We start from the raw sequence: 72,089 nt of genomic DNA, 5'->3' as shown, positions 1-72,089 counted from the left end.
GCAACCCACCAAAAAACCAATGATGTCTGAGTCCTACCCCCAGAGAGTCTAAAATGTATTGGTTTAGTGTTCTTGCCAGGCGCTGGAGTGCCTTTAAACCCTCACTCAGCTGAGAACCACGGCCTAGGTAGGCCCTCTGTTTCTGCAAAGGAAGCCGCAGCATGAAGTCCTCCTGGGGTCATTATTAACTCGAGGGACATCTTCAGTCACCTCTGGGGGCTGAGGAGTGAAACTTGGGCCCCCAAGTTTCTGATACCTAAAGATAGAGAGCTGTAGTGCTCATTGTTGACAAATGAGACTCTGTTCAGCCTGAAGGCAAAAAGCCTGTGGTCCGGTGGTTTGCAATTTTCAGCACTGTGCTGCTCCAAGTGTGGTCCCCAGACCAGCGGCAGCATCAAGGGGAACTTGCTGGAAATGCAAGCCTGCAGGCCCCTTCGGACCTACTGAATCAGGAATGCTTGCTCAGGTGGGGCTCCCCTGCCTGTGTTTAACCAGCTCTGTGGGTGATTCTGGTGCGCACACTCGCTGGGGAAAGACTCCTTTAGCATGCAGAGGAATGTCCCAAGAAGATGTATTAAAAGGCAGGATTCCTGCTCTTGCTCCCGAAGGGTTGAATCTTGGGGGTCTGGAGTAGGGCACAGGAATCCAGATGATTAGCCAGCACCCTAGGATTAAAAACAGTCCAGGGCCCAACTTTAAGAAGCCAGCCCCCCACAGAGGCCTGCACTCTGTCTGGCCTCATCTCTCATGAGTCTACGAGGACTCCTGTCTCTCTCTGAGACTCCCACTCCAAAGCTTCTACACTCTTAAGACCTCACCACTCTCTGTCCTTCCCTAGAAAATGGGCTGGATCAGTCTCCAGACCGTGCAGAGCAGAACCCACATGCCAGCAACGGGGGGTGGGGGTGGACAGGGTGTCTGTTGTGGCTTCTCCAGGCCTGTGTTTGTGTAAGGAGCCCCTCCACATGCTCCAGGAGGATGAAAACATTCAATTACTCCCAGACGTTGCTGCGTTGGACACATTTATTTGTAATACCGCTCCCAGCCACACACTTCCAGATGGACCGGCCCAGAGAGAACGGTTTGTTTCCTCTTGTCTTCCTCCATGTTGCATTTTATGACTGCAGAGAGCTGCGCCTGCCATGTGCTCCCCTCTCATCTGCAAGTGCTTTTCCGCCGGCTCCGTTCTTGGCAGCTCCCCTGCGGACCGAGGAGAGCCCGCGCCGGCAGCGGCTGGCGGCCGTCCAGGCCCCTCCTGGGCCCAACGCGCCGGGCAGGCGCGGACGAAGAAGCAGGGCTCTCTGTGCTTGGCTCCAGCTCGCCGGGCGTTCAGCCCCTGGCGCTCGATTTCTGTTATCTTTGAGGGGACTTGCCTTTTAATTTGTTTCTCGGGCAGCCGTGCTAATAAATGGGCCACAGCTGAACAGCTGTCTGACGAACAATAGGGCTCCGCCAATTTATCTCGGGCCCCGTTTGTTCGGGATCCTCCGAGCCCATTAACCCCTGAACCTGGGAGATGGTATCTCCCCAGGGATGAATTACCTTCATTTCCAGACACGTGTTTGCTCATTTAGCACCCTATTCATAAAGGCAGCCCCGTGTCGGCTGCGATTCCCAGAAATGAGGGGGAAGAGCGTCCCCAGCCACGGGAAGGACAGCTGACCATCCCTAAGAGAGGCGGCTGACACTCCCTGAACAGTGACTGCATGTCACACACAATGCTGCGGACTTTTTTTGCATGCTGTGCTGTCGTCCTCACCACTCTCCCCGGTCCTGGGTATACTTGTAACCCCATTTCCATAGAAGGCATCTAAAGCACAGAGAGGTTAAACCACCTGCCTTGGAGAGCTCAGCTTCTGAGCGGTAGGGCTGGGATTCGAACACCGGTACCTGCTTATTTTAAACCAGCTCTCTCACCAGCTGGCAGAGCTCCTACTCTTCATCTCTTCTCACTTGGCATAGGGACACAGAGAGAGGCATTTGGGTTGCAGAGAGGAAGAGTTCAGAGGCCTCTGATGATCCTCACCAATGGATTTTCACTTTCAGGGGGAAAAAAAAAAGTATTGACAAAAATGCCACGTCGGACTATTTTTAATTCGAGTGCTTATTTTAACCCTGAAGTTTATTTTTAGTTATACACACTGTTTTATTCATGTGGGTGGAGGGACAAAAAAGAGTAGTTAATATGTCACAGCTCTGTCACCATTCAGCTTGAATTGAGATTCACCAGTCCATGTCCTGGAACGTGGTAGGCTGTGACCAGGGCTCCTGCTGGCTCTGGCTTGTTCTTGCCCGGAAAATCTCAGAAGATGGAAGTGATTCATCTCCCAAAATTAGATTTTTGATTGTTAGGAGTTGTGTTAGTCTCATATAACAAAACTAAAATACCATAGTTTAAAATATAGTTTATTCTCTTATGCAAGGGTTTATTCTTTAACACAGTGTTCTCAACCTTAACACATCAGAATTGCCAGAAAAGGTTGAAGAAAATCAGGATGCCTAGGCTGCACCCTAAAAGGCCAACTACATCAGCATTTCTGGGCGTGACTCCTTAGCACTAAGATCTTTCAAATCTCCCCAGGTCATTCCAATGTACAGATGCAGTTTAAAACTGGGGATCGATCAAAAGGCAAAAATCATTCCAGTGATGAGATGGCAGCTCCACAAAGTCAACCCAGATCCTCCACAGCTGGCACTTACTCTCAATGTCACCACATGGCAGAAGGTAGCTGCTGAAGCTCCAGCCATCATATCTGCATTCTAAGTGGAAGGAGGAAGGAAGGAACAAAGGAAGGAAGGATGGAAGGGGAAAGCTAAATGATGTCATATCTAGCTGCTATGGACTGAACTGAGTCTCCCCCTTCAAGTTTATATGTCAAAGTCCTCATTTCCATTGTGACTGTATGTGGATATAAGGTTTTTAGGAAGTAATTAAAGTTAAATGGGCTCAAAGAGGTGGTATCGTAATCTGATAGCATTGGTGGTCTTATGAGAAGAGGAAGAAAAAGAGAGATGTCTTTTCTCTCTCCTTACATTGGGAAGGCAGCCAGCAGCAAACCAGGAAGAGTCATCACCAGAGAACCAAATCGGCTGGCCTTGACCTTAGACTCCCAGCCTCCAGAACTGTGAGAAAATGACTGTTATTTGCACCCCCCGCCCCAGTCTACAATATTTGTTATGGCAGCCTGAGCGGACTGAGACACAGCTGAGTCAGCACCGTCTGACCACCCTTCCCAGAAAGTCCATCAGACCTTCTGTGTCTATGCCATTAGCCAGACGTAGCCACATGGCCACGCCTAACTGCAAAGGAGACACATGGAGTCTTTTTGCTGGGTTCATCGCCACTTCCAATAAAATTGGGGTTCTATGACCAAGGAAAAGGGAAGAAAGGATTTGTGGCAGCAACTAGCAGTCCCTTCCCCCCAGGGTCAGTAAAGCAAAAGAGTAGGTAGCAGGGGACAGGAAGAGACATGGAATGCCTGAGAGAGAGCCCTCCAGAAACAAGGAAATGCAGCTTGAGGAAGCCTGTAGCACATATCAGGGAGCACCAGAACAGAAGGCAGATTCCTGAAGCAGAGCCTGCAGAGGACCGAGCATCCCCACTGCCCTTCCAGGGCATGACCGTGGTTGGTAAACGGGCCCCTGTGTGGAGTCCAGCTGTCAGAGGAGCAGCCCTTCCCCAGACGTGGCCTTGGGATGACACGTAAGTTTGCACAGGGACTCTGGCGAGCATGGTTTTTTTCTGGCTTTATTGCATTCACTGAATAAGTTATAAGCAAACCTTTCCTGGGCTGGCATAAGAAGGGCGGAGTCAAAGGTGGAGAAATTAAAGGTGGAAAGACAGTGGAACAGACATTGCCTGGAAATATAACACAGGAACCTCTCCAGATTCAACGGGCAAGTATTTGAGGACTTCCTATATTGCCATGAGCTGCTATTGGTGTGGAGAGAGACCAGGTCCCTGCTTTCACGAAGCTTATGTGCTAGAGTGGGACGATGAATGGTTAACAGATCCACACACAGGGCCATTTCACACGGGGCAATGAGGAAGGGGTGGGCAGCCCTAGGGAAGCGTCAGAGGGGCTCTCTTTGGGGAGGAGGGAGGTCTTTGAGTCAGGAGCTGAGCAAGGAGAAGATTAGGGGAGGAATGTTCCAGTGGAAGACAGAAGGAAGCAGAGCAGAGAGGGAATTAGTGAAAGAGTGTCATGGTGATTGCGGGTGGGGGCAGGAGGGGGGGGGTTTCACTGTGGAGGGCAGAGAAAATCGGGAAAGACTTTGGATTGTCACTAAAGGGCAGTGGGGAGCTTCTGGAAGATTTTAAGCCTGAGAGAAACACCATCTGACTACGTTTTAAAGGCTGCTTTGGCTGCCATGAGGATCATGCATGGGAGAGACTGCAGGAGCGGAGGCAGGGAGACCAGTTTGGAGGCTTGGTATTTGTCTGGACACAGCGGTGACTTGGAGCTGAACAGCCGTTGGCAAACCATGGCCTCTGGGCCCCTGTTTTTGTAAATAAAGTTTTGCTAGGAAGCAGTCATGCCTGTGATTTATTATAGCCTATGGCTGCTTTTGCACTAAAAGTATGCTGAGTTGTTTTTTGTGTTTTTTTTCATGTTGAGTTGTTTTAACAGAGATCATCACCTGGCCCTTAGGGTTCAAAATATTTACTACCTGACCCTTTACAGAAAAAGTAGGCAAACCCTTGGAATAGAAAGAAGTGGGGGTGATGGGGATTATTCTGGCTGGGGAGACACTGAGGTATGTTCTGGAGGGAGAGCCAACAGGATTTATTAGTAGATCGGATAGGGGAAAGGGGAAGATAGCAGGCAAGTTCCAGGCCTTTGGCTTGAGGACGTGGTGGATGGTGATGCCGTGTACTGAGGTGAGAAGGTCATGTCTGAGAAGGAAAGCCAAGAAGTCTTCTCTGGGTGTGCTTTTTGGAAATGCCTGTTGGCCCACTGATGAGCAGAGCCGAGAAAATCTTCCCATCCACGGGTCCATCTGGATCCGTATGCCATTTGGAGAACTCAGTGGCTGGTAGCAAAGTGCTCAGTAAGGGACCCAACCTTCTCATACAAAGGAGTATGGTCACTGGGAGAGTCAAGAACCCAGGGCACTGATGATCAGATATCCTTACACAGGAGTCCTCACTGTTCTCAGCAAGTTCAAGAAGCAAGCAGGAAGACATAATGAGTCTTAGCTTGACTTTGGCCAGAAGGGCCAAGCATTGACTAAGGTGGCATCCATTCCCCTTTACTAATTAACAGAGTCACTACCAGCATTCATTTATCTATCTGCTTAAACGGTACAAGATGAGTCATTCTGGGCTCCCTGTTTACTCCCACAGCAGTCCTCCTGTCTGAGCGGGGTACCACTGGCTCAGACCCCCACATCATTGCTTTCTTGTTTGGATATATCACCTAAGGTTAATGGTAAGACATGGACGTGGTCCTGCCCTCTCCAGGTACAACCATATACTCTTACCCAAATCAGAAGCTCCAGAATTCTTCTCTCTCCCTCTCTCTCATTCATTCTTTTCTCTGAAATGTCTTTGAAGTAATCAGCCCTTATTCTTCTAGCCTTGACCAATGTAAAAGTTGCCTAACTTCTCCTCATGTGGTCCCCAGGGGGGACTGTCCCTGGACACATATCTCCTTGTGATGGATGGTGACAGTTTTGTCTGCCAAGAACAGCAGCTCCCTTCTTCTGGGGCACTGCCCTCAGACCCAGTACAGGGCTTTTGATGTGGCTGCTGATCCTGGTCTTCTGGCCCTAGTGACAAGCGGGCAGAAAACCTCATGTAGACCAACCCAAGAACTACCCCCTTTCCAGCCTAGAGATTCACTTAGCACCTGTGCCCCAAGAGGAGCGAGCTTGCCTTTCCCCCAAAGTTCGACATTTTGGTTGACTGAGCTGACAGTTGGCAAGATAAACAAGAGTTATCCAGGCAACAAAGGAAGGAAAGGTGCTCTCAGCAGAAGACATAGCAGGTACAAAGGCCCAGTGGTAGGAGGGAGCAGGGAACACACCAGGCACAGAGAAGGGGGTGCAGCTGGAATGGGAGTAAAGAAAATGGGTTGTATGATGCCCATCAGGCCCAGGAGCAAACCCAGAGCAAACATTCATTAGTTGTCCTGTGTGCCATGCACTCTGCTCTAACCTCTGTACTTAGACTCCCCCATTCACCACTATAGCAATACAGCAAGGTAGATATTATTAGCACCCAAATTTTACATATGAGGCGAGTAAGACAAAAAGAGGTAAGTAACTTTTCTGAGGCCCTAGACCCCTACGTGAGAAGGGGCAGAGAGAAACTCAAAGGCAACAACACAGTATGTGGTGAGGAAATGGGACCTGTGGTCCGCTAGACACAGCCTGCTCCCCGTGATAGCCAGTGTGGCTGGTCAGGCGGCTAAACGCTGGTTTGGCCCAAAGAGTTCACTGGGCCTGTGGCTAGTGTTGGCTTTACCAGCTCTTCCCTACACAGAGCAGGTGCCTGGCTTTGCTTCCTGTCCCTTCTGCTGCTTTTCCACATGGCTGGATTTATTTTCAAAACAATTTAGAGTTATATTAAATATTAAAGGCACTTTGCAGGTGGTGTTTACTGTTTGAAAAGTTAACCAATGTATGTTGTGCTGTATAAAATGGCAAAAACCAATTTGGAGTGCTTGATGGCTTAGGCTAGGTGACAGCAATAGGACAACCTCATTTCCAGATTTTAATGAGATAGCACGTTCAGTGTGGCCCCATATACATGACTGGGCCGGAGGGACAGCCAAGGGCTGGCTGAGAAGTGGAAAGTCTTCTGCTTTGCTTAGATAACTGTTTGCAAAGGCCACCATCCGCAATCACAAGAAGCCCAGGTCTGCGTGGAAGCCCATTTTGTTCTACAAGTATTGTAATACTATTTTTATAATGAAATTTTCACCATGTGCCCAGCAGTGTGATGACCATTCTCTATTTACTACATGACACAATCAATGTTTCTATGAATATTTATGGAGAACTCAACCTGTGCCAGACATTGAACACAGAGACCCTATCCCTGCCCACTTGCAGCTTCCATACTGCGAGGGAAGACAATAAGCAGCAAATAAGAAGACTCAGGCACAAGGTGACTGTAGATTGGGATTGGTAATAGTGAAGAAGTATGTAACGTGTAGAGACATGGAGTAATAAGGGATGGGGAAAGGAGGGGTGGTAAGGGACAACCTCTCTGACAAGGTGACATTTAAGCTGAAGCCTGATAGATATTAAGGGTCAGCTATGGGGAAAGCCAAGGAACATCATTCTAGTCTGAAGGAACAGCATATGCAAAGGCCCTGGGACAGAAGAGAGCTTGGCACAGTCTAGAAACTGACAGAAGACCAATGTCACACTAGAGAACTGAGAGCAGAATTTCAGATCAGGTGGTTGTGGGGTGAAGTCTGAGGATTCCAGTTTCTAACAAGCTCCCAAGTGATACCGATGCTGCTGATTGGCAGACCACACTGCTTCACTCCCAGGGTGATGGACGGTGTTTGCTTTTGGTGTAAGAATGTTAACAGAAGGGGCACCTGGGTCGCTCAGTGGGTTAAACCTCTGCCTTTAGCTCAGGTCATGATATCAGGCTCCTGGGATTGAGCCCCACATCAGGCTCTCTGCTCAGTGGGAAGCCTGCTTCCTCCTCTCTCTGCCTGCCTCTCTGCCTCATTGTGGTCTTTCTGTCTCTCTCTCTCTGTTAAATAAATAAATAAAATATTTTAAAAAAATGTTAACAAAAGTGAGAAGCTATGACATCCCAGCACTTCTACTGAGCTAGACACAGATGCTTGTGCTTCTATTTATTATATATATTGAATTCTCAGAGCCCTTTGGGATAGGTATTATTATCACTTTGAGATATCTATTTCTACATACGGGGAAACCGAGGCATGGAGCGGTAAAGTAACTGGCCTAAGTTCCCACAGCCAGTTCCACACATAAATGGGATTTAAACCCAATAGTTAGGCTCCCAGGTCTGCCACCCAGCCTCTCGGAAAATCATTTCTTGTTTCCATGTCTCTGATACCATTCAGTCAAGTAATGAATGGACTGATTAACCCAGCAGTCTGCCATTACCTCCCTAGCCCCTGAGGCATGGGGTTTGTGTGCCCTGCACCACACGGCAGCTTCCTTTTTCCTTTTTCTTTTCCCTTTTATGATGAGTTCAGCAAATATTCAAAGGAGTGTGCGCCTTTGGTCTCCTCTGACTGATGGGGGTTACCATGGGCATCCAGTGAGAGACCTGGCTGAATTTCTCAAATATTTCCTGGGTTTATCAATCTCACACCCTGAGAAGCAGGGTGGTAAGTGCCCCTGTGGCTGAGGTTGAAGGGACACCTGTTATGGGCTAGGTGTTGCACTAAAGGCTTCTCAAACCCTCTCAACTCTGCCACAAGCAAGGTGTTATTAGCAGTCCCTGTCTATGGACAGAACAGCCCAAGTTCAGAGAAGCAAAGAAAATTCCTCCAGGTCTCACAGCTGGCCAGGGTGGAGCCAGGTTTTGATCCCATCGTTGGCAGGATGCTGAGCCCACATTCTCCACAAACTCTCTGACTCTGTCAGAGTTATCTGTAAGGAGAGGCTTACAGCACCAGAGCTGGTGTAAGGAGGGTCCAGGCCAAAGGGTCTATTGCGATGGACACATACCCAGCTGTGGAAGGAACAAATCGGTCGGTCACTCCTACCAAGTCCCTCCAAGTCCACCTTTTGACAGATGGGAAACTAAGCCCCCAAGATGGGACATGACTGATTTCTGTTCTTCCTAATACACAAATGCAGACTTCAACCTTGGCCTTGACATTTGGGGCAGGTAACGTTGGAGAATGTTCTGTGCTTTGGAGGATGTTGACAGCATCCTGGGTCTCTGTTTGCTAAAAGCCAAGAGCACCCCCCACCCCAATGTTAACAACCAATGTCTTCAGACATTATCAAATGTCCTTCCAGTGTGTGTGCTTTAGGGAGAAGGTACACAATTAGATCAGACTACTTATGAGCTCAAAATTCTTCAAGTTTCCCATTGTTACTCTGGACAAAATACTAACTCCTTTGCTGGGTCTATCAGACCTTCAGCAACATGGCCCTGCTCAAATGTTGGCTCTTGTCAGTCCCTCCCTTACCCCAGTTTAAACAAAATAAAAACCCACAGCGGCAAATAACCGAACTCTGCACACTGTTCTAAGTCAGGCGACCTCGTAGAGTTACCATCCCTATGTCTCAGCTTAGAAAACGGAGGACTCTAGGGTCTAAGAAATACATCCAGGGCCACCCATGTCCAGGGCACTGGGCTTAAATCCTGGCACTCTGACCCTGAACCAGGAGCTTTCTGCTTTATGCTCTGGCCAGTACTCAATAGACTGAACCAAACTACTGCCTCTCCAATGTGTCCCCCTCGCTCTGCTCCCCTCCTGTGCTGTACGCTTCCCAACACCCTTCCCTGCTCCCCGGCACCATGGACACCTGCCCTCACTGCAGGGGAGAGTGAAGCCCACATGTGTATCCTGCTTCCTGGCACACACCCAGGTTTGTTAACTTCTGAGAGCGTCAGGCCAGGCCTCACCTCTCCCGGAAGGGCTGTCTTAATCAGGGATCATTTGCTTGGCAAAAACAAACTCACTTGAGCTAACTTAAATAAAAGGAAAGCAATTATGAGGAGTTAGGTTATCTCGTGGGCCCCAAGGGCAAGAATTCATTTGGGTACCCAGTCATTTAAGACGAGAAATGCTTCACAAGAGACTGGTACTGGGAATTGGAAAGCTGGCAAGAATCAAATCGGCTCTTTATGCTCTTTCTCCTCGGGTCCCTGAGGAGCACTTTCCTCTTCCTCTGCTTCATTCCCCCCGCCTCATGCCTCAGAACAGCCTTTCAGCTCTTTCTGTTCCTTCGTCAGAACTCGGGGCCCCAAGATGGCTGCCCAGCATGGGTGTCCTCGTCTGCTCTGGCTGGTATAATCAAACCCAATACCACAGCTTAGGAGCTGAGAGACAACAGAAAGTTCTCTCTCACTGTTCTGGATCTGGGAATCCAAGATCAGGGTACCAGCAGGGTTAGGTTCTGGTGAAGGTCTGCTTCCTAACAGCAGATGGCCAGCTTCTTACTGTCTGCCCAAGCAGAGTGGTGAGGGCTCTGAGGGCTCCACCCTCAGGATCAATTACTTCCCAAAGACCCCTCCTCTCCTAATACCATCACCTTGGGTTAGGTTTCCACATATGAATTGAGGGGCCAGGGAGTGGGGCGGACACAAACATTCAGGTCATAGCCATGGCTGTCCCAACAGGGGCCATCCCAGCCCAAGTCTCTGCACCTTAAAGGTTTACTCTGTGGAGCTGCTTACTTCAAATCTGAGTCCTAATGACAGGTAACTGGGGTAGGTGTCCGGGGGGGAGACGAGGGGAGGAAATGTAACTGGCCCTGTTTGGGCCACATGGTCAAGAGCATCTAGAGGAGGGGGCAGGAGTCAAGGACCACAGACCTTCAGCAGGAGCTCTGGGGATAAGCTCTCTCAGAAGGTGAAGAGGGCGGGGGGATTATCCATGGGTGACAAAGGCATTGAGGAGCAGGGAACATTCATGGGGGAGGAAATGATCAGACAGAAAAAGTCTGGTGTCTCCCTGATGGTTCTGGGGTTTCCCTGGGGACAGGTCACTCTGGTGTTCCTGCAGGGCAGGCCTGCACCAAGTCTGAGCGGGGCCCACCTGATGAGGCCCCATCACACAGTGCCTCCCTCAGTCACTTTCACCTCTCCCTCTACACATACGCATGCACATGTACACGTATGCATGCACACACGTGTGCAAATATACACATGTAGATGCATGCACACATGTAGATGTGTGCACACATACATGCACGCACATGTGAACACACACATGCACATGGACGCACGTGTGCACCTGCACCCACTTTATGGCACTTAAGTGGCAGCTGCTGCTCAACTACTTCAGTGTCTACAAGTCCCAGAAGATGAAGAAATAGAAAAGGCCCACAATAGCTCGTGTGGCTGGGCTAGAATGGGCTCCAGTAGCCACAGGCCGACTAGTCCCAAATTATGTTCCCAGCCCACATTCTCCATCTGACCACGGGCTTCCCATGAGCTGGTGGGCTTGGGTTGGGGCAGGGAGACCAGACAGAGCAGGTTCCAGGTAGTTAAGGCAAAGCCAAGGCTGAACACTGCCCCTAAAATGTGGTTCTTCCTCTCCTCCTGGGGGAGACACAACATGAGAGGAGGGGCTGATGGCTTCTGGAAGGCCCTGGGTTATGGCTCTGGTATATGCTACAACTCAGGCTTTCATCTTCCACACAGAGGAGGGCACCTTGTTCCAACCCAGCCTGTAGGCAATATCTTCCTTTCCCCTCCCTGCTGGGCCCCACTGAGCCCAGAAGGTCTAATTGTATTTAGCACATTGCCGTTTTAGGTCCTGTGGTTGCAGTAAATCATGTGAGTCACCATTACTGTGCCTGCATCCAAAGCTTCTGGAAAGCGCATCACAATGCAGATTTCCAGGCCTTGTGCTTGAGCTATAGATTCAGAATCACTGGTGTGGTGAGGCCCAGGAATCTGCATTTTTCACGTTTCCTCGCCTGACCCCCATTACCACCAGATATTTTGCTGTACTCAAAAGCTTAAGAATTAAGAATGACTGGCTTATCATCTGACCATAGGATAAGAAGATTAATTATCCTGGAGTATTCAGGTGAGCAGTGTCGTCTCAAGGATTTTTTAATAGAAAAGGAGGAAGAAGAATTAGTACGAGTTGGATGTCATACTCAACCGGCCACTGCTGGTTTTGAAGATCGAAGAAGGAACCACAAGCCAAGGAACACAGGTGGCCTCTAGAAGCTAGAAAAGGCAAGGGTATTAGCCAGAAAGGAATACTACCCTTGGCTTTAGCCCTGTGAGGCCTGCACTGACTTCACAACATCTAGAACTGTAACACAAGTAGTGTGTTTTGTTTTAAACAACAACAACAAATCCCCGGCACAGTAGTTCAAAGTTTGGTGTCTAAACTCGGAGGCTGGCTCTGTTATTACTTGGTTAGCTGACCAGATTAGCTCCCCATCTTGGCCTCAGTTCTCTTACCTGTGAAATGGGCATACATATAGTGTGCACTCCCTAATGGTAATGGTCAGGCTCTCATTCTTGGTACAGGACAGAGGACAAAGAGATGAAAGCTATGCAGGCTGAAGAATCGGACCTGACTTAGACTGGGGGGCTGAGCGAGTCGGGTGTCAGGCAAGAATCTTTCGGGTGCAAGAAGCAGCAATGATGAGACATCACACACGGGAAACTCCAGAGGACACAACATCCTGCAAAGTCCCTGCCAGTGAGAGAGTGTGGGACAGAGGTACTGCCAAGGGAAGGTAAGGCTTGAGCTAGAAATAGTCAAGGGCAAGGTCAAGAAGTGGGCAAGAGCCAGACTGGGAGAGGGCTGGGAGACCAAGAAGTGGGGGCTGGATCTTATGGCTGAGAAGAGCCGCTGAAGGGCTTTAGTAGAGGCATGTGTTAGATTTCCAGATCATCCTACCCTCCCACACAGGCACACCACATCCTTGCTCAGAGTACATTTCACAAGAACCTGGCCGTGGCCTCCTCTGTCCCCTCCTCGTGGGTCAAGAGCCTGTAGGGGCAGAGGACACATGACTTAGAGCCTGTGGTCTCTTCTAGACTTTAATTTTAGTACCCAAAGCTCAGAATTTCCTGCTCCAAAGGTCCTGAACTTACCTCTAGGGCCTCTGTAAGCCTCTGTCTCCAATCTCTCTGCCTTCCCCAGGGACACACACATGTGCAGCTGTGCATGTACAGGGGACAGTGCTCAGACCTGCAGATTTGGGGTGCTCACACGTATGGGGAGCTACAGGTGGGACTATCCCAGGATTGGGCCTCCACTTACGCCTTTCCCCCAGGCCGCAACTACTGCAGTGAGGGGAGTCTATTAGGCAAGTCTTGTAGACCCATTGCCGGGATGTTGCCAAAGTCCCAGCCAAAGAAACAGCGACTTCTAGCTAAGTTGTGGGAGGATCAGAGGAAGAGAAACAGACTGAGTCAAGAGCTATTCAGTAGGTGACCTCATGCTGTTCCCTATCCTGTCTCTAACTGCTCATGGGAATGCATCTATCATTCCACAGAGAAGAGGAGAATGTCATTTGAAACTAGAAGGGGCTGGAGGCGGAAATAATGGCCTTGCCCATACTCTATGGAGAAAAGTTAAAAGAAAAAACAAACTGGTGATTCATAACAGCTAACACAGTGTCGACTCACTTGCAGAAGGGCTCTGCTGAACCCTAGTGAGAACAATGACCTCTGGTAAGGGCAAAGAAGAACAGAGGCCATGGGAGGGAAGCTTTGAGCTTATGTGATATTAAGGCTGGGTGGAAATCTCAAGACTGCTCTTTGCCCTCACCACATCTGAACTGTCAAATAAGGCCAGGTAGTCTGAAGGCTACAGTTCTCTGCGGTGTCCTCAGGGCCCGGTTCTAGAGGCAAGGAGAACATGGACCACAGTTCTACTCAAACCCTGGAGACCTAAAGGCTCAGAGGAGACACTTCCATATACAGCCACAAGAGAGCTCATGCTCAATGGCCAGGACTCATCACTACAGAGACTTTTCATGGCCACCAGCAGGGAAGACACTGTGGAATGGCTGACCATGTTGGAAATTTCCAGCAAGAAAAACCACCTTGGCTGTTTGAGTGGTCATCCTCATAAAGGCTAACATTTATTAAGCATTAATTGTGAGTAGACACTCTTCAGGTGCTCCTTTAATCCCCACCACCTTACAAGATAAAGGTAGTATTATTATTGCTTTTTTGGCGTGAAAGAACTGATGGAAAGGTTAGGTAACTTTCTTAAGGTCATGGCTAGGAAAGGCTGGAGCTGGGATAATGAGTCTAGGAAGTCTTCTACAGAAGACAACAAAGGACCTGGGGAGTACATTAGTATTGGGTCCCCATCACCTCCACTGACCTTCCCCACCACTCTGCCTGGAAGAGACAATTAAATTTACTGCTCCTTCCTATGCTGGGAACCTAGGTTCTCATGGCACACTGAAGGAGGATGGAAAGACACCTATTTCTCAGACAGAAAAAAAGACCTAATACTTTTTCTAAAATGGGAATATCTTCTGTTTTATTTCTGACAACATATGATCAATGTAAAAACTGCAAATGAATACAGAAGTAAAAATCTACCACCCACTCCAAAGCCCCTGGTGTCATATGCCTCTTCCTCAAAATAAATGCTTCAGCAGTTTGGTGTACATTTTTCTAAGCCAGCATTTCTCATAATGTCACTTTCAGACCTCAAAGGGTCTGCAACCCGTTCAGGAAGTCCTCAGGTCAAAGTTATTTTCATAGTAGCACTAGGACATTTTTTCCTTTTTCACTGCATGATTTGCATTGATGGTACAAAAGCAGTGGGGGATCAGACTAGCACCTTAGCACAAATCAAGGCATAGCACCAATAAATCATGGTCAGTCATTGGGTTCATGACTTCCACATTTGCAGTTAAGTGAAACTCGATTTTTCTCAAACTTGTCCTTGAGGAAGCATTACAAACTATTAATTTTATTAAATTTCTACCCTTGAGAACACATTCTTTACTTTTTCTCTTTTTTTTTTTTTTTTTTGAGGACACATTTTTTTTTTCAGTATTCTTTTTGATGACACAGGAAGAATGCACAAAGCACTTCTGCTGCATATCGTGTATGATGGTTGTCTCAAGAAAAGTGTTTGTGGGATATTTGTGTTGCCAACTCAACTAGCCCCTTTGTCATGGAACACCATTTTTACTTGAAAGTAGGACTGTCAGACAAGTTTTGGCTATTGCATTCTTGGAAATTTGGCAGAAAATTTTTACAAAATTTACAAAGTGGCCTGTCATTTCAAGGAAAGCAACTGACAGTATTTGTTGCCAACGAAAAATTTGAGCCTTCAAGCAAAAATTGGAATTTTGAAAAACTTGGATCCTTTACTATGTGCTTGACAGATTTCCTGTGTTTAAAGACTTTTCTGATGAGATCAGTGTTGATATTAACAAGTGGGACATTTTGATATTATATAATGAAATGTGTCAACATTTGAAAGATCTCCACAACTCAGTGAACCAGTATTTTCCAAATGATGTCACAAAATCATGCATGGGTAAAAGAGGCATTTAAGATACAACACAGGCCAACTGATTTAATATAATATGATATAAAAAGTTTACTGATTCGGTTTTAGATTTCATATGGCTACCAACCTTTAAAAAACTACCACTTGGTAAGTTTGCATGTAATATCAAATTATCACAATTATCTGAAAAGGCTATTAAAATTTTCCTTCCTTTTCCAACTGTGTGGAGCTAGATTTTTCTCATATATTTCAACCAAAACAACACATCACAACAGATGGAATGCAAGACAGACATGAGAATTTGGCTATTTTCAATTAATACAGGCACTGGAAAGACTTGCAAAGGGGTAAAACAATCAAATTTTTAAACTAGATTTTGCCTCAAAAATAGAGTTATTTTTCATAAAAATGTAACTTAGATGTGTTATGGACTAAATGTTTGTATCCTCTGAAAATTCCTAATTAAATTCCTAGTTAAAATCCTAATCCCCAGTATGTTCGTATTATGGGGTGGAGCCTCTGGGAGGTGACTGGGTCATGAGTGGGGAAGGGTCACAAATGTGATCAGTGCCCTTCTTATGTATGAGACCCCAGAAAGCTCTCTCACCCTCTGTATTCCACATGTAAGGACAATGACAAATCAGTAGTTTCAGTCTGGGAAAGGGCCCTCACAAGATGCCTGACCTAGGACTTCCAAACTTCATAATCGTGAGAATTAATTTCTCTTATTTATAAACCACCTCATCTATGGTGCTTTCCTATACCAGCCCAAACTAAGGCACTGTGTGAACATGCGGTGGGTTTTTTTTGTTATTTTAAGGAATTAATGAGTATTTTAAACCCCCATTAAAAAGATTTTTGGACTCCTACAGTTTTAAAAGTATAAAGAGTTCCGACATCAAAGTTTAAGAACATCTATTGAAACTATTTTATGCGTAAATTATTTTTTCACTTAAAAAGTAGCAAAGATAGAGGCATCTGGGTGGCTCTGTCAGTTAAGCGTCCAACTCTTGGTTTCGGCTCAGGTCATGATCTCCCGGTGGGGGGATCAAGCCCTGTGTGGGGCTCCGTGCTGAGCACGGAGTCTGCTTCAGATTCTTTCTCTCTTCCTCCTATTCTGCTCTCCCAGTTCAACTCATTCTCTCTCTAAAGTAAATAAAATATCTTTAAAAAAAAATATCAAGGATATCCTTTCATGTCAAAGCTTATAACCAATAACATAAAGAAAACCTGCCTTTTATTAAGTGTTTACAGTATGCTCAGACATGGTATAAAACGGTTTGCATACATCAAATCGTTATCCTTTTACTCTTCACAACGGAACTAGTGTGAGGTAGGTACTATTTCTCCTATTCTACAGACGAATGAACAGACACAGAGAGGGTAGGCTACTTGCCTAAGGCTACACAGAAAAGGAGGTGATCCGGTAAGTTTTGAAAGCAGGCACTCTGATTTTGGAGTCTACAGGCTTTGAAGTGGTCAAAAGTAAGGAAGTCCCAAGATCTCTATGAGGAAATGGATATTGAATAGTTATGACTGTCTAGAGTACTGTACAGGGCTTTAGTTAGGAATAATTACAGCATAAGTTGGGGTAATTGATTTAGGTGTCGTGAATCACCAAACACCTTAAGTAAATTGTGGTTTGGGTGTACCTGCTGTGTTTCTGGTACAAGGCTTCCAGTATTCGAAAGAGCTCAAAGACAAGGGAGGGTTCACCGTTGCCCTGTGCACTATTTCAAGACCCTAGGTGAAAGCTAAGAGTTTCCCTGTCAAACCATGAAGGATGCCTTCTCCAGTTGAATCCCCCACTAACCCAGCATCTGTCTTACACACTTTCCCAAGACACCGTACTTCTCCTTATGGCATTTATCCCAAGTTGTAGTGACCTATTTGCAGGCTGGATTGTTCAGACTCCCCTCTACTCCAGACCATGTGCTCCAGAAGAACACGAACTCTGGCTGTTTGCACCCATGCTTCTATCCCCTGAGCCCAGGACAATGCCTGGCATACAGTAGCTGCTCAGCAAATACTACTTGAATGAATGACTGGAAAGCAGGCACTCTCAGAACTCTACACCTAAACACTCAGATCCCTTTACCACGATCAAGTGCATGAACTCCAGATGTGCTGGCGCCACCACCAACCCGCTTCTCTGCCTTTTTGTTTGGGGTGCTGGAGTCAGCTTGGTCTGTACCAGTGCAGAGTAGGAAGTGCCTGAAAATGTATGTCCTTTTGAGGACAGCCCTTAATCAATGACTTACAGGTGGGGGTAGCAAGTTTTAATACTTCAGACCTGTCCCTTTCCCATCAATACACTTTGAGCGTACCCCAGTCTTTTTCCAGAGCTCCCCCAACAGAACTGAATCAAAGGCACCCTCTGTAGGACTTGGCTTTCTACCACACTACTTCCTCACCCTCCTGTCAGTTTTCCCAGAGACAAATCAGTCAAATCCTTGCCTCTAGCTCTGCTTCTGGGGAACTCAACCCACGGTAGACTGGGACCCTCCATCCCCTCCAGACCCCTTGTGCCTCCTGAATACTTCATTTTTTTTGTTGAATGAATGAATGAATGAATACTGGCATCTTATTTCTTATCCTAGATTCCCAGGGCAAGGAGAAAAATAGTGAAGGAAAGAAGCTATTGCAACAATGTTCTCCAGATATCTTGGTAATTAAGACCTTTGGGAATGTGATGCCAACAGTGGTGTGTTGGAGCTGGTTCAAACTGGCTTGTGCAAGCCAACTGCTAAATATTCAGGAATTTTGTAAATTGGTTGTTAAACCCTTGGTAGCTTGAAATTGGCCACAGGGTGAGTATTTACACCACAGAAATTGGCAGAGGTTACTAATCAAGGCTGGCCTCTTGCACCTTCTCCCCTCCCCCACCTTACTTCCTCAACCTTACTTCTTAGAACCAGTTTACTACTATACTACTGGGAATAACATTTCAGGGTTAAAAAAGGCAAACCTGTATACAAACTCTACTGTAGTGGGGTTAACCCTATGGGTTGTGAAGTCAGAGAGACCTGGATTCAGCTGTACTGTCTCTTACTGATTCTATGACCTTAGACAGGTTACGTAATTTCTGTTTCCTCATCTGTGAAATAAGAATAACCTTTCTATTTGCCTCTTGACATAATAAATGTGAGAACTACTTAGCTCAGAAGCTGGCATATAAAAATAGCTCAATGAGTGATAGTTATTGTTAAGTTAGAAGAGCCAAGGAATGTAGAAAGGCCCAAACACGGTCTTGGAGACTACAGTTGTGATATCCCTGTGTCAGCGGCCTTCACCTCAGTGGTTTACTCTTTAGTTGTCAGCCCAGGCCTATAAGGTCACCTTGACCAAAAGCCATGGTTCTTGGTGAACTCTTAAAAAGATTAATCGCTCAGCTCAGTGCTTATCACATGGAAACCCCAGGATCCAGATGCTGGCTTGTTCTGTGGATAACTCAGAGAGGAAGCCCTGGCTTTTGGCCTCTGTAGCAAACTTCAAGAAAAGACAAACCATTCAAGGGAGATTTATTACAGGTAGCTGTGTCCCCATAGCAGAAATCCCATTGTCCTAACAGGACCCATGCCGCCAGGGGCATTACAGGGACATGAAATCATCCCACAAGATCTGGCAAGTATTTAACAGGCAGAAGGTATCCTGAGTCCAATGCAAAATGAATTCTAAATGTCAGCACTCCTAGCATGGGACCGCCGAAGTAGCCAGTGCCCGGCTCATGTCTCTTTGGGACTGGCTTCCCTACTACTGCTGATTTTCCTGCAGCCACCTGTGGCTCTAGCCATTCAAGCATGCCCGGTGATGGACGGGAATGTATTGCCAAATCTCTGGCTTCCTCCCCACTGGGGTGAGGCAACTGGAGGCTCCCCAGTGCTTCATACAAGTTATCAATGGGATTGAGCCTATATAGCAATCATCCACAGCAACCCAGAGCAGCTGACCCACAGGAGTGACCTGCTTGTTTATGTACCATCCCATCCCTCCCTCCCTCGTTTTGGCTTCTTACCAAGGCTTCCTGGGGTCAACTCCCAAAGAGAGTACTCAAGGCTTTGTCTCAGGGTTGGGGTGGCTGAGGTCAGGGCAGATCCAACCAAAGACAAATGGATCCAATTATTCAACACCTACTATGTGCCAGACAGTATCCTGCCAGTTTTCCTTTGGCATTACACAGACGATGGGACAGGTTAAGTGTAAGGAGCTGGGTGAAGAAAGGCAAAGTGGGCTGGGATTTCAGATAAACGGTTATTCATCTTCTGCTCTCCCTCCATCCTTTTTGGGTTGTGACATTCAACACATATCTCAAACTCCTAAATGTTGACTATAAGCGTTTGACCCAGAGTTATAGGCTTGCTGGAGAAAATGTAGCCAACATTTAATATGGACCTTCCAGATGGGTCTTTTCTAGTAATAATAAAAGAGAGCATTTATTAAGCTCTTACTATTTTTCAAAGGCTGTGATCAAAGGCATGGTTGAATTCGATTACCACACTACTATGTGATAGTACTATTGTATTTCATTTTATGGATGCAGAAACTGAGTCTCAGAGAAGTCACCTGAAGAAAGTGGTATAGCCAGGACTAGAACTCAGAGCCCATGCTCCTGAAGCATAGCTTCTAACAGACTGGGCCCTGAAGAGTGATGAGGACTTACAGATCAAAATCTTCCTCTCCGACCTGGGAGAACACAAGGTCATTGTTCAGTTATCCTGGAAACAGCATTCCTCTGATTTGTTCATTTTCAACAAGATACTCGTACTGGTTGAGGAATATTTCAACCCCTTGCCTTTCTCTACTTTCTGCCTTTGAGACCTCCCTACATACATTCATTACAGTACTTCAAGTAGGGGGGAATGGAAGCCACTGTGTCCAACAAAACAAAGAAAGCCCACCACTGCCAGTTGCCAAGGCCCTGACAACAAATCATTGTGCTTCAGTCTTCTGTGCATCAGTCTGAACATTGGCTATGATACTGATACTTTGGCCAAATGACTCAGTCAAGACGGAAACATTATTTTGTTCGCACTGGCACAGGCCAACATTCCCCCCAAAAGAACACTACTGAGGATCAATGGAATGTTCGAATGAAATAGAATTCCATTCTGTCCTTCAGTTTACACTCCTCAAAGCTACTTTGGTCTTTCTGTTCACTGCCCTGGAAAGACTTGGCAGAACTCACAGTTCTCTACTCCCCTGCAAGGGTAGGTAGTCGGCACCACATTGTGCCACAGGAGAGAAGATAGATACATTGAGCCCTTGATCCCTGATTGACAGAGATCCCCACTTGGGACAGAGGACTGTCAGATAACTGGTATTGTTAACTGGCCATCGGTGACCAGACCTGGAAGACAAAAGTCTCAGTTGCTAGGGCTTTTGTTAGCCTGCTCTGGAACCAGTTCTTTTGGCTGGCAAATATATTGTGGCTCCTGAGGGAACTGTACTGGTCCTGGGCCTTCAAATCCTTATATATATTCCTTGCCCTTCAACTTCCTTCTCTGTGTGCAGGGCTGAGCCGGCAGCTGGGAAAGCTGAGGAAAGATGGGGAGAGATTGTCCCCTGAAGGTTGGGTTTCTCAAGCTTGGAAGTCAGCAGTGGCTGGGATTAGCCAAGGGAGGCATTATCAAGAGGATGGAGGGCTGGAAGAAGAGGGTGACCAGGGCATCTCCCCAACTTTCTCTCCACTGCAAGTGATCCAAATTTTAAGGAGCCAAAATCCAACAGGGGCAGGATTAAGATGAAGTGAATGAAGCCAAGCTGTGCAAATAGAGGGCCAGATCCTGACCTTTTTTTAAGTGTTGATATTTAGTTCATCATAATATTTTTGCATTGATTTTAGAACTTTAAAAATATTGCATGGAAATATTATTTATCTTGATTCTGATTTTTTTTATGCCCCCATAGAATCTGCAAGAACCTCTGCCTCAGGCAGACCTAGACTTGCCTTCCTGTACATGGGTCACATGTGGGTCTAATTCTACTTGATGTTCTATAGGCAGCTTTGGTTCCCTTGTTGGTATGTTCTTGAGCATTTCTGTGTAGACGAATATAGTTCTACATTACCCATTGCTTGAAATCATGTGTTATAAAAATTTTTTCACAGCCCTTTCCTGATGGGTCCAGCATTCTCTGCCAGTGTTCCAGCCATGTCCCTAACATTTCTGTGTGCTCCAGCCAAATGCCACTGTAGGCATACATTTCTGCATTGGAAGTCTTATTCTAGAACTGCAGAATGCAGCAGGGGCAAGTACTGAGAATTAACACCTGTGCCAGGAAGAGCTCTTGGCCAGTCACTGGAGGGGTTAGCACGTAAATACTCCAGCTCCCTTGCCCTTTGGGTGGGGCAACTCTGAGGTGTGCATTCTACACTAGGTCCCAGAGCTTTCCCCATGGAAACCAGCTCTGGGTGCCCATCACAGTGATACCTGACTTAGCAATATATCTTCCATTAAGGACCTTCTCTTCCCTGTGTCACTTCTCCATTCCCTTCCGGGACTGATTCCACATCCCCTTTGAAAAGTATACTCAAGTATCTGTCTCTGAATTGGTTTCTCTTCAAATGGGCATTCAGATTATTTCAAAGTTTTTACTATTTACATGGTGACTCCCTTGACAGATTCTAGCCTATTAATAGACTCTTTGGGGCCCATGGTCTGAACCAAACAAAGATAACAGAAGAAGGGTTTTGGTAAAGCCAGAAAAGAAAAGAGACTGTATTAGCCTAAGAACATCTCAGAGTATGTCACATAAAATTATCATTTTTACTATGTGCCTTGGCATCAAAAACTTGACAAGCATTGTTGTCACCTACCAGGCAGTGCCTCAGCTTCTGTAACTCCAGTGATTGGCACAGAGTGGATTATCAAGAAATGTTTGTCACATGAATGAAAGGAGCCACTGGTTAAGGCCCTGAACCCCTGCCAAGCTGAGCACATGAGGCCACGCAGCTTACTTTAGGCACTGGGCATCTGCGCCTCAGTCTTCTCCAATGCTACAATCAAGACAGAGAACAGTGCAATACTAAGGTTAGCAAAGTGAGTTGCAGGCTGCCGTGGGGACATAAAATGGGGGTCCGGTCTTTGGAGATGAAAACATTCTCTGATCCTCAACGGCCGCCGGAGAAGAACAGATGAACTTTTTGAAGTAGGAGACAGCTTCAGTGCCCACCTTGGGAGGACTTCTGTGCCTGCACATGTGAGCAAGGGAAAGAGCCTTTCCATCCTCGGTGAGGTGAGACGTTGTAGCCCCCACCAGCTTCACCCTGTCCCTCTCCCTCCTCTGTCCTGGCTGCAAAGGACCAGGCATGACATCATAAGAGCAGCCTGAGACCCAAGGCTCAGGGCTGCCATGAAAGCAGGATTTCAGCAAGAACTAGACAGCTCTACTATTTCAGTCACTATTAGTTGACTCTAGAAGCATTTTTCTAAGATGAAGAGGGATATCTAGTTCTTCCAAGGGCTGTCAAGAGAAGGCTGAAACCTGTGCTGAAATGTCCTTGTAAGAGCCCTCCCTCATTCTGACCCCGCCTCCAACCCATACCAAGATTGGAGCTGTGGACATCGGTCCTAAACAGCTTCTCCCAGATAGTTTCCATCTGGTTATTCCTCAGCGATCAACTCTCTTCTACACAAGAGATTCCTGTTCTTAGAGAACAGGCTCTCACATGACTGAACCACTGATCTGGCAGGGCCGTGCTTCCCAAGAGGCAGTAGGCTGTTTGCGGGGAGCGGAGGTGGGGGCCAGCCTTCCACTATTGTGCTGAAAGGCTTAACTTTTTTTTCTTTTTTTTTTAAGGCTTAACATTTTCTTTCCTGAGTTTTCTGTGCCTCTGTTTGGCTGCTCTTCTCTTCATTTGCCAGGATATGTACCTTCATTTCTGCACATCTTTAAGTCTTTGCCCACAAGTTGTCCTCTGTGGAAAGAAGAGTCTGGAAGTGGTTTCCCACCAAATAAACATCCTAGACCATGCACACAGACAGACCGTTTACCTGGGGATCCCTAGGGACTGATGAGTAAGGACAAGCTCAGGATTTGTGCCCCATGAAGGCATATTCCCAGCAGCGTGGCCCCTCTCTCTTGTCAAAAAAGCAATTTTTCAGCTTCCCACCAATTATCCATCCATCTTTACCCTATCACCTTTGTAGGACAACTGCATAGACATGGTCTCCAAAGCCAACTGACCAACCTGAGCAGGTAAAAGGACTTCCTACATAAGCTCCTGATGATCTTCCACACTGAAGAATGCTAGGGCAAGTCCAACTGCTCAGACACATTTAAGTCCTCTGCTTATGTCATGAATACTCACATTCCATTGGTGAAAGTAAGCTACAAAGCTAAACCTCAGGTCAGTGGGCAAGTATGCTTATCTCTAAAGGGGCAAGGAGGAGAGTGAGTATTTATGCATCCATAGTCCCATCAAATGGAACCCCTCTAGCCTTGATCTTGAGCCTTCTACTCTTGATTTCCTCCTCAGCTATGCTGAATGTATCATACTATCTCCAGCCTCAGGCCCTTTGCATGATGCTCTTTCTGTTTGGAAGGCTCTATCTCTTCCCAATCTTCTTTACTCCTGATTGTTCAGATTTAGGTTTCCTGCATACTTTCTTAGAGAAGTCTGCCCTAATTCCCAATCAGTTTGGCTTACTTGGTTAAGCCTGGACTCTGCCCCAGGCACTACCCTTATCCACTGCCCTGCTTATAGGCAACTACTTAATTAACACTGGGACATCTCTTTTGTTTTTGTTTGTTTTTTCCCCTTTAGCTATGACCTCCTTCTGTCTTATCTTTATCTATCTGCCACATTTGTAATTCATACCTCAACTTCAATACCACTTTCCCTGAGCACTCAATTTACAGGAGCTGACACTATTATTCAGCCTAACATTTAGAATCAAGATTGTCACAGTTGTTCACACTAACACGTACACCCCAAGGGTGCCTGGGTGGCCCAGCTGGTTAAGTGTCTGCTTTCCACTCAGGTCATGATCCCAGAGTCCTGGGATCAAGCCTCACATGGGGTGGGGTGTCCTCGCTCAGTGGGGAGCCTGCTTCTCCCTCTGCCCGCCGCTCCCCCCTGCTGTGTGTTTGCGCTCTGACAAATAAACAAATAAAATCTTGAAAAAAAAACACACACATGCATTACAGTAAAGGAAGGGTCCTTGTCTCCCTTGCCCATCCCCACATCCCCAGAGCCCAGCAAATTCTTTTGGAACATGGTAGAAACTCAAATTTTTTTGATGACTTAGCAAGTCTGGTAACATTGAGTAGTGACTCTTCTATCTGTTAGGCTACTATCTCCATGACGTCTGGACTCATGACTGTCCTTTTGCTGTCATACCTCCACTGCCTAAGACAGGGCCAAACCGGTACGGGGCATAAATCAGGTAAGGGAGGGAGCTGCACAGTGCCTGTCCATGACTGCCGTGTGCGACCCGGCACACAGTACAGGTCACACCTTACGGTTGCCCGGATAGAGGAGCAAGGAGCTGGGCATGTAGCCGCTAACCCTCATCACGCATGAGCTGAGGGCTGCTGGGGGATGCTGGGGGCCATCCAAACTCTGCAGTTTCTGGCCTGTCCCGAACCATGGCCGAGCTGCCTCGGGGGAGCCAAAGAAAGCCTTCAGGCAATGATGGCTCTCAGCCATCATTCAGCCACACCTGCCTGCTCAGGCTGGAGGGCGGCAGACACAGGGAGGGCACTATCCCTGTCTGCAGCAGAGACAGCATGAATGAATGAACAGGAATCCCAGCGAAGGTACAGACGAAGGCAGCAGGATGAGGAGCAGGATGGTCGGAGCAAGGGGGAAAAAGGCATGAGCGATGCTGATACAAGCTTTTATGGTCCTTTCTGAAGCAGCTCTGGGGTCGGAGGAGGGCGGGCTCTTCCTAGGGGAGATGAGTCATCCAAGGGCCAGGCCTGAGTCCAGGCTCCGAGCCCCCAGCAGCTATCTGGCAGTTCTCAGAGGTAATAACCAAAGCAGAAACAGAGGGCTGCTGCTTTTACAAAAACAGAGGGATTGGAAAGAGACCGAAATTTACTAGCAAGAAAGAGGGAGGAGGAGAACCAGTTGCAGGGTCTGGAGGAGAAGCAGGAATCCTGCCGCCTCTTCCCAAGAGCCTGGAGATCTGCTGACATGCCCGGGCAAGTCCCTGCTGACCTATGGCCGTTGGCCCCCTGTTGATTTTCAGGTTGAGAGATTTCATCCAAGGGTCCTACCTACAGGGGGCTGTTCTGACACCTGTTAACACCTACAAGCATAAACAAGGAGAAACTCAGAGCTGCCAGCCCCTCGGGTCTGTGAGCAGCGCAGACCAAGGACTGGTGGCTGAATCCATTTCTAAGCAAGACCGACCTCTGCTACTCCTGCCCTCCGGGACCAGTGACAAGTGGGAAGTTGGGCCAAGGATGCACACTGCCCCATCACCTGGATTTCTGTGCTCATCACAGCTGTGTCCGCACCTCTCCTCTCCCCATCATCAGGTCAGCTAGTATGCTGAATCCAGACTGACATTCCTAATACCGCCTTATGCCACACACTGCTGTGTCAAGAGGCTGCTGGAGGTCTTCTGCTAGAGGCCACATAGCATGGGGGTGAAGGACCCAGCTTCTGGGGCCGAGGGGCCTGGGTTCAGATCCTGCCAGGCCCATGAGCAGGGGCTCCCCAGCCCATCCCAGTCTCTCTATGCCTTCCTCGGTGAGACAGAGGGTGACCCTAGCATTTACCTCCTTCATTGAGAGCTTATATAGGACACGGAAATCTGTGTCGCACATGGACACACGGCGGTCTGCTATACACCCCTCAATAAAGCACCTTCCCAAAGAATTTTCCCTGGCAATCTTTCCTCTTAGCAGTTTGTTTTAGGCAAACTTTAGAACATCCCGTGTATCAAATGAATTGGATCTGTGTCACTGCTCCAAGTGATAGAGACACCTGTCCCCAGTTCCTGGGGGACCAGAGGAAGGAGGCTCACCCAATGCTTGTCTTAGGACCCACCACACATGAATACCCCTATTTGCTCCTCTCAAAAACCCTGTGTGGTAGCTGTACAATGGAACCCCTCTTAACAGCAGAAAAAGCAGACTTGGAGAAGTGACAGGAGATGCCCAGGATGACTCAGTAATATATTCACAGAGCATGTCTTCAAACATCACAGCCCCTGCCTTTGTGGTGGGCTTACCCGGTAGATCCCGGCTGCTGAAAACAAAAACAGAGCCCACAGCTCAAACACAGGGATCCTTTGGTGTGGGTGACCTTTGTCTCTTCTCTGGTCAAGCACAGATGAGCGTTTCATCAATCCCGGTAACAAACCTGCCCTCTGCAGCCGGCCATTCTCAAGGCAAAATCCCCTGCCTGCAGAAACTGTGTCCCTTGGCCTCATTGTTCCCCTGTTTCTCAATTCGTTGACATTTCATTTGCTCAAACACGTTGTGCACTCATTTAACACGTATTTATTGAGGACCTTCACTAAGCCAGGTGCTGTTTGAGGTGCTGATGTAAATTGCTACAAACAAGACAAAGTCCCTGCCTTTATGAAGCTTCTACTCGAAAATCAAAAAAAGGAATAATGTCAGGGGAGAGAAGTGCTGCTACCTATCATTAAACGGAATGAGAAAGACAAAGGTTTAAGAGTGGAGGGGTGTACTTATTTTAATCCTAAAACAGAAAGAGCTTTTTACAAGATGCAAGCCCAGCACCATCATCACACTTATGAAAACCTGAACAAGGGTTTCCTAGGACGCTCTCGCAGCCTGTGAGCGCTCACATGTCCTCACTGTCATGCCTATTTTGCTTGCTTAAACGGTATGAATCTTATTTCTATTCTGATTCAAACAAGTCTTTCCATCTATAGGCTCCCCATCCATTTCCTTTCTTTGTGTCTGTGTCTTGCAGATTTCTGCTGAAAGGACCAGGTCATGTGTCTATAGAATTTCCCACAGCCTGGATTTTGCTGATTGTACCCGGGTTGTCATCTAGCCCACGGAGCGGCGCCTAAGTGGGGTGGTCCCTCTGTGGCTGTGCTGTCTGAGCAGAGGTCTGAATGCAGGAAACCAGAGTGTGAGCCCTACAGAAAGCCAAGGGTAAGAGGGTCCAGTTCAGCTTCTGTTTTTTCTTAGCTTGAGTAGTCACGGTCTCGACCTCTGAAACCCTGTTCTTTTTTCATGTGATTGTCCTCCCTGCTATGACAAGTAACTCAGCTGCCTTGAGCCATCTGCAGTGAAATATTTCTATTAAAAGCACTTGGCCTTAAAACTGGCAATAAGCCAAGGATCTATCAAAAGAATAAAATCAACAATGAGCAGTATATTCATATAATGAAATACTACTGAGCAATAAAAAATGAAGGAACTACTGATTCAAGCAGTATACACATGGGTCAAGCTCAAAAACATTATGAGTCAAAGAAGCTTGACCCAAAAGAGAACACATTACATGATGCTATTTGTAATGTTCAAGAATAGACAAAACTAATCCATGGACATAGAAATCAGAATGGTATTTATGTTGGGGGTGATAGTGATGGGGAAGGGCACAAAGGAACATTCTGGAATGGGTGGGGAATGCTCCCTATCTTGATCTAGGCAGTGTTTGCATGGGTGTACACATAAGTAATAATTCATCAAGCACACTTAAGATGCATGTGATTTCCCATATGTAAATTGCACTTTAATTTTAAAGATTTTTTTTTTTTTTTAATTTGTCAGAGAGACAGAGTGCACAGAAGCAGGGCAAGCCTCGGGCAGATGGAGAAGCAGGCTCCCCCCTGAGCAAGGAGCCTCATGCAGGACTTGATCTCAGAACCCTGGGATCATGATCAGAGCTGAAGGAGGCACTTAATCGACTGAGCCAACCAGGTGCCCCATGTGTTTTTTAATTTTAAAGAATAAAAATTATATAGCAGCTTAACTATGGATTGAGGCAAACCCAGACACTAGTTAACTATTTAATCTTTATCAATTCTCCTAAACTGCTTAGAACCTCAGTTTCTTCAGTATAAAATGGGGCTGATACGACCCACTTCGTTGGTATTGCCATTCTAATGCCCCTTGTCCAGTCCTGGGCAAACTAGGGGTTAAACTTTGAACCGTCCGTCTCCACATTCATCTTAATTCCATGTGACGTTTCCTCATCAGACCCAACGAAAGACTTGCATCTGTGACTTGTTCATTCGTGATACGCACATCACTCCCCCCTGCTAGTCTTTCAACATACTGCTTTTATTGGATCTCACTGCAGCCATGGCATGGTTAATCACAACATTTTGTGGGAAGGTTGAAGAAACCGATGGATCTCTCATATGTGTTGGGCTGCATCCCTGCAAGCCCTGCCACGTCTCCTCAGAGTCTGGAGACTAGGGAGTGATTGGAAAATGTCCTACGCATCTGGAATCTTTTCTCATAGGACAGTCTTGGTAAAGCTGTTGCCAAACACTTGCAACTGGTTATGGGGGGCGGGGGATTGAAGGCTGTTGGGAGGTATAATCTCAGAATGAATTTCTTATCTGTTTCCTTTCTTTGTGTTGGATTCTTCAAAGTTTTTGTTGAAGCAAAAGGTCATGGGTCATGTCTGCATCTTGCTGCCCCCATCTCTACTCAGCTGAATTCCCACTTCCTTTTGGGTAATGGCTTCCTTGGTGACATCTTGGGCGAATCCCAGGACTTTTCAGCCACTTTTAGTTACTAGAAGAGCTCATCCTGAGGTCGAAGACTTACTGTTTTTATGTAAATTGTTGTAAGCATATTCAGGTATAAAAGGTATGTAGAGAAGGAGGTGAGTCACAAATGTACACTTCAACAAATCTGCACGAAATGAACACATCAGTGTCAACTCCACTCAGATCAAGAAACAAGATCAAAATCTTAGAAATCTCTCTGTGCCCTTTTCCTACAATCACTGCCCCTCACAAGGTCCTGATCAGTACCTGGGCTTCTGAGAGCACAGATTTGCTTCTTTCAGAACTTCATGTGAATGGAATCAGATAACGTGTATACCCACAGCTCTAGCCCCACACACCGGACATTTTGTTTATGCGATTTATGCGTGAGGTGGCATGTTGATATATTTTGTTCAGTCTTATTGCGGTGTAACATTCCATTACGTGGTTCTCCTCAACTCATTCTGGATTTTTAAAAATTTCAGTCTCAAACACAGCTCAGGGTCTTGGTGCTCTTGGTTGTTCCAAGCTGGGAATGGGGCAGGAATGGGGAGGGAAGAGTGCCATACTTTAAGATCTCAGTCCCATTTATAACAACACCAAAAGCAATAAAGTACCAGGGATTAAATTTAACAAAGGAGGTCAAAGAGCTCTATATGAAAACTGCACAACATTGATCGAAGATACTGGAGATAATCCAAGTAAGAGGAATGATACCCCCCTGTTCATGAGTCAGAAGAATTAGTATCATTAAAATGTCCATACTACCCAAAGCCATGAGTCAGTGCCATCCCTATCAAGAGTCCCATAGCATTTTTAACAGAAATAGAAAAAACAATCCTTAAATTTGTATGGAACCACCAAAGACCCCAAGTAGCCAAAGCAATCCTGACAAAGAAGAACAAAGCTGGAGGCATTACAGTTCCTGATTTCAAACTCTATCACAAAGCTGTAATAATCAATATGGTAGGGTACTGGCGTAAAAACAGACACATAGGTTAACAGAACAGAACGGAGAACCCACAGATAAATCCTCACATGTATGGTCAGCTCATATCTGACAAGGGTGCCAAGAACACTCAGTAGAGACAAGACAGTCTCTTCAATCAATTCTGTTGGCAAAACTGGACATTCACATGTCAAAGACTGACACGGGACCCCTATCGTATACCAGTCCCCAAAATTAACTCAAAATGGATTCAACATTTAAATGTAAGACCTGAAACCATAAAACTCCTAGAAGAAAACATAGGGGAAAGGTTTCTTGACACAGGTCGTGGCAATGCTTTTTTGACTCTTAACACCCAAAGCACAAGCAATAAAACAAAAAATAGGTAAGTGGGACAACATCAAGCAAAATCGCTTTCTGCAAAAGGAACCCATCAACAAAATGAAGACACATAGGGGTACACATTAGCTTTGGCACTCCAGCAGACAAGCAAGAAGGGAACATGAGGCCAGTTTCTATTGCTTGTATGTGCTGCGTACATTCACGTGTAAAGCCGAAACCGTGGCGCCTTGTTGATCTCGTCAGCTGTTACTACCTCACTGCGCACAAGCCTGACTTTCAGTGGCTGGCACTCCAATCTCTTCTCCTGAAGGTTTTCTATGATTGCTGGGGTCCATCGTGCCCAACAAGCAGCTGGCTGAAATTGCCGGGAAATTAACACCCTCTGGGACCAGTCCTTAATCAATGGCTCCCCGGAGTTGGGGAATAAATACCCCAGCCTCTTAGATGCAGTCTGAGGGCGGGCTGTACTGATACTCAGAGACCTCTAGGAGATGAAGCTCTCATTACCTGCAGTGACATCTCACTCTATAACACACCCTTTTAGAGGCTGCCTTCCCTTCCCAGACTCACGGTCCCTTTCTCCTACCAGTGTTTTCTGGGGTCCCATCCCAAATAAATGACCTGCAGTAACATTCTTATCTTAGGACCTGTTTCTAGAGGAACTCAAACTAAGCCAACCCATGACTCTCTTGCAATCCCCCTTGCTTGACTTTAGAAAGGCAGACGGTCCCTTTCTGTCTCCAGTGAGAAGGTCATAGCTTAGCTTTTAAAGAAGGAGGCAAAGGAGGAGGAGGAAGACAAAGGGGAGGAGGAGGAGGACGTGGGGGAGTAGGGAGTATAGGAGGAGGGAAGGGAAGGGGAGGGGGAGAGGGAGGAAGAAGAAAAGGAACTCCAGTCCCTCTAAAACCACAGCACTCTTCTTTCTCATTTGGTTCTTATCAACTCTTGGGGTGTAGAAAGGCAGTAATGATGTACAATGGCCAGTTCTGGAAACTCAGTGAGGATGGAGGACAGACTTCTGCCTCCCCATTCCCATGCTGGACAGACATCAAAACCCAGGAAATATCTAATGCCTTTTGTCCCTAGCTCAGGGCCACTGTCAGCTACTCTGAGACAATGAGGGAACCCCCACCCCCACCCCCACCCCTTACAGTGTTCTGTTACATCTTTTCAAGACTGGTCCTAACCTCCAGTCTTTCAGGCTTTTCCCTGACACCAAGGATTTACAACTTCATTTTTCTTCATCTTCCACCAGGGACCCCTCCATGGTCCTTAGAATATTCTAGCCTATCTTTTCCCAGTCCTGGATGGCTGCCTCCTAAAAACAGAACAGCTCTTGGCACACCTTAGCAAAGCAATGGCTTGCCAGTTGCTCCACTAATGGTCTCCACTGGGATTTCAGAGACAAACTCCCATTGTAAGATTTCTGGGTCAGAAATTTCTGCCGAACTCCTGAGTATTCCTCTTGTCAAGTGGGAGAGTTCAAAATACTCAGGTTTCAAGTTCCTATCTGCCTCCAGTAGGTCCTTTAGGAGACTGAAGCTCACTGAATTGGCAAACATGATTTGATCTATAGGTGGCCAGGACCGTAGCATTAGGCAGAAGTTTCCCCACTGTACTTGACAGAGGGTCCTAGGATGAGCCTCTAGGGTTCAAGGAGTCCCTGAACACCACTGGCAAAATTTCATGTATATCTGTTCACCTACATTGTTCTGAGTAGCTTCACTGTTTCCCAAAGTGGTCTATGACCTGGTCTATGACTTCCTAATATTGGGAATGCTGATTATTTGAAAGATAGGTAACCTTCCAGACCCCAATGATCTCACATCAACTTGACCAAAGAGATGCATGTAACCCAGTTATGGCCAGTTGGCCTTAGAGTTGGGTTCTAGGGCACAATGCATCCCAAACAACACAAAATCACCTCCAGAAAACTTGAAGGACTAATGGAAGGTTCTTCTAAGAGGACTTGAAAGGGCCATAAAAACTGAATCACAAAGTCACATATGCTCCATTTCTTCTTCCTGAATGCTCAACAGAGGCACCTGCCCACCCCAAATCCCACTTTTCTTCTTCTTCCTAAAGACTCTGCCCTTTCCTCTTACCTCTTCTGTGCCTTTTTCCCAAGCAGCTTTGAGCCTTTTCTGATATACATCTACTTTGTCTCTCTGAGCTTCTCAACATCCTTTTCCCATCCATTAACCTGGACAGCTCACAGAAGGGGCTTAGGAGTCAAGCAACACCAGCATACAAGTTTCTAGAATGTGATGGAAACAAGCCATCTCCAAAAGTTGTATCCAAGTAGTTATGTTCCTGTCATCCACTCACCGAGTAAGCAGAAATAAAAGGAACTAGTTATCATTTACACTTAAACTGAGCTATGAAGAAAGGTGACATAGAGCTGTTTGAACAGACATGGGAAGATCTCTAAGCTATAATAAGCACAGAGAAAGCCAGCCTAAGGCATGCTTGCAGGACCCCGGGAGTGAGTATTTCTTAAGAAAGGTGCATGGGGTGCAAAACTTAAGGAGACACTCAGTCTCCCAGTTGTCCAAGTGCTCATCCTACACCAGCATGCATGTCAGGGTGAGTTCTCCTTAAATTTTGCACCCTGGCTGCTTCATTCACCTCACCCTATCCTGGCCCCAATATTACATGGAGACAATAAGGCAGGACCATCCTCCACACTTAGGATAGGATCTCATGTGTGGACACTAACATGTGCGCTAACTACATAGAAAGATCTGGCAGATGGTGCCCCCTCTGATACTGTGGTTTGTCCTGAGGAGTGGAATTACAGGGACATCAGAAGACCTTCCCTGGGCACTCCAACCACTTCTGGGCCGCTGGAAGTTTCCAAGTGTATGGCTTCAGTCATTCTAGACAAGCCAGAAAAATACATAGAGTAATAAATCGTATTATATATCAAAGGGCCTGCAGAAAATCTTAAAACAAAACAGACTGTCAGGGGGTTCCTCTTGTGGTCAGATGCAAATGGTGAAAATTGAGACATGTTGGTGATTCTTGCCCCCTGAATTCAAAGCACCCTGGCTCCTGCTGTTTCTCTCTGTAAATATACTGTAGCCACCCACCTGGTTTGAGGTTTGTTCTTGCAGCAAACATAAGTTGGCATTCCCCTGGGACAGGCAGTGAGGGGACAGGATGGTGTTGCTCCCTTTCTCTCCTCTAAACTGGAGGGTCAGGAGAAGAGAACAGTCAGCCCTGCTGTGCATGTTGGTGGAGAAAGAGAAGTGACAGGTCAGAGAAGGGGGACAGGAGAGGCCAGAATGACCAGACTTCAAATGTCTTGTCTGGCAAAGACATCGAACAAGGCTTTTAGCCATCAGGGAATAACCCACAAATTAGACTTTTTCTTGTTTTCAATTCTAAATCTTCTCACCAATCATGTTTATCCACCTGTCTTATCCAGGTTTTTCAGTGAAACATTTTTTAAAATCCCCATTTTTCTAAACAAAGAAAAAAGTCTAATTTTACCCTTTTCTCTGCCTGGCATCCTCTGCATTTCCCTAGGAGCTGGCCTGTCCTGCCTGAGGAGGTCCTCATCTTCTGGACCATTGCCATCCTTCCTGGGGCCCAACAGGCAAGAGATACCAATTCTGTTCCCCAAGAGCTGGTTATCAGGACTCCAGATAATTATGAACCTGCTAGATACCCCCCTTGACATCCAAGAATAGCAGTCCCCAGCTAGGAGTGATCTGTCCCCCAGGGGACATTGGAGAATATTTGCAGACATTTTTGGATGTCACATTTAAAAAAATTTTTTTTCTTTTAATTTATTTGACAGAGAGAAATCACAACTAGGCAGAGAGGCAGGCAGAGAGAGAGGAGGAAGCAGGCTCCCTGCTGAGCAGAAAACCCGATGCGGGGCTCAATTCCAGGACCCTGGGATCATGACCCGAGCCGAAGGCAGAGGCTTTAACCCACTGAGCCACCCAGGTACCCCTGGATGTCACATTTTAAGGGGAATTCTTGGCATCTATGATTGTAGCCCAGGGATGATGCTAAACATCCCACAACCCAGAATTATCTAGCCCAACATATCAATAGTGCCGAGGTTCAGGAACCCCGCCCTAGAGCTTTGCTATTCAAAGGATCATCCATGGACCAGCAACACCAACATCCTTTGGGACTAATTAGAAATGTAGGGTCTCTGCCCCCACATAGATCCCACACTGAGACACATTAGAAGATGGATCACCCCTGTATCATTCAGGACAGGCAGGTGCAGGGTCAGCAAACTCTTTGTATAAATGTCTAAACAGTAAATGGAGTAGGTTTCGAGGACACAACTACTCACCTAGACCTTTGTGGTGTGAAAGTGGGCACACTCCATGGGTAAAGGACCGGGTGTGGTGATGCTGCAGTCATTTAGCTGACGTGACTTGGCCACCCCTGCGTGAGGTCATGCTATGAAAACAACCCCCAAAATAGAAGAGATCATTTCTTGCACATACCATGCATCTTTGCTGTGTTGGCCAAGATCCTGTCCCAGGGTCTCAGCATCTACTATCACAGCCATCGCTGACCAGCATGGAGAGGAACACACACCACGTGCATTGCACCTGGGGCCACTGGCCAGTGCTGTCCATCTCTTTCACATTTTATTGGCCAAAGCAAGTCATGCAGTCACGGCTGACTTCAAGGGTGGGGATGTATGGCCAGGAGGTTGGAAATTCCTCATAACTACCCGGATGCCCCCCTGCCTGGAGATCCCAGCCCTATGTTTAATACATCCTGTCTATGAATTCCATCCAGTATTTGAAGAGACCTGAGCAGACTTGAATCCCAGGCCAAGCATGGACCATGTAGTAGTGATCTTACCTCCTTCTCATGTCACCTGGAAGGAATAAGAGACAATACAAACACTGATGGATTCCCAGTGTCTGCTCTGTACTGGGCACTGAGCACGGAGCACACCTCAGACTTTTCCTTTCTCACAGGAACCCTAAGGGAAGGGTATGATCTAATTCCAAAGAAGGAAACTGAGACAGAAAGGTGAGGTGGCTAATCCAAGCCTACCAGCTGGTAGATGATTGAACTAGGTCTGTCTGATCTCAACACCTTATACATTTTTTTTAATAGAGAGAGAGTGTGTGTGAAAGAGAGATATCATAAGCAGGGGGGAGAGGTAGAGGAAGAAGCAGACTCTCTGCTGAGCAGGAAGCCTGATGTGGGACTCAATCTATATGTATGTATGTATATATTTATACACATTCATTCATTCATTCATTCATCCATTTATCCTTCCGTTTAAGTATACCCCAGACATTATTTGGGATATACACTAAAAAATTTTCCTTCTTTATCTGAAAAACATGGCAGAGGACATGCTTATGTTAAAAATTTTTCACTGTTTATCCGAACCACAGATTCACCTGACATCCTGTATTTTAACTGGCGATCCTTCTGCCATCCCGTCCCTATGTCATATCCCCACCTTCCCACCTCCATCTCCCATATAAATGGCTTGTACTTGAATCTCTCTCTCAGAGTCTGTCCCGGGAGGACCTCAAACTATGATGTAGAGTGACATGATGAGAAACAAAACATGTCCATACACAGCAGAGATCTGACTGATGTTCTAAGGGCCATCTGGATTCCATGGGAACCAGGACAATGGGGCCACCAGCCAACCTCCACAAGAACCATTCTGAATAAAGCTTATATGGGGAAGAGAAGAAGCTTTCCTTCCATACTGCTGCTGCAACCACAGCTTGACGCTTACCATGGGAGGCAGCCCTTTATCTTCTTGTATTCTCTGCCTATAAGCACTGAGAGAGGCAGACATTTCTAGACACCTTTTATCTGGGATTCCCTTCACTGTGTTCAGCATTAATAGATCAGAGAAATACTCAGAATTACATGGACCCAGCTTCTGTTGCCACTGAATGGCCAACCCACCCTCCATCTTACTTGCTAACATAACTGGATTTTATTCACCTTGTTCGGAGCAGCTGTATCCTTCAAGAGAAACCCGAGCTATTCCCAGGGTGTGACTCTTTTTCAGTCAAAATCAACCATGATAACTCCATTGTCTTGACAAATAAGTGGTTTAGAAATGGATATGAGGGACAGCACCGGCAAGGGAGATACGAGGGAGTATGTAGGAGACCGGTCTGTGCTCATAAAAAGACATATGCCTAGTGGGTCTAGTAGGTGTTGGATGTAGCATCTAGATTCCTCTTCAGGACAGAGGCACTCATCCCCATAGCTACCAGGAGGGTTCTGTCTAAGGTTATGGCCCCTCATCAGGGTCAGCCCATATGTAGTGACTAATCAATGCAGAGGCACGGTTGCCTGGACTCTTGCCTCAACTTGGGAACCTGTCAAGACCCAGCCAGCTCCAGAGTGCCCCATGAGGGTCAGCTGAGGCCTCTGTTGCAACTGCATGTTGGCTGATTCCTCCCTCCGAACCATCTTACCTATCATTCCCCAGTAGTCATTGTTCCTTGAGAGGCCTGGCAGAGAACATCCACGCATGTAAATTTCTATCCTGGGGAAATGTTCTTAAGCCAACCTATGAGGAGCAACTTTTGTTTTCCAGTAGGAGGCTACACACAGAATTAGAGCAGGGGACCAAGAAGGAAACCATCCTAAGAAGATAACCCAATGCTCCAAGAATGATGACTCAAAAAGACGGAAAGACTTGGGTCTTTAATGTCACTGAGCCACTAAATTAAGCAACTCTAGAACTGCCCTACTTCTAGATTTCTGGTTATGCAGGTTAATAAACACTTCTGTCATAAGGCCTCTTTCAGTTGGGTTTATGTTACTTGCAGCCAAAATCATTTAAAATTCTATACTGCATATCAATGGGAGGCAAAGGAAAATACCCCAAGACAAAGAAGAGATGCTGCCCTGAACAGTGCAGGATCCAGAAAACCAATGCACAGAGGATAAGCTAGGATGCACCTCCAATCCAGATGAAGTCCCCCATCCTAACTGTGGTGTGTTAGCCCTCTTCCTTCCATGGCCTGTGAAACTAGGAACTATGAAGAAGTGCTGATTGTTTGCACAGTCATGAGTAAGAAAGCAATCTCCAGATAATCCCTCAGCAGTACCTTCTAATTCACAAACCAGCTGTGCTTCTGTTTCACGTTCTCCTTCTTTTTCTCCTTACTTAGAAGAAAAGCAGTCAGGCTGGAAAGGCTAAGTCATCCCAAGTGATGCCTAGCTCACAAGGACTGTGAAATACTAGAGGTGGCTCAAAATGTATGTATACGGTTTTGCCCTCTTGTGATGAAGCGAACCACTCAGCTACATCCCCAGGCCATGCGACATCTCAGGGGCTCTCTCCTGAAAGTCAGAGGGGCCTTCCAGCTCTTGAGTGAGCTAAAGATTGGACAATCCATGCATTCCGTAGCTGTTGCGGGCTACGTGTTTCTCCCAGACCCAAAACTGTGTGTTGAAGCCTGAACTTCCAAGGTGATGGTATTTGGAGGCTGGGCCTCAGGGAGGTAATTAGATCATGGGGGTGGAGCCCTCCTGTAGGATTTGTGCCCTTCAAAAAGAAATAGGAGAGAGCTTGCTTTTTTCCTCTCTCTCTCTCTCCCTCCCTCCCTCTTCCTCTTCCTCCCCCACTCTCTCTTATCCAGGTAAGGGCAACTGTCTATAAGCCAGGGGGTGTGCCCTCACCAGACACTAAATTTGCAGGCACCTTGATCTTGGACTTCCCAGCCTCCTGAACTGTGAGAAAGAAATGTTTCTTGTTAAGGAACCTGGTCTATGGTAATTTGGTTATTGCAGCCCAAACTGACTAAGTCTACTGGTAGCCAACACACAACTCAAGCACAAAGCCTCTCTCACCTCTTTATTTTTACCATTACACAGGAGATTAGGAGCTAAGGTCAAGGACTCTTGAATCAAACAGCCTAGGGTTGGGACACCTGGGTGGCTCAATCAGTTAAGTGTCTGCCTTCAGCTCACAGGTGATCCCAGTGTCCTGGGACTGAGCAGCCTCACATTGGGCCTCCTGCTCAGCAGGGAGTCTGCCTCTCCCTCTCCTTTTGCCTCCCACACCAAGATTGTGCTCTTGCTCAAATAAGTAAAATCTTTCCCAAAAACCCCCCAAAATAAAAACAAAGAGCCTAAGGTTACGTCCTTGACTTTGGGCAAGTTATTTAAGTATTCCATAGTTATCTCAACATCTATAAAATGGGAAAACTAATGGTACCAGTCAGCTTAGGCTAAGCTATGCTATAGTAACAGCCCCTAAATCTCAGTGGCTTGCCACAACACGAGTTAATTGCTTGCTTGAGTCACATGTCCACTGTGGGTGGGCTGTGGCCTGGTTCCATGAGCTCTTCATTCCATGATGCAGGCTGACCCAGAAGCCTCTGTTTAGGACACTGCAGATCTTGCAGTGGAGGGGAAGAGATCCTGGCAGAACCACATCATGATTGTGAAAGCTTCTGCTTGGAAGTGGCCCACCTCACTTCTGTTCATGCTTCAAAGCCCTGAACTTGTCACACAGGCAAGACTGTCACCCTCCAGTGAGACATATAATCCTCCCACATGGAGGAGTGGCCAGTGTTTTGAATAATAATACAAATTACCACACTAACCTAATACTGCTATGAGGATGGAAACTAAGAGGCACATAATAAGTATTCAAGAAGTTGGCTTTCATCAACACTAGTACCATCATCTTAAATTCTAAGTTACTTAGCAGATTAAGGAACTTTCTTATAAGTGGGCCCTTCTCTTCGGCGGTCATTTAGATTATGCTTTTGAAAGTACTAACTCTATTTAGATAGCATGTGGATTATTAGGTACTATGAATCAGTGACCAAATAAATCAAATTTATTGATCTGCAAAATGGAAATAAAAGTAATGGGTGCCTGGATGGCTCAGTGGGTTAAAGTCTCTGCCTTCGGCTCAGGTCATGATCCCGGGGTCCTGGGTCCACATCGGGCTCTCTGCTCAGCAGGGAGCCTGCTTCCCCCTCTCTCTATCTCTGCCTGCCTCTCTGTCTACTTGTGATCTCCGTCTGTCAAGTAAATAAATAAAATCTTTTTTAAAAAATTCTGTGAAGACAAAATGAGACAATCCAGAGTGGCAGACAAAAGATGACTACAAATTCTTTATGAGAATTCTCCATGTGAGTGAGTCTAATTCCCTTCCCTTTAATCAGTATGGCTTTAGTGATGTGCTTGACCAATAGGAAGTGGCAGGAGTAATGTTTCAGGACTTCTGAGGCTAGATGATATGAAGCCTTGCAGCTCTGCCCAACCCTCTTTGAGCACATGCTCTTGGAGCGCTGAGAGCCACTTAAGCCAGAGAGGGGTCTGGCTGAGCCCAGCCTTCCAGCTGTCTGTGCCAAAGTGACAGACATGTGAGTAGAACCATCATGAAGCCATCAGACTAGACTCTCAGCTCAATGCTACCAAGTGACCTCTGTTGAAAGAGCGTAACAATCACCCAGCTGAGCCTCATCTGAATTTCGGGCCCACAAAATCACAAGAGGATAAAATGGTTGTTTTAGGGCCGCCTGGGTGGCTCAGTGGGTTAAAGCCTCTGCCTTTGGCTCAGGTCATGATCTCAGGGTCCTGGGATCAAGCCCCGCATCAGGCTTTCCGCTCAGCAGGGAGCCTGCTTACCCCCACTCTCTCTCTCTGCCTGCCTCTCTGCCTACTTGGGATCTCTGTCTGTCAAATAAATAAATAAAATTTATTTTTTTAAAAATGGTTGTTTTAGCCATGAAAGTTTAAGGTACTTTGTGATTCAGCAATAGATAAACAGAACACATGCAAGCCCTTAGTACTGTGTCTGACTCATAGTTGGTTCAGAAAATATCGCTAGCATCATTAGATCTGGGTAAACTCTCAGCTCACCTCCCCCGCTGTGTTTGGAATGCCTGTGGCTAAGAACAGAGGAAAAGATGGTAAAAACACATCTGGAGTCAAATGTTTCACAAAAGGTGTCCTAGACCTCCCCTAAGTGTAAGAACAGAGCAGGAAGACCCCCAGGGGCCACAAGGGAAGAGCTAAACATATAACACTGCAAACCTAGGGCACGGTAGAAATACTCCTACCTTCCCTTGGGTATACTTGTGGCTGAACCTTTGAAGAAAGCCAAAATTCAACAATTTTAATCCCCTTGAAATTAAAAGTGCTGCACCTATGTGACACTTTGCATTGCCTAAATGGGTAAATGTGTCCCGAGATACCCCATATACCTTCAGGAGACTGAATGTGTACCTCACTTAAGAAGCCATGACTTACCTTCTAGAGTTGGAAAATTTCTCTACTCAAGAATGACAATAAATAAAAATAATATATATAATAAATATATCAGTGTTGGTGTTATTTCTTTTGTTATTGATTTCTTTGTTCCCTTGACATAGGGATTTGGCCATTTCCAAGGGAAATTGAGTGAGCAATGTTAGGACTTCACCAGATCCCATCTCCTTTTCCTGTTAGGTCACAGCTTGACCCTCTTTCCCAGTATTCTCTGTGGAGAGATGGGACCATGTGACTGACATCTGGTCTATGGGATGTGGTAGCAGTGACAGACACCCCCTCCAGGCTTGGCCCTTGATAGATCTCCTGTGTGATTCTTCATGCTTTTTCCCATGATGAGCCAGATAGTTCATGGAAGGACTCTGAGACACAAAGGGGTGGTAGAAGCAAGGGTGGAAGAAGGCTGGGTCCCTGCATGACTGAGTGGAGCCGAGCCCCACTTCCCAGCACCGAGCTGCCTAGCGCTGGGCTGTGAGTTGGGCCAGAGTAAGGCTTTTTTTTACATCAAAGCTACTGAGACAGGGGGTTATTTGTTGTAGTAGAGAGCCTTTCTTCACTCACACAAAAGTATGGGGTGGGAGCTGGCAGCGTCATTCTCCTTTCTCCGAGGAGAACAAGCTGGGGAGTCCCAGCGCCTTTGTTGGAGAATTTCCTGACAGCAGTTAGATGGTGTGCCACAACTCCAGAAGAAAGGAAAGAGCAGCTCGCAGGGCTGCCCCTGCCCTCCCCAGTCTCCTAAGGGTATGAAGGAGGAATCTTCTATTCTCTCTTCCTCTCTGCAGGGGAACAGCAGGAAGGTATCTAGCACATCATGTTCTGCTAGCTCCAGTGACAAGTAGATGAAATTCTATCACTCGTCCGACTGCAGACCTCAGAAGTGACTAATTTAATCCCTGAGGCCTCTTTAGAAGGAGAATCCTCTGCTTTCTCGGCAACTCCTCCGTTTCCTCAGCCTGGTTTCCACGAAGCAAGATAGTCAGTCACACTCAAATCAGCTCAGCAGGGAGCAGATATTCTTGGAGCCATTCTTCCCCAATTTGGCTGACTGAATGGAATAGCTATTTATTAGAGCTCTAAAATGGTGCCTTTTGCATAACATGGTACAAGACAGGTACAGGCCCTCCAGAACGCAGCAAGGGAGGCCGATGCACACTCCTGAGAGAGACAGGATGGACCAGTGTCTGTGCGGGGCCAGGTTGGGAGAGAGGGAAGGGCTGGGTAGGACAAGAAGTCACCAGCAACTGCCTTCTTTAGCTTCAGGGTTTTGGATGTCCTTGGCCACCATTCCCTAGGGACTGGAATCCTGGAGGTTCGTACAGCACTGGGTAACTCAGAAAGGAGAGACCCATAGACCTCAGTGTGACTCCCAGCTCCAGCCAATGCATCCTGCTGCATGATGCAGAGAAGTAGCTCATCCTCCCTGAGCTCCTGTTTCTATGCCTGGAAAATGGTGGGGACTGATGAAACCTAACTGTGTCACAGAGTCCTTAAAAATGGCAAATGAAAGAATGAGTAAAGTGACTGGTATTCTAGTAGTTCTTCCTTCACTCAACCCCCACTGCTCTTCCAGATCTGGAACCATAGCTTAGGGGATCCTCAAAGTCACTGCTCTCTTTAAATTCCTGAAATTGACCTCATATCCCATGCTCTTCAACCAGCCATTGTATGAAATGTGCAGTGGAAACAAGCTTGAGACTTCAGAGTAGGAGTCACCGTGGACCTAGTAGCAGAAACTGTGTAGAACTGCAGGGGAGACTAAGGGATCGTACCACCATCTAATGCTTACAAGGGCCCGTATAGAACCACAAAACGCCCAACCACTTCAATCTCTAACCTATACTACTGGTCCATGGGAACGGGAAACAAACAAACAAACAAACAGAAAACCAGAGGTTGCCTAGCAGATCAGGCCACACCCTCCTGTCATATCTGAAATGCACTGCCAGATTACCTCACTGGCCAGGACTGCAAATAGATGGCAGGCACCCCACTCCTCTCCAGTCCTATACCTGTGGCAGACATCATTAATCAATCACATCACTCTTCCCTGCTAAGCCCAGACAAGGCAGCAGAATCCTTCCCCGCTCAGCTCTCCAACAGATACCACCAATCCATCAGACATGTCATGCAAATGGGAACCTATTTACGAAACCATAAACATTTGCCCTCTGGAGTGGCCCAGCCATGGAGGGTAAACAGGCAGCCAGAGAGACATGGTAAGGAAGAAACCAAGATGGATCGCTGAGCTGCCAAGCGCTCCCAAGAACAAGTACTAATGCAAAATCTGGATGAAACGATGCAATTAGCTATGGTATCCGGATTTGGAGGGCTGTTTCCAAAGCCTGATTTCTGCACTTTCTAGGTATTGCTTTGATGGGCATTTTCTTCCCTGTGGCAAGGAGGTTTTCTCAGGAGAATGAGCGAGCACACAGAGAGGGGGCTCATTTTCAAATAGTTCCAGGCGTCGTTAGGCAACCCTCTAACGAAGCAGGGGTGTCAGCAAGGCCAGTTAACCAGAGCTCATCCCACCTCAAGAACTGTTAACAAGACAATGACATATAGCGCAGGGTGTTAAATCTTCCAAGGCAGGAATCCTTGTCTTTGGTGAATGGCCATGAATCAACTAAACAGGATATGTCAGGATGTTTAAGATGGCCATATATTTATTTATGAGTGAATGGCCGGTTCAGTATTTCTGCCAGTTACCTTTATGGTTTTTATGAGATTTGGATAACGTTTATTTATCGTCCATACTCTGTCCCATTCACAATGGAGCTTTGTTCTACACTTAGACACGTTGCTAATGCTCCTGCCGGCCTCTCTGGCATGAATAAAGGGATCCTTTTTCTTTGGGTTTCTGCAAGGAACTCATGCAAGGCTAATTTGGATGATAAAATGAGACCATTTCAAACATCTTCATGCACGGCTTCTATTATCTGAACCTTTTCATAGGAAGAGATTAATCAGGTGGTTTGCATCACCAACCTTATAATTTTAATAACAAGGCTGGTCAGATGAAGAGCCAAAATATGTCTTTTACGACAGAATATGCTACATCATGAAAGGATCTTGTGTTCCTGCCATCGGACTGTGCCTCCGACATCGCCAGTCTGAGAGGTGAATTTCTCACCACAATGGGCCATATATACCCGAGATGAAACTCTGTCATTTAGTACTAGTGTTAACTACAATATTAAATGGTTCCCATTTATTGAAAGCTCATTCTAACTCAATTGTATACACAATCTCTCAAGCCAGGAAAGTAAGAACCAGCATCCTGTATTTTCCAGATAAAGCAACTGAAGCCCAGCATGGGTAAGTTACATCCCCCAACCCCCAGCTGGTGCTGATGGAGCTGCATGGGTCCACTACCAAAGTCTGCCATTCCCTCCCCGCTCTGCTATGTTCTGCTGTCCTTGTGGTCTGTGACTACAAGATGCCTTCCTCCCCTCAATTATTTTATGTGGTCAAATCCATGAGAAAAAAAAAAAAAAAATCACACTGACTGCCAAATACCATGTAGACATAACAAAAGCTAATTGACTGCAACTTTTATTTTCCAGCCCACACTTGTGGTTTTGGAGGAAGTCATCTCAGCCGTGGAGCTGGAGACCCACTGGTTGGAAGAGGCCCCAGGGGTTGTGTCGAGCTCGGAGGAGCCGGGCACCAGAACCTCACCTCCGCTCTCCTCTGAGCCAAGCGCTCTCATCAGCCCTGAGGACGGCTCTCTGGTCTGGCTCTCCACCAAACAGTCGGGGCGGAGTCACTGCCACCATTCTCATAGTCCTCAGAGTGATCGCGAGCCACACAGGCAGGCACACGACAGGCCGCATTAAGGCACATGATTGGTGTGGGCTATAGAGAGCTAGAGAATATTCAGTACTGGGGCACCTGGATGGCTCAGTTGGTTAAGCATCTGCCTTCGGCTCAGGTCATGGTCTCAGGGTCCTAGGATCGAGCCCCGCATGGGGCTCCCTGCTCAGTAGAGAGCCTGCTTCCCCCTCTCTCTCTGCCTGCCTCTCTGCTTACTTATGATCTCTCATTCTCTGTGTCAAATAAATAAATAAAATCTTTTTTTAAAAAAAGAATATTTGGTACTGGGTGACCACTAGCTGTACGTCATCTCATTTTATTGTCCCAGCATCTCTGGACGGAAGGAGAGTGTCCTACCCATATGACACCCTAGGGATACAAGGTTTAACTTGAGTCTGTTGAAAGTCACAGAAGAAGGTAGAAGAGCCGGGGACTGGAATCCAGGCTGCCAAGCCCAGGGCCCAGGCACTTACCTTCATACTTTTAGAGGCTGTGGACTTTTTTTTCCAAAGGAACAAAGCAACACACCACCCCTACCCCAGGATAAACCCCTAGATAGTCTGAGATTGGGAATGATGACAAGGGTTCTCTAATTCTAGAACATTCTCCACCATGCCACACTGTCCCATTCTCTCTCTCTCCCTGTTTGTTCCCCAGCATCTGGGCACAGACTGTTGGCCTTCTCTATATCAGGAACAGCACTATATGCCAACAAGAAACAACAACAATAAAACAAAACCCCGGACAATTTCCTGACTTTGCCACCAACGAGCTTTGCAAACTTGGGCAGCTCACTTTACCTATCTGGGCCACAGTTTCCTTGTTTGCAAAGCAAGATAATGTCAGTACCTGCTTTATAAGGTTACTGGAAGAGGGGAGGGAAAAAAGCAAGTTTAAATGGGGTAAAGTATGTAAAACGCCTAGTACCTTCTCTAGATATTTTTAAGCTCTCAGAAAATGGTGGCAACTATCTTGTTTTTGCCAGCACATTCAAATATACATATAATTACACTCACAAGTTGGCATCCAAGTGCCAATCTAGATTTACAAAGAGGAATTCTAAAGGAGGGAGTGGAGATGTGAGTTGGATTGGTCTGGGATGCTCTCACAGAGGAAATATGGATTAATTTGGTTCTTGAAAAGTGGATACAAAGAATTCAGATGATGGGGGCACCTGGGTGGCTCAGTGAGTTAAGGGTCTGCCTTTGGCTCAGGTCATGATCTCGGGGTCCTGGGATTAAGCCCTGCTTTGGGCTCTCTGCTTAGTGGGGCATCTGCTTCTCTCTCTCCATCTGTGCTCTCCCCCCCCCCACCAAATAAATAAATAAAATCTTAAAAAAAAAAAAAAGGAATTCAGATGATGAGTAATAACGAAAAAAACTGTAACTCACCATTTCCTATAAATGAGGGTCTTGACACAAGGCATTCTATTCCTTCAAAACTTCTCTGTCTTCATATCCACCCTGAATAGGTCTGCGGAACCCAAAGCTCAGAGATGTGAAGTGACTTCCCCAAGATCAAAGAGCCACAAAACAGTTGAGCCAAGAGTCAGTCCACACGTATCTGACCCTCTGGCCTGCTCTTTCCTTCTCTGTGAAGGTCATTGATGACAGCCCAGAGAGGTGTCTAGTGAGAACAGGCACCCATCTGTCTGGTGGAGTGGACACTACTGTCAATGGTGCCCATGCTCTGTGGACAGAATTCAGGTCTGTGAACTGGATGGGAATAAAAATTACATCTTCCTTTCCATTAGCATTTGCCTGAAATTTAGTATTGCCTTCCATTTTGACCCAACAAACAAACAAACAATATTATCAACAGTGCTCGGGGCCTCTTCACCAAGAGATATGTTGGCCAATGTCCCATGGTGATGGAGGGGACCATCCCGTTCCAGAGCCAGAGTTCTCTCTGCTGGGCTTTGCTGCATGCTTATATCAGTAAACTTGCCCAGTGCCTCAGGTGCTGGTTCACTTGCTCAGTTCTTTACCTAGAATGGAACAGCCCTGAGGCCAGAAACTCTCTTGCTCACCTTTGAATGACAGATCTTATTGTTTGATCCAGAACCTGGCACAGAGTAGGGACTCAATAAATGTTTGTTGCCTACGGTATGAAGTCTCCCACAATGGCTCCCCAAAACTTCCGACTACACACACCCTTAGGTGATCTCTTCCTCTTGAGTGTGGACCCAGGGACTAGTTCTAACAAGCAGAGCACAGCAGGGGTGATGGGAATGTCATTTCTGAGAGGTCAGAAAAGGCTGTCCTTTCTGTCTGGCACACACTAACTCTTCTGACACGCCTGCACTAATGGAGAGGACAGCCTGGCAGGGAACCCAGGGCAGCCTCTGGCCAACAGCCAGGGAGGAGCTGAGGCCCTCAGTATAATAGCCCACGAGTGATCCTACCAAAAACCACCAAGGGACTTGGAGGTGGGTCCTGCCCCAGGTGAGCCTTCAGATAGGACCACAGACCCTGAGCCAACACCCTTATTACAGAGAGACCCTGGGCTGGAAGATCCAGCTAAGCCATGTCCAGATCCCCTAACTCATGGAAAATATGACAAAATAAATGTGCACTGTTCATAAGCTGCTAAATTTGGAGACAGTTTGAAATGCAGGAACGGATAACCAACACGTTACCTTATCAGAGTAAAGGAGGAGGAGAAAGATGGGAGCCAGACAAAGTACAAAGGGGCAGGGTGTGAGCTCTCTGGTGCTGTCTCCCTCAGGCCATAATGTGGGTGTACCTCCTCGACACCTCAATCCCATATTCTAGACCCTTTCCCTTCCCCCTCAACACCAGGGACGGCTGCACAGCCTTTCCTGTGCTGGTGCATGCCTTAGGGACCATCTGAACGTTCCTACAGTGGTTACATCAGGCTCAGGGACTTGTGCCAAAACTGTATTGTAACCAAATGCCTCTGTTCATCAAGACAGAGGTCAATATTGGTTAGTGTCCTTTCAATATTCTTGTAATGACTCCCAGTCCATCTCAAGAATGGCACAAAGTCCACTGTGTTGTCATGCACTTGACTTCCAAAGAATTTCCAAGACTTTTGCCACAGAGGACATCTGGTCCAGAAAAATCATATGAACATGGTCAGTTGCCTTGGCCACCTGTCCTCACCCAAGCATGCAGGGCCCCATCCACCTTCTGGGACTGTGGATTCCCCCCACCTATCTTTGCCTAGCTTTTGCACAATTCCACTTTAAACTCATGGACCCTAGAGGTATTGTCAGAGGTGTGATTGGGGCCCCTGCCTTCCCTGGCCTGAACAATCCTCCCCACTGAACACAATACTCACCCTCTGGGCTGTAGTGGCTTTGTTTTATGTGGCCTATACCCTCCATTCTAATGCACCAATCATGGAAAAACATACTGTGGATTTAATAATAGTGTTGTATTCAGGAATAATACTATATATTGAACATCCACAATGATTTCTACAATATCAAACTTATTGAGGTGTAGTTTACATACAGTCAACTACTCCAATTTTAGTTGTATATTTTAAGGGGTATGATGACTATTTATACCCATGTGTCACCACGATCATAATTAAGGCATCAAACACATATCCCCAAAAGTAGCTTTATGTCTTGCCTTAGATAATTTCCCCTACTCCTGTCTGAAGGCCGCCACTGATCTGTTTTCTGTCATTACAGATTGGATTTGTGTTATCTAGAGTTTCATAGATGTAGAATGACACCACATATCTGCTTTTGTGACTGGCTTCTTTCACTCAGCGTAATGGGCTGGAGATTCATCTGCAGAGTCAAATTGAAGGTATCCAGCATGACAGCGATTCATTCCTTTTTGTTGCTGAATAGTACTCCTGTCTACCTTTTATATGTGGTTTTTTTTTCCATTTTCCAGCTTGATTAAAGAATTGTTAAGATGGACTCAGTACATAAAACACACATTTCATTAGTGGTGTCATGTGTCTATCAATGATGTATACACAAATTTTTATAAATCAGATTTTTAAAAACCAGTACAGTTCAGAATGATGAAATAATTCATTTGTTCAAGTCTTTGGGTATTCTGAGTGAATATTAGCCTCACATTTGGCTAAAAAGAATCCTTTCAAAAAATATATGTTATAAGGTGTCTGTTGTCACTGAAGAACCTATAAAAAAAAAGTTCTTTTGCTAAAAACAAATCCAAAGTAAAACAAAAAAACAATGTTTAATGGGCATCTCACTACATTCAATATTGCTATGACAGGACCTTCTGTCATAGCAGAGGTGACATATCAAGGGGGAAAAAGTGGGAAAAGAGTAAAATTTATTGGCTAACATAAATGGAAAAACCTAGGGGCTTCAGGCACAGCTGTATCCAGGAGCTCACACATCATAAGGATTCAGTCTCTCGTCCTCTATTTTCCCCCTCTGAACCTTGTTTTTCTCCCTATTAATGTCATTCTCAATCTACCTCTTCCCATGTGGTGGCCTGCTGCAGTTTCAGATTACTTTTCTCTTACATCACTCTTGAAAACAAAAACCATTTTGGATATTTACATTGGAGAAAATTTAATGCAGGGAATTGGTTTCAGTGGTGATGGAGTTCCTGAGAAGACAACCCAGGGATGTTGTCTAATCTGGACCTTAGCCACAGTGAGAAGCCCCTGCCTTCCTTCTATCAGAGAGACAAAGAGAACAAGAGGATATCCCTGGAACCCAGGAACTGGGGACAAGCCTGGTGGGGACCAGAGTCACATAGTCACTGCAGCTGCTGCTGGACACACTGCTCGGGGAGGGAGAGGGACAACTACTCTGGCCTCTCCCTACTTTGAGGGAGTCTCCCCCAGTGCCTTCGATTGGCCTGACCCAGCGGGAAGGGTGGCCAGGGTGCCTGAGAAATGTAGCCTGCAGGGACGAGCCCCTGAGAATACAGGCAAGAGGAGAAGGTGGTTAAGGAAGGCAAAAGGCCCAGCACCCTCCCTGGGAAAGGAGCGTTTTAATTGTTCCAATGCAAGTGCCAGAAAGGCATCTGATTGGTGGAGGAGTGCCAGGCCCACCCCTGGCTTGAGGGCCACACTGGCAAATGAACCAACTCAAGTTATTTCCACACGGTGAAATCCAGAGGTGGCTGGGATGCCAACTACGGCGACGCGGGGGCTTGCTGCTAGAGCTCCAGTCGGTGGGAAGGTAGGAAAGGGGAAAAATAGGCGAAGAAGCACGATTTCTGTTCCTTCTAATGAGGCCCCCTCATTCTCAAGCCTAGGTTTTGAAGCCCGCAGCCCAGGGGCTGGGCAGGAAGGATGGCTGGAGGAACCGAACCGCAGGAAATCCCAAAAACAAGTGTCTAAGTGGTCTTCTGCAGCACTCGGCTGTCTAAAGGAGATGCTTTGCAACCCAAATGCCGAAGCCAAAGGATTTCCTACGAGTCTTTTATGATCTCTATAAATTTCAAGAGAGAGAATTGGTGTGCAACTGGGCTCTGTCACTGTCAGGCTGCTGATTGAATGCGCCTTTAATGGAGTCTCCAGCAGCCATAAAAATGCATGCAAACAGCCTTCTGGACACAGGCAGGTCTGACAGATGGAGCAGGGACACCCAGTAAAAGCCAAATGGGCTGGGCTTGTCCTCACGCCTGTTCAAGAGAATACATCTTAGTCTCTTAGGAGAGAATTTGTGCTTAGAGAAACATTAGACATTCTACATGAAATGTCTCCCCCAGGGAATACACACACATGCACACACATTATCAAAACTGAACACTGCAGGACGCCTGGGTGGCTCAGTTGGTTAAGCAGCTGCCTTCGGCTCAGGTCATGATCCCAGCATCCTGGGATCGAGTCCCACATCAGGCTCCTTGCTCAGCAGGAAGCCTGCTTCTCCCTCTGCCTCTGCCTGTCACTCTATCTGCCTGTGGTCACTCCCTCTGACAAAAAAAAAAAAAAAAAGTTAAAAAGAAAAACACCTGAATACCACATGAGGAAGGGGGCTTTGATCTAAAACAGCATGCCCGATATTTAAACATGTGGGTGCTCGAGGGAGATGAAGACAGTCCCTTCCACAGGTCCACCCAGGACATGTCCACCCAGGGCCTAGGAATAGGACCTTGTCTGGAAATAGGGTCTTTTGTCCCTTTATAAATTGGGGGTATTAGTAATGGCGCCTACAGATAGAACGCATAGAGGACATGGAACACCTAGACTGGAGTAAATGCACAGTAAAGGTCAACTAATGTTATTCCGCATGAGAAGGAGGGAAGGAAGAGAGAGAGAGAGAGGGGGAGGGAGAACTCTTAAAAGCTAGGTAATGCTCATCCTCACCATGATTCGTAGATTACAATCAGAGGAAGCGCAGGACAAAACTCTCCCGGAACAGACATACGGTCTTCCTTTTCCTAACCCGCCAATTACCTTTGGAGTCTCCTTAACGTCAGTCTTCTGGAAGAGGGGGATGTTTGGAAGGCTCTCCGTGATGGGGCAGTGAGGTCAGCCACCCGAAGACCTGATTTGTCCTGTTAGGTGGTCACTTAAATGGAGGAAGCTGGCCAGGAGGTGAGGGACCCAAATCAACACTCAGATAAGAAAAGGCACTGACTGAACCCCCTTTATTCCTCACAGGGGCATATGGTACCAATCACTGGGCATGAACTACATTTTAGGAGGCCAATGCCTTAGAATACTCGTTTATTTTGGAATGTATATGAAATAAGGAGAAGAAAACCTGTACTGCTTTCAAAAGAACGCATTCCCTCTGCCAGCAGCCAAATACCTCTTATGGGAAGGTAGTCATTGAAAATAAATTATCTTCAGGGGAAAGTAGATGCTTTTCTGAAGGGGAACGTTGTTCTCTACAAATATTCTAATTCAAGGGCTATCTGTATTGAGCATGTGCAATACGTATTAAATGCAAAGCCGAAAAATCATTAACCCTATATATATTAAAAACTAAAAATGCATATGGGTCCCAAATCACAGGAGAAACCAGTAGAATTTTTTTCTCACATGTAAATAAGGAAAACCAGGGTCAGACAATTCAGTGTTCCCAGGGTGTCTCCGTGGTGTGACGAGGCACGCGAGCTCCTGTTTTTCTGCTTTGCTACACTCACAGTGAGTGGCTTCCATCCTTGGAGTCGTGTTAGGGCCCAGGATGGCTCTTGGAGCCCCAGCACCCATGTGTAGTCCAGACCAGCAGTACATGGAGAAAATACAGACAAAGAAAATACAGACAAAGGAGTGTACCTTCCAAGTGCGTCAACATTTTTCATACTTTCCCCCTTATGTCCCAAACATATCACAGTCATCTAAACCCCCCTGACTATAAGTAAAACTGAAATGTTGACTTTCTGTTGCCTTTCTCAATGAGACCTGGGGTCTCATTTCTCAGAAAGAAGGGGAGACTGGATAATGGACAGCAACCAGCAGCCTCTGCCACACATGGAAAACTAAAAGTAAATTTGACCAAGTTAGTCTATGCGTCCAATCAGGTCTAGAACAGAAGACGGGTGGTCATGTGCTGGTTCAAACTGATCATGTTTCTTTGTTTCTATCTGCAACCGGATTAGACCTATTTGAAAGTTGAAATGCAAATGTGAAAATAATCACCCATCTAGAAAAAATGCACGCCTTCGTGGATTTAAACTTACGATAGAGATTCCTAACTGTTCATTGGTGTCTTTGTCTGCTCAGGCTGCCACAGCAAAAACCGCAGGCAGGGAGGTTCACCCGACAGGTGTTTCTTTTCTTATGGTTCTGGAGGCTGGGAGTCTAAGGTCAAAGTGCCATCAGGGCTGTTTTCTGAGTGACCACTTTCTCATTGTGTCCTCACACGGCCTTTCCTCCATACACATGAGCAGAAAGAAACAGAGATCTTTGGTGTCTCTTCCTCTTCTCACAAGGACACCAATCCTATAGGATTAGGGCCCCACTGTAACCTCAGTTAACCTCAATTACCTCCCTAGAGCTCTGTCTCCAAATACAGCTGCAGTGGGGGTTAGGCCTTCCACATATGAACTGGAGCAGGGGGAATGATACTGGAGGGAGCTGGGCAGACACAACTTAGCCCATAACAATTTGTAATTAAAAACTGTGGGTAATTGGAGAAGAGGTCACCACTGCTCTTAAAAACATCTCAATGGAACCACACCTCTCCTCTAGATCTACATGAAATAGATAGAAAGCAATGGAGTCAACGGCCACTGGATCTACTGGGAATAGAGAATTTAAGGTTCCCCACACCTCTTTATCCTCCTGCTATCTGAGGCCACAGGCCAGAATCATTAAACTCCGTAAAAAGCAGCCATGTGCATCTTTGTGGACACTAGCTCAGGATTTCACAACATATTCTGCAAAGAATGGGTCCTGTAGGCCAGCTCATTAGGAATAACCCAGTTCAAATAACAGATTCTGAACCCAGATTCAAATAACAAAGTTTCTTCATGTTTTATTGTTTAACTTCAAGTCTTCTCCAGGCTTTTCATATGTTTGGGTCTGTTTTGAATCCCTAAGACCGAGTTACGTGAGGCAACACTTTCCAAAGAACCTCAGATCTTTTTGAGTGTGCACTTCTGGGGATTAGCCTTTTATAAAGCACACCTTGGCCAACCACAGGCACATTCCTCTGGAGGGGGGTTCTTCAAATCAGCACTACTGACATTTGGGGGGGCGCATAACTCTTGGTTTGGGGGCTATCGTTTGCACTGTACAATGTTCAGCAGCATCTCTGGTCTTGCCCAATAGCAACCCCTCCCCCACCTGGTTGTCAATAGCAACCTCTCCCCTTCCTGTTATGACAACCGAAAACGTCCCCAAACATGATCAGATGGCCCCTGGGGGCAAAAATCATCCTCAGATGACCACTTCTGCTCTAGGAAAAGTTCTGGAATCAAGAAAGTACACAATTACTATTCAAGAGAACAGGCTCTCTCAAGGGATGAAAACAATCTATGTTTAAGAGCCCATTTTATCACCATCATTATTTGTTAAAAGAGTATTCCTGGTGAGGACTCATTTCAAAACACTGAAATGACAATAAAAGTTGCTGTTTCTATGAGAACAAAGTTAAAATTTTATGGAAACTTAGGAAGATAAACAAAACTTGCTTTAAAAATGTTAAAGTTAGCGGCACCCGGGTGGCTTAGTCAGTTGAGACTTGAGCGTCCAACTCTTGGTTTCTGCTCAAGCCATGGTCTCACCATCATGAGATCAAGCCCTGTGTGGGGCTCCAGGCCAGGCGCTGCACTCCGCGCAGAGTCTGCTCTGGGTTCTTTTCCTCTTCCTCTTCCCTCCTGCTCCACTCTCCTTTTCACTGCACCCCTCACCCCGTAGCGTGTGTGCACATGTATGCACAAGCTCTCTCTCAAATAAATAAATAAACAAAATCTTTTTAAAAAATGTTAGCATGAGGTGCAGAGAAGCGAACTGTATTATTTTAAACAGAACTGAATCCCTCTCAAACTCCACTTTTGCACGCTGTTTCAGGAAAACATCCATTGTTGAAAGTCAAGTATAGTACTCTTCTATATTCTCAAATCCGAGTCATGATCACCCTACACATGTGGTTCACGAAAATCCTCTTCCTTCCTTCAGATTGGTGGTCAACTTTGATTAATGCTCCTAGGAGATGTTGGCTGCAACTTACTTCAATGGAAATAGAGACCTGAGCCTGGAAGATACGGTCTCAGAAAGTAAGGAAGTACTCAAGACTCACACGGTCATGTCTACAGAACTCAGGAGTCAGGCGACCAGGCTTCCGTTGGCCAAACCTGGGACAATTTGAACCTTAAGCAGTAAACAAGCATAACATGTGACATACACTAAGAATCTGTGACTTTATGTAAGTAAATAAAAGGGGAGAAGCAAAAGCTCTTTTTTAGGAATAAAGCTGACTAGTAAACATCGCAAAGGAATGATGAAATTAGAAAACTACCATTTGACAACCATCATCATAAGATTCCATCAAGACTCATCCTAGGATGCTAAAACCAGTGGGTAAAAGTTTGTCGAGTAACAATATTTACACAATCCCAATGTATCTCATCACAATAGAATTAACTGCAAAGGGTAAAATGAAACTTTGCAGTGGGGAAACCCGGCAGAGAGCATTTTATGTGATCAGGGTTAACATTACCAGTAATGGGATAGAGCAATGCCAAGGATGTCTGGGTAGGATACACCAAGAAGGATGTAGCCTTGCCTCGGTGGTATCTCACCAAAGGTGCGTGACCCGACTTCATTCAGCAGGATACATCAGACAAACCTAATCTGAGGCATGCTCTGGAAAATAACTGCTTCGTACACTTCAACAACATCAGGGTCATGAAACACAAAGAAAGTCTGAGGAACACTTCCAGATTAAAGACCCGAGAAAGAGACATGAGAACAGAATGCCACACACAATTTGGGGTTCCCTTTGCAGCACTGAGACAACAGATAAAATCTGCATATAGTCTGTAGATTAGATAATGGTATTATTTCAGTGTTCATTGCCTGGTTTTGATCATTATACGGTGATTATACAAGAGATGGTCTTTGTTTTTAGAAATGCGTACTAAAATCAAAGTGAATCATGTTTGCAGTTTACTCTCAGTGGTTTGGGAAGTGGGGGAGTGTGTGTGTGTGTGTGTGTGTGTGTAGAGGGGAAGAGAGAGAGAGAGCTCACAAGCTCAGAGAGAGCACATGCTCAGAGCACAACAGTGATACAAGGTAAACATTTAGGTTGGGAAGTGGAAAGTATAAGGTAGTACTTCCTAGTGTTTTGCAACTTTCTGTAAGTCTGAATATCAGTATTAAAAGTTAAAAAAGGGACACCTGGGTGGCTCAGTCGGTTAAGCCACTGCCTTCAGCTCAGGCCATGATCCCAGGGACCTGGGATCGAGTCCCGCATTGGGCTCCTTGCTCCGCAGGGAGCCTGCTTCTTTCTCAGCCTCTGCCTGTCACTGTGCCTGCTTGTGTATGCTCTCGCCCTCTCTCTGTCTGACAAGTAGATAAATAAATAAAATCTTTAAAAAAAAGTTAAAAACAAAAACAAAAAGGAAAGCCATAGGGGCACCTGAGTGGCTTAGGTGGTTAACTGCCTGCCCTCAGCTTAGGTCATGATCTCGGGGTCCTGGGATCGAGCTCAGTGTGGAGTCCGCTTCTCCCTCTGTCCCCTCTGCCTACTTGTGTGCACTCACTCTCTCCCTCTTCCTCTCTCTCTCAAATAAATAAAATCTTTAAAAAGAAAAGAAAAGCTGTGAAGCTAGGAGATTCAGGACCTACCCTAGTTTCCCAAACCACGTTCCCTTTCCTTCTTCATCTCCCCCTTCTTCCTCCCATGCCCAACCCCTTCCAGGCCTCCTCTCTCTAGGCGTTGTGACAGAGCACTTACCCACTAGCTTTTTTGTCTGTGTGGCTTGTCATAAATAGATTCCTGGATCCCGCCCCCGAGAAAACTGACCGCAGACACCAGGAGCGCCAGTTGTCTATAGACGCCCGAGTCCCATCCCCGGAGGTTCTGGTTTGACTGACTTGGAGGGCATTCTGGGCTTCAGAACTTTTTTTAAGCTCCCCAGATGATTCTAATGACTAGCCAAGGGTGAACGTGACTGTGAGTCACCTGAGAGTTTATTAAAATGCAAATTCTCATTCGCTAAACCTGGAGGAGCAGGTGCCTGCGATTCCACATCCCCGACCGTCTTGCCGAGGATGCTCCGCTGACCGCAACTTGAGTAGCAACGGTCTCGTCTAGACGAGGCTCCAAGTGTTCTTTGCCCACAGCCCTTCACCGTCTTAAATTCTGACAACTCCAAGAGGCCAGAGACGCCATCTGTTTTATTCACGGCTGAATATCTAGCGCGGGGTGTTCCATAAGTAGTCGTTGAATTCGTGTACGAACGATGAATGAAAGTTTCCCTAATACCATGCTAATCTCCACGAGTAACTCCCAGCCGCTTAATATTTAAAAATGGCCACGTTTTGCATAAAAATCCCCCCATCACATTTCAAGAAATCAATGGCTTTTGAAACTAAAAGCCACTCTGGGCCGAGAAGAGCTGGCAAGATCTCCCTCGCCTTCAGGGAGCACCCAGTGCAGGTGCATACGAAAACAGCGGCCTCCGAGTCAGCTGCTACCCCTTCTTCTACACTTCTCAAATCATTTTCGTATTAGCATATCTCTAAGTGCATATAATTTTCACATCAAAGAGTGTAATTTTTTGCAGAAGTGGAGTAGAGAATAATTTATCCGCTGAAGTATCTCGAGCGAGCAGTCTCGATAGCATGACATAAAAATTACCCAGAAGACAGACAGTTAGAAAAATTGGGTGGCAGAATTTGTATTATTTAAGTAGATGTGGAGAAAATTCACCCATTGAAACTAAAAAATATATTTTTGGGGAGTTGAAAGCGGGCTCCTAGTTTAGTGACAAGAGGGCAGTTTACACTGATTACCCACACCCTAGCCTGCTAAACAGGGAGAGAATCCCTGCTCTTTCTTTCCTCCTGGGGGACTGATGGACCAGAACCACAGGATTCACCAGCCCTCCCCACCCCGCTCCCCATGGGGACAACCGCCTCAAATGCCCCCAAGAGAAGCCCCCATTTTGAGAACCCCAAATGTAACTTTGACTCCTCAGCTTTAATTCTTTTGTGCCGTCTGCTTGGTTCTTAAGCTTATGTCCTCATTCCAAAAAATCAGTCCCTTGCCCTTTGCCCCACTTCTCGTATCATTGGATTCCAATCCCTTTCCTTCTCCCAGGCCTGAAACCCTCTCCTGGTGACCTGAATAGAGTTCCCATATAGGATCCCTTCACTGCACACGCACACATACTCCTAATACACACAGATACACCGACACAGGCACACACATACCACACACACATGCCCCTACACGTACACACATATACCTAACAGATATGTACACCCACCTTCCCACACACACCCCTCCACACACACTCACATTTTCGTTTAAGGGAGAATATTTGGGTCCCTGTCCCTAGACACTCAATCAGTCAGCTATCCTATTTTTTGTTACTTTCAGGTGTAAAAACACTTTAATTCTGAACTAATTTAAAAATCAAGTCCAGGATACAGCAATGCAGTTAGGAAAAGAATGGTCTTTTCAGCAGACACGGGTGCGTCAAATGTGTCTTCTCCCTCCCTCAATTCCAAAAGGACGGCAGACCTAAATATGAACGGTAAAAGATAAAGATCTCAGAGAAGTGGAGCATCGTTGGAATGATGCAGTAGGCAAAGAATTCTTAAAGAGGGATCAAACAGGGGCAGAACAATAAAAACAGCACGCAGCGCTACTCATGACGGCCCCGCTGTAGGAACTACCGAAACGTCTATCAGAATGAAAAAGAGAAACACAGTGTGGTATATTCACACAGAATGCTACAGAGGTGAGAGTCACCAGCCATAACTATACACATGCGCATGCGTGCGCGCACACACACACAATAAGACAGCCTCACAAACATAAAGTTGTGTGAAAAAACAAGACACAAAACAAGAGTAGATACTATAGGATTCCATTTAGGTCAAGTATGGAAACAAGCAAAGCTCATTTCTGCCGTTGAGCTTTGGGAGGGCGGTTGCTCTCAGGTGCTGTTAATCTGGGAGCAGAAGGGGCTGGGAGCATATGCCAGCTCGTTCTGTTCTCCCGTGGAGCACGGGGGGCACAGGTGTGTTTACTTTACAAAAATTCCTCAGCTTGCACACTTGGAATATGTGTGACTTTCGGTACCTAGACTAGACTTCAATTAAAAGCCTTCTTAAGAGCTGTCCAAGTGAAATCACAGTGGACATTTGGCACAATGCTTATGTTGCTTTTCAGTAAGTGCTTTGTAAACATTTGTTGAAATATTTAATAGAAAATAATGCATGCGTATGGTTCAAACACAAAGATTCAAATAGTACCAAACTGTATAATGAACATAAACCTTTCTCCCACCCAGACCCACAGTCCTGTTCTTTCTTCAGAAGAGCCACTGAAAATGTTTCTTGTGTAACCAACCAGAAATTATATATTCATGTACCTGTGCATATGTGTGTGTGTGTGTGTGAGAGAGCCTGTGTCTATCTTTTTATTTTATTTTCATTTATTTATTTACTTTATAGACAGAGATCACAAGTAGGCAGAGAGGCAGGCAGAGAGAGGAGGAAACAGGTTCCCTGCTGAGCAGAGAGCCCAATGCGGAACTCGATCCCAGGGCCCTGAGACGATGACCTGAGCCGAAGGCAGAGGCTTTAACCCACTGAGCCACACAGGTGCCCCAGCCTGTGTCTCTCTTATATCTCTCTTATGTTGTCTTTGCAAAGGAGAATAAAGAAAGTCTCCTGCACCATTCTTTTTCTCCTTAACAGTGTCTTGGAGATAGGTCCATGTTAATACATAAAGAGTCACCTCTTTCTTTAGTACTCTCTTATAGAGATCTTATATTGCCTGTGGTGGCAAACTATAGGTAGCATGCCAAATTCAGCCCACCACCTGTGTCTATAAATAAAGTTTTATTGGAACACAGCCATACCCATTCATTTCCATCTTGTCTGTGACTGCTGGCGTGCTTCCACAGTAGTGCTGAGCAGGTGGAACACAAACTACATGTAAGAGTGTCTGACTGCTGCTGTAACAAACGACTGCAACTTAGTTGCTGAAAACAACTCCCGTTTGAGAATCTTACTCCTTTTCTATTAAGAGATGGTATCTGGATCCCTTCCCCTTGAATTCTGGGCAAACTTGTAACCAACGGAAGTGATACCAAACGATTTTCAAGCTTAGGTCCTAAAATGTAGTTCAGTTCCTTTCTTGCTAGAACACTCACTCTTAACGCCTTCTGCCACCATGTGAGCAATCCAACAGCCCCAAAGCCGCCACATTGTAAGGAAGTCCAGACTAAAACATGTGGAGGCCCTGAGGCTACTCGAAGACTGAGAGATGGTTAGCCAGCCCTGGCTGTTCTGCTCCAGCCATCATTTCTTTGCAACTGCCTAAGGTTCTTGAGCCAGAAGCAGCCAGCCAAGCCCTTCCTGGGTTCCTGACCCACCACAACCATGAGAGAGAACTGAATGACTGGTGTTGCTTTAAGCCAACCACCACAACAGACCAACTCAGGCTTATGACCTTACATGTCTGGGAGTCAGCAATCTAGCAATCTAAAACGGGCCCCCCAGGCTGATATCTGGGTGTCGTTAGAGCCACATTCCTTCTCGAAGCTCTCAGGGAGACTCTGTTTCCTTGCCTTTCCCAGCTTCTATGGAGGGCGCTTGCGTGCCTCACCTCGTGGCTCCCTTTCCATCTCAAGCTGGCAATGGCTGGCGGTGCCTTCCTCACATTATATTACTCTTGACCCCACGAGCTAGAATTGCGGGTTTGGTGACTGTCATAGTCAGTTCAGGCTGCTGCAGCAAAAATGCCATAGACCGAGAGTCCCAAACAGCAGGACTTCATCTCTCACTATTGAGGATCCCGCGAGTTCACAACTAAGGTGTCGGTAGGGTTGTTTTCGCCTGAGGTCCCTCTCCCTGTGTGTTCACGTGACAGTTCACACGGCTGCCAACCCTGGTGTCTCTCTGTGTGTCCTCGGGTCCTCCTCATAGAAGGACGCCAAACAGACTGGTTGAGGGTCCATCCTAACAGGCTGATTTTAACTGACACACCTCTCAAAGCACCTATCTTCAAATACAGTCATATCCTTTTTTCCTTAAGATTTTATTTATTTGTTTCACAGAGAGAGCACAAGCAGGGGGAGAAGTAAGCAGAGGGAGAGGGAGAAGCAGGTTCCCCACTGAGCAGAGAGTCCAATGTGGGGCTCGATCCTAGGACCCTGGGATCATGACCCAAGCCGAAGGCAGATTCTTAACCCACTGAGCCACCCAGGCACCCCTATACAGTCATATTCTGAGGTACTGGGAGTTAGGGTTTCAAAATATGAACTTGGGGATGAGGAGGGCACAACTCAGCCGATAATACTCCCCCACTGCTTAGTTGACTTGACTGTACCTGCTCCCACGGGACATACTCGGTGATAGGAAAGAAGGCATTTAGGCACAGAATCAGCGATACAGGGAGCTGCCCCAGTGAATCCAAGGCAGACAGACTGTAGATGGGAGGGTATCACAGCATCTTTACCCCTTCCCTGACCATTCTGCCCTCTACACAGCATCTCTCCATCACTTTCTCCTCTTCATCTTGCTCTGTTTCTCATCTTATCTCTCAATGTATTACCTCTTAAGATATTGCTTTTATTGGGTTACAAATCACGTGCTATAAAATGCACCTACTTGATAGGTGCAAATCAGTCAGTTTTAGTGTATTCCTGAGGTTGTACAACTGTCTTCAGTGTCCAATTCCGGGATATTTCCGTCACCCCAGAAAGAAGCCCATCCCCATGAGTAGTCACTTCATATACCCTATTTTACTTTATTTCCGTAATGACTGTCCCTCCTGCTGCTAGAACTTAAGCTTGATGAGAGTGGAGACATCGGTTTGTTCATAGGTCGTTGTCCCCTCGGCAAGGACCTGGTACCTGACTAACTCCAGAAACGATCTGTTGATTTAATGGAAGAGTGAAATTCTCCCTTCACAAAACGGACCTGAGATTTTGAGACAAGGGAAAAGACCAGGAATGGTCTGCGATGGGCCTGTGCCACCCGCTGTGACTCTCAGGCTGCTGGTATGGCCAGATTCTCGGTGGCTGATCTTCAGTCACCGGGCCAGAGGGAATGAGGTCCTTCTTGGGGTACTGGCTCCATAAACTGAGTTGGGAGATTTTCAGATTTATGGGCCTGCAGTTGGAAAGCGTTCTTTTGCTTTGTGTTACATGGACTGTGATTTAATTCTCTCCCCCCCACCCCCGTATGTTGGTGAATATTAACACTTCAAAGCTTTAGAGTGATTGGCACGGAGGCCGTTGGTTGTCCGGCCCGGTTATCATGAAGAACAGCCTCTAGTCTCAGCCTGGGCACTTCGGGGTGGTGTGATCTTGAAGCGTTGTACAACCTCTCTCCGGCTCAGTTTCCTGTCTATAAAACCAGGCAGGAGAAGGGAGATCATAGTTCTTATCCTATAGAATTGTCATATGAGGATAAGATGAGTAAGAACCCATGGTTCACACATTGTGTGTAGAAAACACAAACATTAGTTGTGAGCACTGAATGGAGCGGTGTTTACAATGTTCTGGGTGTGACTCAAGATAAAGTACAGATAACAAATGGTTTGGATTCATCAGTCTCCTCTCCACAGAGCAGGGAGCTCGATGTGGGGCTCGGTCCCAGGACTCTGGGATCATGACCTGAGCTGAAGGCAGACACTTAACAACTGAGCCACCCAGGCACCCTAATAAATGATAGCTATTAAGACCATCATTATTCCAACCTTATAGCTCTTTCTCTACAACCCTGGAATCAGAACTTTCCAGGTATACAGTGTACTATGTGATACCCCAAGTGGGTCTACAGCAGCAAGGGCCCATCAAACATATCAACCCTTCCACAGTGGAGCATGTGAATATTGACAGCAGCAGAGTCAACCACATCGATTAACCAACAACACTGGTCAGTACAGATCAGATTTAGCCAAAATGATTGGAGGTCAGGGTGGGCTTCAACACCAAATGAGTAATGAAAGGTCTTGTTCTCAAAACTTTTCAGACTTGCAGAGAAAAAGTGGGTCTGTACGTAAACTTTAGAAACCCAAATCTTTTGTTCTCTACTCTCCCCTAAGAAGAGACCATGGAAATAAACATCTTTGTTTCCAGAAACATGACATACTTACATATTTTAAAAGACAAAAAAAAATTTACAATATCTGGATAAGAACGACACATGCAAAAAAGATGAAGGAAAAAACAAAGGATCCAAACTTGAAACTAATTTTAGTAACAGCTGTGAATTAAAAAAAAAATTTTCCTTGCTTACAAATTTTAAAGCAAAAACTGTCACACTGATGTGTCTTCCCAAATTTGGTTGAAACATCCCTCCTGGTTTTGGAGAGGTCTTCTCTTGAATTGAAGCCAAGAACACATTCCCCTGTTCAAGTTCAAGACTTAAAGTTGCAAATGCAAACACAGAGAGACGAGAACATGACTCTGGTGGTCTGGACCCCTTCTGAGCTACAGAATGAGCTCTTTGGGTGAGGTGTCTTCCCTGGCAAGGCCACCTTTTGTCAGGCTCAGAAAACATTTCAACTTCCAAACGTGAGTAAATGCTACCCATTTCATCGATGTGTTGTGAGTTTCTTGTCAAAACAATTAATGTGCACCAAAAATATACACAGTTTCCTCCCCCGAGGGAGCTGAGCATTTGTAGAGAGGAAAGTTTGCTGAGCTGGGGACAGCAGCAGACAGGCCACCTCTGCCATCCTGGGCAGATAACAGGTGTCATGAAAGATGCAGTTCTTGCTTACCGCTCCATGCAGCTGAATTCTGCCGTATAAATTATTAAAGAACGTGCAGAACATTACACAGTTCATGTACTTAATGATTATAGTTCACAGTCTAGGTCAGATATAATTAGATGTTACATTAAAATAGCTTCACAGAGCCATTTATTCTGATTTAATTACTTAAAATGATAGCATAATGAGCAATGCTTTCAAGGAAAAAAGTACTCTTTTAAATGGGCTCATTTTAAGTTAATACGAAGAAAATTAATCATTTAGCTAAATGTAGGAGGACAAGTCCATGTCTTAAGCAACATTGTTTCCATGTCACAAAGGTTATTTCCCTCTAAGGACATGTTGCAAGTGATCGGGAAATTGAGGTGCTCTATTTTTTTCCCCCTGTGGGAATACAGCTTCGCATTTCCACCATTCCCTCCAAATCTTACTTCTCTTCCATGACATCCTGCAACAGCCAGCAACGACTTTTTAAACACCAGCGCGGAGATACACACATCCAAACGAGACCATCTCCAGGACCCACAGGAAGTTAGGAATGGCCCATTGCATGGTCACAGGTGGCCTTAGTTACTAAAAGCAACAGCAAAGCGCAGTGGTTCCCTGTACACACTCTGTGATCGGACGAGGGTCACGTTCAAGCCCAGCTTGGCCACTTAGACATGGGGCTGTTTACAACGGCTTGGCTTCTCTGGGTCTCCATCTCCTCATCTCAAAACTGGGGACAAAAGCGGCACCCATCTCATAGGGTGGTTTTGAAAATCAAATGAGATTCGGCATGCAAAGCACTTACACAGTGTCTGGCAAGCAGAAACTGATAATAATTCTCAGCTCTTGTTATTCTAAACAGAGAGAATCAGTATTTTGCTAGTTCCTGGCCCCCACCCTGCCTGTACTTCTCAGAGTCCTTAGGCTCCTGCTGCATTTTTCCAGTAGAAATTATAAAAGTCTTAAAGGAAAGGATGAAGCCTCCCCAGCCCAATTGCTTCCTTCTGTTTTTAATAACTATAAATGATAAGAGATCCCCATCTGAAGCTTTTAGAGTAGTATCAGTTCACTCCCCCCCCCAAAAAAAATTGTACGTGGTTTAAAAAACATATGGCAATGTTTATCTGCTATTTTTCTGTCCTGAGTTAAGCTTTGTAGTGAAAATATTCAAAGCTGGGCTCAGGGGAAATGGGAAAAAAATTTCGAATCAGGAACCTTCCTTGTGAATACCTTCTTAAGACAGCTTTAAACACTACTCAGGGGATACGGTATTTATTTGGATCCTGGGACGCTTAGCAAAGGTGATGACAGAAAACACTGGCTTATGGATACAGGGGGTTGTGGCAGCCAAAATAATGTGTCAAACTTGGCCTTGCATGAGCAAACACCATCCAACAGAGAGCTGACACAATCTCCAAACGTGTAACATTCTAGATCAGAAAACCCAACCAGCCATGGGGTTTGGAGAGCAGGGGCTGTTGCGGAAATTGCTGGTGCCCACAATGAACTCCGCTCCCTCAGGGTGGGGCAGACCATGCCACGCTGAGTCCAGGAAGAGAGTGGTATGGGGAGAATCTTAGTTTGGGTGACCCAAAAAGCTGCCTCCTAGAGCCAAAATGCAGGCCTAAGGAGTTTATTGGGGAGGTGCCATGGGCAGTTTTGATGGGCTATCGACCCCGGGGTATTTGATCCAACAGTAACCTAAGTGTTGATGTGAAGGTATTTTGTAGATGTGATTAATATCTACAGGAAGTTGATTTTAAGGAAAGGAAACTGTCCTCCATAACTGGGTGGGCTTGATCGAATCAATCCAAAGCTCTAAAGAGCAGAACTGATGTTGCCCGAGGAAGAAGAAATTCTACCTGTGGAGTGCAAGGCCAGCGTCTGCTCTAGTGTTTCCATCCTGGACGTCCCGAGGACGTGACACGGATTTCAGCTCCACCAGAAGACTTCCCGTCACAACCCCATGCAGACTCCCCTCCATAAACCTCTTCACCTATAAAGGGAGTATTTTAACTTTATTCCTGAGTTTTTTCAATATACTTTTAAAATTATTTCCTTCGTGGTGGCTCTCGAGCTTCCTAAATACATCTTAATTTCTCAGAGTCTGCTTCAGATTTCTAAGAACTTAATTCCAGGAAGACATGGAAATGTTCTTTATCTGTCACCCCATTCCCCTTTTCCCTTTCTTGGGTTATTATCTTATACCAATGACATCCATATGTGAAAAACCCAAATAATGCATTGTTAGAATTAGTCCTTTTCATAGTTCTATGTCTTTTAAGGAAGCTAAGAGAAGAACTGAGGGGAAGTATATATTTATAGCTTTGGTTATATTAGCCTCTTTTTTTTTCCCCCCTGGTTCTGTTCATTTGTTCTTGTAGATTTGGGTTACCATCTGGAATCTTTCCTTAGTCCAATATAGTTTTGTTCCAACCTGGCTCTTTTGTGCTGCTATTGGCAAATATATTACATCTCTACATGTTATAGTTCCAACAATATATTATATGCATATTGTCTATGCAATTGCTTTTTAAATCAATTAAGAGAAGAAGGAAGAAATATGCATGCATACTGTCTTTTACAATTAATTACCTTTACTGGTAATTTCTGCTTTCTCTTATGGATTTAAATTATTATCTTGAGTTACTTGTTTTTATCTGAAAAACTTCCTTTAGTATCTGTAACATGAGGCTGCTAGCAATAAATTCTCTCAAATCTTGTTTATTAGGAAATGTCTTTATTTTGCCTTCATTTTTGAAAGAGAGCTTTGCTGGATAAAGAGTTCTTGGTTCACAGTTGTTTTTCTTTGAGTTCTTTAAATATGTCATCTCACTTTCTCTGGCCTCCATTGCTTCTGATGAAAAGTTAGCTGTTAATCTTACTGGGGTTCCTTGTAAGTGATGAGTCCTTTTTCTCTTGTTGCCTTTAAGATTTTCTCCTTGCTTTTAGCTTTCAGCACCTGCTTATGGATACGTCCACTTGTGGATTTCTTTAGGTTTATTGTACTATGAGTTCATTGAACCTCTTGAATGGATAAAGTTTTCTCCACAGCTGGAATGTTTCAGTCATTATTTCATTATTATTTTTTTTTCCTGCTTCTCTCTCTCCTCCTATTACACGTATGTTGGTGAGTTTAATAGTGTCCCACATTTTCTTGAGGCTCTGTTTTTCTCATTTCTTTTTTTCTTCTAACTTTGGATTGCAAAATCCCTATTACTCTACCTGAATTCACTTATTCCTTCTTCTGTCAGCTTGAATCTACTGATGAATCCCTCTTGTAAAACTGTCATTTAAGTTATTATACTTTTCAAATCCAGAATTTGCATTTTGTTCTTTTTTGTAATTTCTTTTTATTGATCATCTCTATCTGATGTAATATTTCATCATACTTTCTTTTACTTCTGTAACTATGGTTTCCTTTAGTTCTGTGAACATATTTAAAGTGACGACTTGAAAGCTTTTGTTAAACCTGATATCCAGTTACTCTCAAAGGCAGTGTTTTTCCTATTTATTTTCCAGTATAAGGACCATACTTTCCTGTTTCTCAACATGTTTTGTAATTTTTTGTTAGAAATTGGACATTTTTAGGTGATATACTACAGTAACTTTGGATATTAGTGTATCTTCTTTGGGGGCTTGTTATTGTTGTTGGCTTGTTTACTTGTTTAATGACTGGCTACATTATCTCAGTGAAATCACTCTCTGGTGTGAAACTTCTCGTATTTCTCCTCAGGGGTGAGCCTGGGGTATATCTAGTCACCTGGGATGACCATGGTTTTGGCAGACTCTCTCTGACTTTCTCTCTTGCTGACCACACCAAGTTAAGTGCCTCTACTTACCTATTGGACCCTATGTTGCTATCAGTAGTGTTCTGGAGTTTCACTTGCTTACAGAATGACCCAATCAATTCTGCTTGCTTTGAGGGGATAATTGTTGAGGTCAATGTTAGAGACTTTTTTCTGATACCATTAAGGCCTTCCCCAGCTATCTCCTTGCCTGTTTCTTTCCAGCAACCTAGTTACCTACCTATAGTTTAACATATACCTCCAACGACTCTCTCAATCTCCAAATTGCCTTTCACCACACCACCTTTGTTTCTGCAAGCCCCTTTGGCTTCAACTTCTCCATATCTTGTTGCAAATGAAGTCTGTTCCTTTGGGAAGGTATTTGGGGATCCTTATTCTATGTCCCGCTTATCCCCCAGATACAATGTCCAAGTCAAGGCTCTCGTGCTGGAGACAGGACAACTGTGTGCTCACATCTTAACTAGTACTCACTGGAAGGAGGGGCAGCAGTGCCAAGTCACCTTTGCTTTCTCTCCGCATGGAATACCACCCCATGGGCCAGACTAAGAACTGTCTGGTCCCTAGTATCTTCCATGGCACTGTGTCCAAAATAGAACGTCCTTTCTGTGAATGGGGGCTCAGCAAACAAAACAAAAACAAGACAAAAACAGTGTTCTCACCTCTCAGCTGCCCTTGCTCAAAACATAGCTCCAGCAACAGGTTTAGGAAGGGAACAGCTGGTATCCTGTCCCTCCTGGGAAGATGGCCCTCCAGGAGCTGAGGGGAAGCAGAGCCCTGTGTTCTTGGCTGTATCAAGCTCAAATGGAGTTTGCTTCACTAAGCTGAAAGAGAGCAGGTCTTGCTTCAAACATCAAAGACTTTCCCTGTCTTTAACAAATACTACTATATTTTCTTCAATAAGTGTTTCTTCATTTGCTGTGTGCCCTTGGAATCATTTCCAGAGTTGGGTTTTGTTTTGTTTTGTTTTGTTTTGTGTCAGCAAGGGCCCAAACACTGTTAGGCCATAAGTGGAAGCCAGCTGAGTATTTAAACATTAATTTGACTTGTAATCTTCCTGGAAGAATGGGAAAAGAAGGGGATTTATTCTGAAACTTATTTGAAGATTTATCACATATCCTGTTTCCAGTGGCTCTGTGATTTCAGGCAAATTCTTTTACTTCTTTATGTCTCTGTTTCCTCATCTACTGTGATGAGGAAATTTGATCCCTACATGGCAGAGCTATTGTGAGGAATTCAAATAACATATTCAAAGTGTTTGACGCACAGTAGGGTTTCAGGAAAATGAGCTTATTTTGTTATTGTTAGTGTAAGCTCAGACAGCAAGTTAGACTGTTGAAGAAATGGATCTCAGAATCAGAAAATTGTGGCTATAACTCACAATTGTTCTTTGATCAAAGATTAGTGCTATCTTGGGATTGGGCCATTCTCCCATCCCCTGTATCTCTACACACACACACACACACACTATACAATTCATTGGAGCAAAGAGAAAAACAACAGCTGACTAATTTCTTGCTTTTTTAAGAATCTAGTTTATCAATATAACAGGCTGGGCCACATTCCAGAGAAATTTGCAAAGCAGGGAATGGCAAGGATTGAGCTGTACCCATAAATTATCAACACCACAGGAAATTTGGAGAGGAGAGGTGACCCTAACCAGTGCTGACATGACCAGGACCTTCCAGCAGTAGTTCTCCAACTGCAGGGTATAGAGGAACCACTGGAGAGTTTTGTAAAAAAAAAATGCTGGTTGCTGGTTTCTTCCTCTTCCTCCCTTGGAGATCCTGATTCTAGATCTCTAGGTGGGACTCTAGAGTTGTCATGATTAAATTCTCCAGGGGATTCTGACACAAGTCATCATTGGAAGCTGACTCAATCATATATAAGACCTTCCAGGATTTTCCTAAATATAAATATACAGAAAATTGGTGCACCATGTCCCCCTGAGAAGCTTTTAGTAATACTAAGGTAACCTCAGTTCTTAAGTCCAGCTCCCTCTTTCAGGAAATTCTGGGTGGGGGGGCGACAGGGTCCATGTGTACAACTGGAATTCCTCTATGCTTTCCTTCTAGTAAGAGAAGTAGGGAGGCCTTTCCTGGACCTGTTCTTATATCCATTTCCTACACTTTCCCAGTTCTGCTTTGTATGTCAAAGGAGCTAACCCCGCATTTCCCAGGTTTGTGGGTCAGCTGACTTCTAGCTGAGCTATTTTGCCCAGCTGGAGGCAGTAGGGATATTTCTCCTTCTCCATCCTGTCCATTCCAGCAGCAACGACTCCTCATGCTCCAGTTCTCACTGGACAGACCCATTAGGTCCTCACTATCCTGATGGCCCTGGCCACAGGGATCCAGCAAACCCCACCTCTTCCCTTTCCTCCATGTCTAAGGGTGGTGGTGGCCCATCCCCTTGTCTTCTCAGCTCCTCCAGTTCTCCACATTCAGTTCTCTCTACTGCAAATAGTTGAAGGGGTTTCTGTCTTTCTGGATAGACCCTGATTAATACAGCATTCTGGAATAAGGGTAAAGTTTATGATAGGCAGGAAAAGGCACCCTTTGCAGAGAACAGGGAAGAGGAGAGAACGACCAGCAGTTCTCACACAAAGGGCCTTGACTGGCCAACCCTCTTCCTCTCACCTGCAAGAAAATGAAGAAGGGCTAAGATAGCAAGGGGGATGGAGCCAAAGGAGAAGACCACATAGGTCCAAAGTGGACCCATTCCATTGGCCAATTGACCATAGACCAGAGTTTCTTGACTTCATGCTACTACATTTTAGGGTTCACTAAGTTTGTGTTGTGGGAGCTGTCCTGTGCTTGGTAGGATGTTGAGCAGTTCTCCAGCTCTCTATTCCCCAGATGCCACAACCACCTTCCCAGACCTATGACCACAGATCTTCAGATATTGTCTACGATATCCTGGGCGGCAAAATGACCTCCTCCCCTCCACTGAGAACCACCGACCTAGACTGAATGGCAGAGTTCAGGTGACCTGTAGCTATTTTCCTGCTGCATTAGCTTCGATGAAGCCAAAGAGGTCAGTTCAGATCAAGAATAGGCAGTTACTCCCCTCTGCTCTCAGAAAGAAGTCACAACCAAACTGAAAGCTCAGAGCTGTCATCGGGAAGCATGCTCTTCCTCCTTTGCTTCTCTTCCCCTGTGAATCCAGGTGAAATCAGACACAAGCAAAACGGCCTGGATTCAGACCTAGAGGAGAGGGCAAGGAAGCAGGGAAGGTCTTTCTATTTTGCCTAAATTTCATGAGGCTGCCAGGAGCATTGGCTCCTCATTCCCTGAGCCTTAGGTCTTTGGGGTACAATGAAGCCAAGGCATCAAGGAGACCTGGATTCTGAACCCAGCTCTGCATCTGGCATCCGAATAATGTTGGGCAAATCGCTTACTCCCTCTGAGCTTCAGTTTCCCTCTCTGTCAAAGGCAAAGAGTAATTCCTTCCTCACTGATGTTTTCCAGGAATTAAGGGAATGCTTATAAAGTACAAAAGTTAGACAAGATAAGAAGTTGGAAAACTATGGCTTGTGGTCAAATCTGGTTCACCTAAGGTTGCAGGACTAGATTTTATCTGGCAACCCTACCCACCTGCCGCGTGCTTTTGTAGATGAAGTTTTACTGCACGTGGTTTCACCTGGTCACTTATCACACTGCTTTTGCTATACAAGGGTGGACCGAGTATTTGCAACAGACCACGTGGCCCACGTAGGTCGGTGCTATTTATGGCTGCCTGTCCCATGGCGGCCCTAATGAACAGCAAACACAGTGGTTTTGGGGAGTACTTTGCATGCAGTCAGGTTTCCAAGTTTAAGTCCTGGTTCTATCATGGAACACTGGACAAGTTAGTGAAACTCTTAGTACCTCAGTTTTCTCCCCTCTAAAATGCTGTGACATTGGTGCCACCACAGGAAAGCAGAATGTACTCTTCTTGGTTGGTTGGTCTGAGTTTATCCAGAAAGCCCAGAGAATCCTCTCATGGGGTCCTTGAGAAGATTCCACAGATAATGCCTATGAAGTTCAACAGTGCAGTGCTGGAAACATGGTAAGTACTCAAGACATCTTAATCATGACTGTTGCAAGTGTGAGAGCCAAATCTATTACTACCATTACTTCTACTACAAGTACTATTACCCCCACCATCATTACCGCTACCCCCACCCTCACTAATATTGCCGCTGCCACTACTCCGCCACTACCATGACTACCACCACCACGGCTGCTGCTAACATTTCACAGCACTGTTGTGAGGACTAAATGAGCTATAAATGGGAAAGGTCTGGCCATTGTAAAGGCCAAATAAAAGCAGTTTTGCTCCCTTCTCCTCCACCCCTTCGTCCCGACCCTGCCCCTCCACCACAGCAGGGTTTGAGCACTGGCCAGACCTGGCAGCTCTGTTGGAAGTAGAGTGAAACGCAACAAGTTCTCCCACACAGACTCCGGACAGTACTCCTGGGGCCAGCTTCCTGGACCTTCTCTCCCCAAACACTTCCTGTCCCCTAACTCTCTGTGCAGCAACACCGTCTGGGTGGGTCACCGTGTCTCCTCTACTCTCCCAATCGTCTCTCGGTTCCCAAATCACACACTCTCATAAATTACAGAAACTAGGGGAGGGGAAGAGCTATTAATTCCTCCATCTTGGCCCATTTCCTGGGATCTGGCTGAGACTCTCGGGCATCTGAGGGCCTGGCGGAGCCCCACAGAAGATTAGTGTGCTAATGGCCCCATAAAAATGAAACATTTATGGGAAGGGCTTTCTTTCACTTTACCCTAGTTCCCCTCCTTTTAATGAGGTTGGCTCCATCATTGGAAGCTTTGGGAGGAGGGAGCTGACAACCCACAGCCTCACGTTCCAGCCTTTGGTTGTTAAGAGTTAGAAGGAGTTTTGTGCCCATGGAGGGCGGGGATAGGATTGCAGGTAAGGGGAGGAGCTGAGAAAGACACTGGACAGAGCCTGGGGATTGTGAGGATATCAAAGATCCCCGTCTCCTCTCCAGAGTCAAAGAACTCTTTTCAGGGGTGGTACTGAGAAGCCAGAAGCACTGGTGAGTCCACAGGCTCAGGATAGACGGGTTCCTCACCCACGGTAGGTCCCTGACCTGCAGCGGACCAGCCTCAGCTACTGAGAGGAGCCGACAGTGTGACTGGGAAACCTGGGCTGAGATGTGGCACCAGAGAGCTTTCGCTCTGTGGCCCCTCCATCAACACACTCCGCTTCCTCCACCCCTCCTCCCACCCCACCTCCAACCACTGCCACAGCCTGGGCGTGGACCCTGGCTTGGCAGCTGCATAGACCTGGATTTAAGTCCCACCCCTGCTGCTCCCTAGCAGTCCAATCTTGGGCAAGCTCCTCCTCCACCCCCGGTCTTATCTTCCCCATCTTCAAAGTGGGCATTACGGTGCGGACAATACTGATGTCCTCGGGTGACCAGATCATGTGAGAGAGCCCCGTGCCTGACATCGATGGTAAGCCGCTGATACCAGAGACTATCTTAGGAGGGCAGAATGCAACGGCTTCACTTGGGACCAAGAGCTTAGCTGACGGAACTGGATGAAGGCCAGTCATCAGTGGCGCCTGAGGGCTAGGCTCAGGCCCCTCCCTACCGCATGCCCACTTCACCTGCCTTCTTGCCTCTCCTTTAGACTTGCTAACAGCTACAAACAGGGATGCAACATGCTGTGTGCTAGGAGCTGAGGATCCCAGACCTCACAAGAATCCAGGCCTGCCCTCCAGGCTCTCCCAAGTTCCTGTCTTGTGTGACTCAGACTTATCTGTTCTTCCCAAGCACCAGGGGCAACAGGG

This window comes from Mustela nivalis, assembly GCF_964662115.1.
Source record: "Mustela nivalis genome assembly, chromosome: 1".
NCBI lineage: Eukaryota > Metazoa > Chordata > Mammalia > Carnivora > Mustelidae > Mustela > Mustela nivalis.
The sequence above is the reverse complement of the archived record's forward strand: the minus strand, read 5'-3'. Positions refer to the sequence as shown.